This window comes from Podarcis melisellensis (genome assembly GCF_964234715.1).
Source record: "Podarcis melisellensis genome assembly, chromosome: 18".
In the NCBI taxonomy this organism is placed as follows: Eukaryota; Metazoa; Chordata; class Lepidosauria; order Squamata; family Lacertidae; genus Podarcis; species Podarcis melisellensis.
In genome coordinates, this window is record NC_138536.1 from 3,818,510 (window position 1) to 3,889,180 (window position 70,671).

General features: G+C 49.8%; 1 protein-coding gene across 2 annotated transcripts; it reads left to right on the forward strand.

The window, feature by feature from the left end:
- Positions 1 to 4,984: 4,984 nt before the first annotated feature.
- Positions 4,985 to 52,433, forward strand: MIDN (midnolin). 2 transcript variants are annotated; one of them, XM_081895681.1, is made up of 8 exons: positions 4,985 to 5,413; positions 20,295 to 20,520; positions 22,933 to 23,020; positions 24,154 to 24,216; positions 39,929 to 40,315; positions 41,468 to 41,600; positions 42,970 to 43,263; positions 52,163 to 52,433. In XM_081895681.1, exons 2-8 carry the CDS (start codon positions 20,303 to 20,305, stop codon positions 52,423 to 52,425), a joined length of 1,446 nt encoding a protein of 481 aa, XP_081751807.1. In that variant the 5' UTR covers positions 4,985 to 5,413; positions 20,295 to 20,302; the 3' UTR covers positions 52,426 to 52,433. The 2 variants fall into 2 exon arrangements, with proteins under 2 accessions (XP_081751807.1, XP_081751808.1); XM_081895682.1 differs by lacking the exon at positions 4,985 to 5,413 and adding an exon at positions 19,741 to 19,889.
- The last annotated feature ends 18,238 nt before the right edge of the window (positions 52,434 to 70,671 follow it).

A 70,671-nucleotide genomic window follows, 5' to 3' on the forward strand; every position in this document is an offset into this window, starting at 1 on the left:
CTCCCAGCCCTCTCTCTCTCACACACACACACACTGAACGCACACAAATCTATTTGTGCAATCCGAACACAGCTCCCTCCCACCTTGCGACGCCGTTCCTGGCAGGGGCCCGTGTGCGTCGTCGAGAGGAAGAGATAAATATATCTGTAAGCTTTGCCTACGTCAAGAGTTTTCAGGGAGTGGAGGCTGCTTAGCTGACAAAAAGGGTCCTGGCGGGATCGCGACCCAAGGATCGGTGGGAGGGTTTTGAAGCCCCGATCCTGCGCCGCCGCAGCGGCACATACCCTTCCTCTCAAAGGAGACGCGTCGTATTAGTCTCATTCATTAATGCATTTATAGCCCAGCTTTTTCCGACCAAAGAAATGCAGGTGGCTGGCCCAGTTCTTATCTCGCTCTCTTCCCCCACCTGAATCGGTACAACAACCTTGCGAGGGAGGTTAGGCCGGGTGAGGCAGCGACTGACTCACCCAGTGAGCTTTGTGGCCAAGGGGTGAGGATTCGAACCCTGACCTCTCCCCGCTCCTAATGCGATGCTCTAACCACTAGTGGGTTAAACCACAGAGCCTAGGGCTATGTCCCCACTGTGGAAGGACGTGGGGATCCAGAATCGGCCTCCACAGTCACTTACGGACTCACTGTTAAAACAGTGTTTATGGGAGACAATCTTACTCGGCTACGAGGGATCGAAGAAGCATGCACAGAGTTTTTGCTCCCTGCCAAAGTCAATTCATTTTTGTAGTTAAGAGGGGAGGGCTCTGGGGCAGCTCTCCTGAGTCACACCCCCCTCATTTTGCCCAGGTAAAGGGACCCCTGACCATTAGGTCCAGTCGTGGCCGACTCTGGGGTTGCGGCGCTCATCTCGCTTTATTGGCCGAGGGAGCCGGCGTACAGCTTCCGGGTCATGTGGCCAGCAGGACTAAGCCGCTTCTGGCAAACCAGAGCAGCGCACGTAAACGCCGTTTCCCTTCCTGCCGGAGCGGTACCTATTTATCTACCTGCACTTTGACGTGCTTTCGAACTGCTAGGTTGGCAGGAGCAGGGACCAAGCAACGGGAGCTCACCCCATCATTGCAGGGATTTGAACCGCCGACCTTCTGATCGGCAAGCCCTAGGCTCTGTGGTTTAACCCACAGCACCACCCACGTCCAGGTATTTGTCTCAAATCAGGAGTATTTACTGGAGATGACCTTGAGGACTAGCACCTTGACTACCATCTGCATGCCAAACAAATGCCCAGCCGCCAAGCCCCTACACCTCTGTAAGGATACAAGGTGACCTGAATTCTCCCTCACCCTCCTTGCTACTATTTCCTCTTTCTCTGCCCGTATGTTTTCATTTCCCTGTCCTTGAGATCAATGACTCAGCCCACAAAAAAAAACACAGCCGTCATTTGTCATTTTCTGTTTGGACTTCTTGATTCACCCAGAAACACGGTTGAGCTCTGAGGCATCGGCTGAGTGTTCCTGGGCGAGGGCTGCAAACAAACAAAGGGAATGTTTTTCGGCCGGGCAAACAAGGGGCGGGGGGGAGCTTCGCCTGTTGGATTTCTGCCTGCCTGGCCACCATTGTTATTTTAAAAATCCTTTTAAGGGCAGGCTCCAATTCACGCCGGGACGCGGGTGGCGCTGTGGGTTAAACCACAGAGTCTAGGGCTTGCCGATCAGAAGGTCGGCGGTTCGAATCCCCGCAATGATGGGGTGAGCTCCCGTTGCTCGGTCCCTGCTCCTGCCAACCTAGCAGTTCGAAAGCACGTCAAAGTGCAAGTAGATAAATAGGTACCACTCCGGCGGCAAGGTAAACGGCGTTTCCGTGCGCTGCTCTGGTTCGCCAGAAGCGGCTTAGTCCTGCTGGCCACATGACCCGGAAGCTGTACGCCGGCTCCCTTGGCCAGTAAAGCAAGATGAGCGCGCAACCCCAGAGTCGGCCACAACTGGACCTAATGGTCAGGGGTCCCTTTACCTTTACCTTTACCTTTACCAATTCACACCAGGCATCTCAGCCTCAGAAGACCAAGAAACCTCGCCCGTTTTCAGGAACGCCCTGTTGCGCAAATGGCACTCTGGATATGCTCAGAAGACGCTTCCCTGCTTGGTCTCTGCTTACACCAGGGGTCGGCAAACGTCTTCAGCAGGGGGCCGGTCCACTGTCCATCAGACGTTGTGGGGGGCAGACTATATTTTGAAAAGGGAAAGAAAGAATGAATTCTTATGCCCCACAAATAACCCAGAGATGCATTTTAAATAAAAGAACATATTCTACTCATGTAAAAACACGCTGATTCCAGGCTGGATTGAGAAGGTGATTGGGCCGGATCTGGCCCCCGGGCCTTAGTTTGCCTACCCATAGCTTACACCTACTTGATTTGCTTCCCTCCAGCATGCAAAACAGAGGTGAGCTCTTCCTAAAGAACAGCTAAGAATCCGGCCCTCATTGTTCTCGATTTTTCAAAGGAAGCTGCTTTCTGCGAAGGCAAACCACTAATCCATTATCACGGTATTAACTACACTGGGCCCTTCTCCCTGCCCAGCCTAAATCTGGTGCCTTCTGCATGGAAAACTCTCTCTTTTTAAAAATGAAAAGACAAGGCTCTAGTCCTCAAGTTGATTAACAAAGGGCTGGTTTAAACAGAAACAGAATCCTAGAATCCTAGAATTGTCAGGTTGGAAGGGACCACCAGGGTCATGTAGTCCAACCCGCTGCAATGCAGGAAATTTTTTGTTCGAACTCAGGATTCGAACCCGCAACCTTGAGATGAAGAGTCCCTTGCCCTGCCAGCTGCAGAAGGGGTCTCGTACAGAGTCAGACCATGGATGTGTCAAGTTCGGTGATGTCGACGCTGGCTGGGATTTTGCTGTTCTGATGCAGAAGATGAGCTATTGGAGGGGGGAGAATTCTGAGTAATGGGTTGATGACGACTGAGTCACAGGGGGTCAGAGACCAGCTCAGCGCATGAGCAATCCCCTCAGCAGCCTGACCCACCCGTGTGGCTTATGCGGCAACCAAGACTGCTTTGGGACATCTGTCAGCTCGCATTCGGCACACATTTCTCTTTTAGCCACCACTAAAAAGGCCCTGGTGGTGACTCTCTGGGGCTGGTGGACCCTCACTAGGCAAGATTCACAAGAATGGAACGTCTAGTTGCCATTAGGGGCTAAAACAGCTCTAAAGTCCTATTTGTCGAAGGATCGGCTGACTGTGATTGATTCTGCTGAGCTGGGTTAAGAGCTTTGAGAACTGAAAGAATAAAAAGTCCCTTGATCCAGGGACAGACCACATATTTATTGACCTCTCTTTCTTAATGGTGACACGGCCCATTCATAACTTAAGAATATTCTACACAAACCCTGAGCAGGGCAGTGGGTTGGGGAAGCGAAGACAAGCAACGACAATTCGCAATAATGTCCTTTATTGCTTCTTCTCAGACTGCACAGAAGAAGCCATTTGGTTCCTTTAAATTCGTTCCGACGGTGCGGATAAAATATAAGGGGTAGAATTCTACCGGGTGGGGTATCAGCATGTGAAAACGGTCCCGATCCAAGGATCCCCAGGCATGCACCTCCAGATGACAGAGATCTCAGACACCATCTTGGCACCCGGGCATCTTCACCCGTTCGCAAGGGGGCTGATATCTTGGCTTGGCAGATTTCAAAGGCTGGGTCTATCTAAGTCTAGCAACCTGTGCTCACATCACCCAATAATCTATTACAGTGGTCCCTTGGTTCTCAAACGCCTTGGTACTCAAACAACTTGCAACCCAAGCACTGCAAACCCAGAAGTAAGTGTTCCGGTTTGCGAACTTTTTTCGGAAGCCGAACGTGCTCCGTTTTGAGTGTGACGCTGAGGTCTGTCTGTTTTTGCTATTTATTTTGCGTTTTTGCGGCTCTTTTTCGTTTTGTTTTTGTGGCTGCGTGGAACCCGGTTCAGCTACTGATGGATTGATTGTGTGACTGCAGTACACTGTTTATTGCTTTCGTTTTATGGATCAATGGTCTCGTTAGATATTAAAATTCATGTTCCGTTGTTGTTTTAGGGGTTGTTTTTAAAAGTCTGGAATGGATTAATCTGTTTTGCATTACTTTCTATGGGAAAGCACGCCTTGGTTTTGGAACGCCTTGGTTTTGGAATGCACTTCTTGAACGGATTAAGTTTGAGAACCAAGGTACCACTGTATTATTATTATTATTATTATTATTATTATTGGGTGGAATGGGGACAGAGGAACTGCAATATCTGGGTTGGGTATATTTAGCCTGGAGAAGAGGCGATAGCATATCTGAAAGACTGTTGTCACATGGGAGATGGACCCAGACTATTTTTCTGCGGCTCCAGAGGGGAGGACCCAAACCGATGGATTCTGACAACAAATGAGATTCCCATAAGAGCCACTCAGTGGTGGAACAGACTCCCTTGAATGTCCCTGCTCCTGCCAACCTAGCAGTTCAAAAGCACCTCAAAGTGCAAGTAGATAAGTAGGTACCACTCCGGCGGGAAGGTAGACGGTGTTTCCGTGCACTGCTCTGGTTCGCCAGAAGCGGCTTAGTCCTGCTGGCCACATGACCCGGAAGCTGTACGCCGGCTCCCTCGGCCAGTAAAGCGAGATGAGCGCCGCAACCCCAGAGTCGGTCACGACTGGACCTAATGGTCAGGGGTCCCTTTACCTTTTACCTGCATAGCACGGGGTCGGGCTGGATGACCTTTGGAGGTCCCTTGCAACTCGTAAGGTTGTCTGGTTTGAGTGGGAAGCATGGAGCGGCCGCCACGGGCAACTGGCCCAGAAAGAGAGAGGGAGAGATCGAGAGTGGCAGCCGAAGTCTGGCAAGCGGCCGTCTATGCTCAGTGTTGCGTCAGCGCCAGTGTGCAAATCCCTTTGCTGACTCTGCAATGCTCAGCAGGGCTCTTTTTCCCTCTCTCTCATTCTTTCCTCCTCCCTCCCTCCCTCCCTCCTCCTCCTCCCTCTCCCAAGCCCCACCCAGCATAATGTGACTGTCAGCCCTCGGGTTCTGTGTGGGATAAAAACTTTTCGCGCACCTCCCGAACATTTCATTTAATAAAAAAAAACAACCAACGCAAAACCGCAGCGCTGCTGGCTGGAAGGAGCGAGAGCCTCGGCTGAGCACCACAGGCAAAGCGGACGACGCCTCTGGAGAAGGATTACATACATATTTTTCCTCCCTCTTGGTAGGGAAGGGGCGAGCTACACCTTGTGCTTTTTTCCCCCTTTTCCCCTTGCCACATCCGCAAGAAAGGATCTTTTCTTCTCCCGAAGGGTTTCCCCGCCACGTGAGGACCTGCCAACCCGTCTGGAGACAAAGGATACAATTTTCCGCTTTGGGGAGAAATTTCCTGAAAGGGTTTTTTATTTCGTTTTCGGGAGCGATTCGGCGGAGAAGGCGGCGTCTCCTGGCGGATTTTGGTGAGTCCCTTTATGGCCTGACGCGGTTTGGGTTCGCTTGTAAGGAGATCCTTTTCCCCACACCCCACACCCGGGCGGTGGGGGTCCGTCCGTGCCTGGCACTTGCTCCTCCGGGGTCGAATCCTGCGCCGCTTCGGCAGTTCCTTCCCCCACCCATTCCCACCCCACCCCCCACCTCGAAGGGAAATGCTTTCCAAGGGGCTCCTCTCCAAACCGGCTAGACAAAAGAGTTCCCAGGGAAACGTCTGGCCTCGCTCAAACCTCCTTTCCGTGGATCACATTTCAGAAGATCCCTTTGACATTTTCCATGTCGTCGCTGGGGCTTCTGTGAGGAGAAGGGGTAGGGGGGTGGGGGCAGAAATCAAACCCAGTCTTTTTCCACCATGAAAAATCCGTCAAGCGTTTGAGTTCCAATTGCCACTGCGGCTGTGCGTTTTTACGCACGCACTGGTCTATCGAACAGACAGACTCACGCGGGTCTATTGTACACGAACGCACGTCTGTTTCGTGCACACACGGGTCTCTCTCTCTCTCTCTCTCTCTCTCTCTCTCTCCCTCTCTCTCTCTCGCGTACACGAACGCACGTCTGTTTCGTGCACACACGGGTCTATCTCTCTCTCGCGCGTACACGAACGCACGTCTGTTTCGTGCACACACGGGTCTATCTCTCTCTTTCTCGTACACGAACGCACGTCTGTTTCGTGCACACACGGGTCTATCTCTCTCTCTCGTACACGAACGCACGTCTGTGTCGTGCACACACGGGTCTATCTCTCTCTCTCTCTCTCTCTCTCTCTCACACACACACACACACACGTCTGCCTTACAAGCACACAGAGCGTCAATTCACACACACACGTAACCCATGAGACTTGCTTCACTGAGTAAGCTCGCAAAGCGCGCGGCGCCGTGGAGCTTACTCCCGAGTAAGCGGGGAAAGCGCCTCAGATCGGGCCTCCTGAAGTCCCACGAACTAGCAGCCAAATGGATCTTTGCATTTCTTTCTCTCTCTCTGCCTCTCCTTTATAAATAAATTTCACCGGGTTATCGGGAAGGCTCTCCGAAGGATACCCTGATATTTTTTTGAAGAGGGGGTTCTTGCGGAGGGCGGGGGGGGGAAGGAGGAGACTCACCCCATTCATCAAAAGCTCCTTTCTTTTGCATCCGATTCCCCCCCCCTACCCGCCCTTGCCGTGTTAGAGAGAGGCGGAAGCGAAGGACTCCTCAAGAATAATCTTCTGTTCTTGTGGATAAGAGACTCAGCCAAATTCCGGGGTGGGGTGCGGGTGGCCCCCTCCGCCCAAACAAGATCCCCCCCCATACACACCACTAGAATATATATATATATTCAGTATCCCTTTATTCTGTTTAAGTGCAGATACAGAGAGCTCTGTGATCATGAGAGACCAAAGCCATTTGGGATTTTATTGGGGGGGGGCGCGAGATAAATAATAATCGTCCTGGTCTGCTGGATCTGTCGGGGGTGCCGAAAAAAAGAGGCTTGTTTGCTCTTTAGCTTTCCCAACACAGCCCAGCCTAAGCTTCATTCCTTGAGGGCTAGAGGCTCAATTCACACGCACACGGGTGTTTCTCAGGAAGCTGCAAAACTGCCAAATTCTTTAAACAATTTTCGGGTTTGTGTGGGTGGGTGTTTTCTTCATTGGGGGGGGGTTTGTTATAACACCGCCTTTCTCCTCTGTCTTTCCATGGACTTATCTGTCCATGTGCGGAAATGGAAGGCAAATTTGTGCCTTATATCCATGAAACGGGAAGGGAAAGAGAGAGAAAAATTAGATTTGGAAACTCGAGTCCGTAATCTAACTGGCTTATTTTTTTCAAGACGGAAGGGCATCTCCCATTGCTCGATTCAGCTGTGGGGTTGTGGGGGGGGGCGGATTTTTGCTTTGCCAAAAACTGGGGAGGCGGAGGAGCCATACAGAAGACCCACACCCTGAAATGTATTCTACCCACGTAGATATTCCTCTCCGTGCGTCTCCCACCCGCTCGCATTGTTAACGCTGCCCATTCATCTGTTCTCCCGTTCCCCCCGCCCTCTTCCTCTTCCCACCCCGTATTTCCATAACCCGATCAAAGGGGGGGGTCTACTTTAGCCTCCAAGGACGCAAGACACCCCCCCGCCGCCCTTATGCCTCGAGGGCGCCGTTTGAGGAGGGGTTCCTGGGCTCATATGTCCCAGTGGGGAGGCTGGGAACCCGCAGAGAGTGTGGCAGCACCTTAATTTCGGTTCTGGAAAGGGGCAGGGGCTCAGCCCCCACCTGGCTGACCTAAGCACCCTGCACTTTGAACCCCAGTCGCATGAGAACCACCATTGTTTGCTCCCGGCCAAATGCTGTATTCAGAAGCCTGCAAGAAAACTAGACCTGTGTTTGGATAGTAGTGGAGAATAGCTTTGGCCCTGTGTATGTGTGTGTGTTGTTTTCCAGACTTTATTTCTTATTTTTATTCATTGCATTTATATGGCACCTTTCTCAAGGTGACGCTGGTGGCACTGTGGGTTAAACCACAGAGCCTAGGGCTTGCCGATCAGAAGGTCGGCGGTTCGAATCCCCGCAACGACAGGGTGAGCTCCCATTGCTCAGTCCCTGCTCCTGCCCACCTAGCAGTTCGAAAGCACGTCAAAGCGCAAGTAGATAAATAGGTACCGCTCTGGCGGGAAGGTAAACGGCGTTTCCGTGCGCTGCTCTGGTTCCCCAGAAGCGGCTCAGTCCTGCTGGCCACATGACCCGGAAGCTGTACGCCGGCTCCCTCGGCCAATAAAGCGAGATGAGCGTCGCAACCCCAGAGTCGGCCACGACTGGACCTAAAGGTCAGGGGTCCCTTCACCTTCTTCTCAAGGTAGAGCACCTAGTTCTTCCCCTCCTTATTTAATCCCCAAAAACAACCCTGTGAGGTGGATCAGGCTGAGAGGCAGCGGCTGCCCCACCCCCAAGCCCCTCAGCTTCGTGGCTGAGCCAGGATTCGAACCCTGGTCTCTCCCAGCCTAACCACCACACCGCAATGGCTCTCCATTGTTCCAGGCAACCACTGCGATTGCCTCTTTCGCGAGCCTGTTGCGCCCATTTCACACACCTGTTCCACTGAGGCGCCCGGTTTCCTTTCCCTGCTGAAATAAGCCAGAGTGCTCCCTTATCTAATAACCTCCGTGGGAGAAAGAGGAGAGGCTGGAGGCTGGGATCTCTTCGCTCTGAGGACTTCTGGAGGTGGGAAGTATCGCATAAATCTTTCCCTGCGCCTTTGGTTAAGAAAGGAGGCGAGTGGGCGAGCCAAGAATGTGTCATTCGGGCAATCGGGTTCGTTTTATTTTCTTTTTTCCCCTGAAACTCCCTGTGCGGTTGGCAGAGGTTGTTGAGGAGTACGGCACAGGGCACCCTCCTGCCTCGCCGCTTTCGGACCCGCGCACACCTTGAGCGTTGGGGGGGGCCAAAAGCCGCAGCGACGCTCTTGCGTTTCGCGGAAGGTCGTTCGTGCTGCTGGCAAAGGTGGGGCTGGCATGGCCCCCTTTTGCCAGGCGTCGCAAGCTTCCGGGTGGCTGGGGACTCCTTGTCAGAGGACAAAGAACCCAGTGTGACCCAGAAGCTTGCTCTTAGGCCAAAGAGCTGCCAATCTTCCAAGGAACCTGAGCGTGGCACTCACAACCTGCTAGGACCTCAGGCTTACTGGGCCAAAGTTGGGGGCAAAGGGAGGGTCTCTAGAATGGCTAGGAAGTCTTCCTCACCAGGTAGCCTTCTGTTCCTGCGAGGTAGGACCGGGCGTAAAAAAGCACTCTCCCATGGGGATAGGGGTGGCATTTCCCGGCTCCTGAGTTTTCCGCTTAACTCTTTCCACGCCTTCCAGGGGTGGCAGTGTACATCCCATAATTCTCCTGCTTCCCTTTATTTTGCCGAATAAGGATCTCTCTCTTTCTGGCCTGCCCTGCAGATCTGCACCCCACATTTGAAGCACATTCGGCGCTGGGGATTGAGGCTCTGTGGCGGAGCAAACTGCAGTTCCCAGAATTTTTGGTGGGGGGGGGCATCAGGTGCTTAAAATGCACAGGGCAAGGGACTTTGTTTTGAAATCTGTCCGCAATGCCTTTCCTCAGCAGCAAACGGCACTCTGCACATGCTCCTCTTCCTTTCGCCTGGCTGAGCCTGCTTTGGACTGAAGAGAACAGAGCCCCTGTGACATATTCAGGCGTAGATTTATTTGGTTAGGTGAGCATCTCTTGCTCCCAAACCCCTTGCAAGCCTCTTCCTGAAAGGGCACTCGCTACGTGTTAAACCCCAATACACAGAGTTAAAGGTAAAGGTAAAGGGACTCCTGACCATTAGGTCCAGTCGTGGCCGACTCTGGGGTTGCGGCGCTCATCTCGCTTTATTGGCCGAGGGAGCCAGCGTACAGCTTCCGGGTCATGTGGCCAGCAGGACTAAGCCGCTTCTGGCGAACCAGAGCAGCACATGGAAACGCCGTTTACCTTCCCGCCGGAGTGGTACCTATTTATCTACTTGCACTTTGACATGCTTTCAAACTGCTAGGTTGGCAGGAGCAGGGACCGAGCAACAGGAGCTCACCCCGTCATTGCGGGGATTCGAACCGTCGACCTTCTGATCAGCACGTCCTAGGCTCTGTGGTTTAACCAGAGTTAGGTTTAAGCAGAGTTAGGCCTGTTGAAATTAAAGGACTTAAACCAGCCATGCCCGTCACTTTAAACCCATGAGTAGGAATTAGATGATATATGACTTGGGTATTTCGGATCTTTAAAAAATCTACCTCCCTCTGAAAAACAGGTCAAAAGGGGGGGGGGGAGGAAGGAACATTATTTTTTAAAAGAAATCTGCATCAAAGATGTACCGTTTTGCTTATGAAACTCTCTTAAGCTGACATACAGGGCCCCCCTTTTAAAAAAATATTCTGGGATCGGCGGTTCACCACTGACAGGGCATTTCAGCCCTTTGGCCTGGCCACCCCTCGTGACTCCCCACCCCCAAATATGCCTTAACCCCCCCCCCTTGCACCTATTGTTCCTGGGGCTTTTAAATCTCCCCTTTCCCCACCAGGGGGTGCCCTTGTTTTGCTGGCTCAATCCAGAGCTGTTCCAGATCAGGTTCCCGTTCCGTTTTGGCTGACAATAAGACAACAGAGCGGAATAAGGTCCTTGCCCGAAGAAGCATGTTCAGGACCCAAAGGGGCTTTGCTCAGCACGGACAGGATTGGGCCACCCTTCAGCAGCTTCATAAGCTTCCCGAAAAGAAGGAGGAGGCGTTGGGAGAAAAAACCCCAAATCTCTCCATCACTGTGCGTCACGACCTCAAAGGACCCCAGATTTTAAATCTGTGGGTGTCAGATTATAGATGACACGGCTTCGTAGGGGTTCCTCGTCATCTTGTGCTTACGTTATCCTCTCCCACCAAAACCCACCGTTCCCAGAGAATAATATTCCCCCTGCTGGTAAAATTGTTCTGGTTGTCTCTAGATCACTCCAACTCAGTTTTCTTAAGAAGTGTGCATGTGCAGGAAAGCTCATGCCAATAACAAACTTAGTTGGTCTCTAAGGTGCTACTTCGGGAACGCGGGTGGCTCTGGTTCTCCAGAAGCGGCTTAGTCCTGCCGGCCACATGACCCGGAAGCTGTATGCCGGCTCCCTCGGCCAATAAAGCGAGATGAGCGCCGCAACCCCAGAGTCGGCCACGACTGGACCTAACGGTCAGGGGTCCCTTTATCTTTACCTTTATAAAGCGAAATACAAAACTCTTGGGCTTGCCGATTGGAAGGTCGGCGGTTCGAATCCCCCCAATGGGGTGAGCTCCCATTGCTCGTGCAAGTAGATAAATAGGTACCACTCCGGCGGGAAGGTCAACGGCGTTTCCATGCACTGCTCTGGTTCGCCAGAAGTGGCTTAGTCCTGCTGGCCACATACCCAGAAGCTGTACGCCGGCTCCCTCGGCCAGTAAAGCGAGATGAGCGCTGCAACCCCTGAGTCGGCTACGACTGGACCTAACGGTCAGGGGTCCCTTTACCTACCGTATATCATGTTAGGTTATACCTGGAATAAACTCAACAGAAATTTATGTACCTCCATGGTCCAAATTAATGGCCTACTCTGGTTAAAAATGGATTGGATACAACCTTAAGGTGAAAACTCTCTTTTCAGGACATGTATCTAGCAAGCTAGAGGCCTGAGCTCCCTTGTGGAAGCACGGTGAAAATATGATAATCAAAGAATGTATTGGAGCATGTGCAGAGTGCCGCAGAAACAGGGACATAGAAGGCAGGCTGTTGGTCTATCAAGTTCAGTTTTGTCTACTACACTGAGTGGCCGTGGCCGTGGCGGTCTAGGGTTTCAAGGAAGGAAACTGCAGATGGGAGGGACTCAACCTGTAATTATTATTATTATTATTATTATTATTATTATTATTATTATTATTATTATTATTATTATACCCCATCCATCCAGCAGGTTCTCTACCAATTATTCCCCTCTTGCAATGTTGGGGTAGGAAAAGTCTATGTGTGCAATTCGGCAGAACATTATTATTATTATTATTATTATTATTATTATTATTATTATTATTATATGATGCTTGCATTCCCAGGCATCCCTCCTGGTGTCTCTTTTCTGATTAGTTGCATTTCTGCCCCCTCTAAGTGCCTAGCTTTTATTATTATTATTATTATTATTATTATTATTATTATTATTATTATTACAACAACTTTATAAGGTAGGTTAGGAGCAGAGAGATACAGAGAGGCAGGCAGCAGAACTGGCCCAAAGTAACTCCATGAGTTTCCTGGCTAAACAGGGGTACAAATTCAGTTCTCCGGTTCCCATCTAATGCTCTAACCACTAGGCGACGTTGCCTTGCTGCACAGGCCGGGCTGTCAGAGCCGGGAGTCGGCGCTGTTATTCCCTGAAGCTGAGAGGGGTTGTTGCCTTCGTCCCATCACTGCTACGATTCAAAATGCCACCCTCGACTCTTTATAGGATTCGTGGGAGGGAACCCAGAGGTCATCCATTCTGACTCGCCACAGGCTACGGGGTAAAATTAACCCAGCAGGAGGTTCCTTCTGTGAGCCGAATGAACCAACGCCTAGACTCCTTATAAAGTTTCTTGAGACTTGAGAGGTACGTTCCAAAATCTCTCCAGAGCAGCAAGTTTCTAGTCCTTTTGAGAGTTCACTCAATGTAGCAAAGGGGATACCTAAGATTTGTGGCGGAAGGAAGACGGCGTTTCTGGAATAAACTACCAAGGGAGATGCGTTAACTGCCTAGCCGATAATGCAATATTAATCAACGAGCAAAATTCTATATTAGATGTATTTCCTGGGTGGGTTGCAGCCAGTGTTTGAGCCATACGCAAAATGGGCCCGTTGAAATTCACAAACGTGGCTTACTGAGGTCCATTCATTCCAGTGGGTTTACTCTGAGTAGAAGATAGCTGGCTGGAAATTACCGGTATATGGATTGATGCATTCTCAATGCAGATAATTTATTATTATTATTATTATTATTATTATTATTATTATTATTATTATTATTTTACTGCAGACTTTGTGACGAGGATTGAGTACGGCGGTAGATTTTGGGTCTGGGGTGAAACATCTGGGTTATAACAGATCCCAGACTTGCAATCCTGTGTCTAGTTGCTCAGAATTAAGTACCAGCGGTGATTATTCTCAAGTGCTTTACCAAATGAGAGGTGCAGGTGGGCCTGAAAAAAACCCTGTCCATAATTTAAACTGTAAATTAGCTTAGTGGTTATGGCTAACAGCTAGGGGAAATCACTCTGTATGTCCTCAGAGGCACTGCAGGGGACTGGTTGATGAAGGCGGGCGTGAATTGTCAGTAGACCTGGCTAATATTTTGTTGGTGGGTTTGGGGTGTTTTATCACCAGTGTGATAAAAGGGAAGTGGGTGGTGCTGTGGGTTAAACCACAGAGTCTAGGACTTGCCGATCAGAAGGTCAGCGGTTTGAATCCCCGCAATGACGGGGTGAGCTCCCGTTGCTCGGTCCCTGCTCCTGCCAACCTAGCAGTTCGAAAGCACATCAAAGTGCAAGTAGATAACTAGGTACCGCTCTGGGGGGAAGGTAAACGGCGTTTCCGTGCGCTGCTCTGGTTCGCCAGAAGTGGCTTAGTCCTGCTGGCTACATGACCTGGAAGCTGTACGCCGGCTCCCTCGGCCAGTAAAGCGAGATGAGCGCCGCAACCCCAGAGTTGGCCACGACTGGACCTAATGGTTAGGGGTCCCTTTAACTTTACCTTATCACCAGTGTGTTGATGAAGCCATCAAATCGATCTAGTAGCTGTGCGGTTGCTGAGCTGAGATCCCCAAAGGAGATCAACATGGGGGTTCCTTTGCTGGGACTAATTGGTGTAGAGAACAGGCAAGCTTGGCGGTTTCACAGGGCTCTTCGTCGCCAACGCTCTGTTAATACCCGCAAGCTTGCAACTCTCCTTGGCCAAACCAGGCTGCTCTGCATCAAGAAATACTTCCTTGTCAGGGGCAGAAAGAGGTGCTTTAAGTAAATCAAAACTCTTTTTGTTGTTGTTGTTTAGTCGTTTAGTCATGTCCGCCTCTTTGTGACCCCCTGGACCAGAGCACGCCAGGCACTCCTGTCCTCCACTGCCTCCCGCAGTTTGGTCAAATTCATGCTGGTCCCTTCGAGAACACTGTCCCACCATCTCGTCCTCCGTCGTCCCCTTCTCCTTGTGCCCTGCATCTTTCCCAGCATCAGGGTCTTTTCCAGGGAGTCTTCTCTTCTCATGAGGTGGCCAAAGTCTTAGAGCCTCAGCTTCAGGATCTGTCCTTCCAGTGAGCACTCAGGGCTGATTTCCTTCAGAATGGAGAGGTTTGATCTTCTTGCACTCCATGGGACTCTCAAGAGTCTCCTCCAGCACCACAATTCAAAAGCATCCATTCTTCTACGACCCTTCACAAATAGGGGCACAGGGACCTCAATATTGCTTACAGTGACACAGCGTTAGAAATTCCTAAGAGGTTGCGACTAAGTTCACCCAGTGAGCTTCCTAGCCGAGTGGGGATTCGAACCCTGATCTCCCAGGTCGTAGTCTGACATGCTAACCCATGGGTAGGCAACCTAAGGCCCTTGGGCTGGATCCGGCCCAATCGCTTTCTAAATGCGGCCCACGGATGTCCAGGAATCAGAGTGTTTTTACATGAGTAGAATATGGCCTTTTATTTAAAATGCATCTCTGGGTTATTCCTGGGGCATAGGAATTCGTTTTTTTCTTTTCTTTTTCCAAGATATAGTCTGGCCCCCCACAAGGTCTGAGGGACAGTGGACCGGCCCCCTGCTGAAAAAGTTTGCTGACCACTGCTCTAACCACTACTACACCCCACCGGCTTCCTAGAGCACGTCTGCTATGGGGCAGCTCTATAAATTATGTAGGTAAATAAATAGGGGGAAAGCAAAAATGTCCCTTAGAGAAGGATCTGAAATATTTTCCTTGAATCTGTTGTATTCTGGACTGGTTTGATATTTTCATGTGCTCTAAATGGGTTTGAGACACCCCCCTTGAAATATACATCAAAATAATAATAATAATAATAATAATAATAATAATAATAATAATGATGATGATGTCCATGGAGATGGAATGGCGCCTTGACATTCCATTGTGGCAACCATATCCTCAGTTTAAGGTAAAGGGACCCCTGACCATTAGGTCCAGTCGCGGACAACTCTGGGGTTGCGGCGCTCATCTCGCTTTATTGGCCGAGGGAGCCGGCGTACAGCTTCTGGGTATAGAATCATAGAATCCTAGAGTTGTTAGAGACCCCAAGGGCCATCGAGTCCAACCCCCTGCCAAGCAGGAAACACCATCAGAGCACTCCTGACATATGGTTGTCAAGCCTCTGCTTAAAAACCTCCAAAGAAGGAGACTCCACCACACTCCTTGGCAGCAAATTCCACTGTCAAACAGCTCTTACTGTCAGGAAGTTCTTCCTAATGTTGAGGTGGAATCTTCTTTCTTGTAGTTTGGATCCATTGCTCCGTGTCCGCTTCTCTGGAGCAGCAGAAAACAACCTTTCTCCCTCCTCTATGTGACATCCTTTAATATATTTGAACATGGCTATCATATCCCCCCTTAACCTCCTCTTCTCCAGGCTAAACATGCCCAGCTCCCTTAGCCGTTCCTCGTAAGGCATCGTTTCCAGGCCTTTGACCATTTTGGTTGCCCTCCTCTGGACACGTTCCAGTTTGTCAGTGTCCTTCTTGAACTGTGGTGCCCAGAACTGGACACAGTACTCCAGGTGAGGTCTAACCAGAGCAGAATACAGTGGCACTATTACTCCAGAGCAGAATACAGTGGCACTATACTCCTATTGATGCAGCCCAGAATTGCATTGGCTTTTTTAGGGGCCGCGTCACACTGTTGGCTCATGTCAAGTTTGTGGTCAACCAAGACTGCTAGATCCTTTTCACATGTACTGCTCTCATGTGGCCAGCATGACTAAGCCGCTTCTGGCGAACCAGAGCAGTGCACGGAAACGCCGTTGACCTTCCCGCCGGAGTGGTACCTATTTATCTACTTGCACGAGCAATGGGAGCTCACCCCATTGGGGGGATTCGAACCACCGACCTTCCAATCGGCAAGCCCAAGAGTTTTGTATTTCGCTTTATAAAGGTAAAGATAGAGGGACCCCTGTCCATTAAGTCCAGTTGTGGCTGACTGGGGTTGCGGTGTTCATCTCGCTTTACTGGCCGAGGGAGCCGGCATACAGCTTCCGGGTCATGTGGCCAGCAGGACTAAGCCGCTTCTGGCGAACCAGAGCAGCGCACGGAAACGCCGTTTACCTTCCCGCCAGAGCGGTACCTATTTATCTACTTGCACTTTGACGTGCTTTCAAACTGCTAGGTTGGCAGGAGCAGGGACCGAGCAACAGGAGCTCACCCCATCATTGCGGGGATTCGAACCACCGACCTTCTGATCAGCAAGCCCCAGGTTCTGTGGTTTAACCCACAGCGCCACCCACGTCCCATGATATAGCTCTACTTTTAAAAAATGGTTCTGGGACCCTACAGTTCTGTGGGGCACAGATGTATTTATTTCTGATTAACTCTGCAAAAGCAGAGGGGACTGCAGTACAGGGCTGTTGTATACTTTTGTTGCAGGGGAATAATTTGGGATTAATTAATAACGAGTAGAGATTGGGTTTGTCTGGATACAACCAGGAAGCCGGTTTCCCCCTTCTGGACTTCCGTATATTTGCACGAGAGGTTTAGCAGAACCAACTCTGCGCATGCTCAGAGGCACTGTTAATCAGCGAATACTCATTCAGAACAGGTCTTAGGGGCAAGAACCTGATCGGGGAGTTTAGGGTGGGTTGGTCAGTGAGCAAGGGAATATTCTGCAAGGCTCTATCAGTCTGGATAGACAGACATGAGGAGGGGAGTCAGTTTTGAGTTTTTCTCGCCAGGTGTCTCCTGAAAAATAACCTAATTATAAATACCCCTTGCTCAAATGTGGAAGACTTGTGAAGAATTTCAGGCTATGAAAATTCAAACTTTCTTCTCCCCCAAATGAATGGGACAGGGAAAACATTTCCCAATAATAATAATAATAATAATCACTTTAAAACAACTCTCATAATTTAAATTATCACCGTCTTCATAAATCAAGACAATAAATAATGCCTGTTTACAAGAAATAAACAAAGGAGAATTATATTTCCAGTTTTTGAGTTTCCAAGTACCTAGTCCCTGCTGGGTTTATTTCTGTGAAGATGCTGGCAAGCCACTCTCATTCAGATGAAACCACACCCTGACCAGCTGACCAGTTCAGTTGGGGCCATTCTGTAGTGACCATGCCTATAGGATTGTTGTTGTTGTTGTTTAGTCATTTAGTCGTGTCCGACTCTTCGTGACCCCCTGGACCAGAGCATGCCAGGCCCTCCTGTCTTCCACTGCCTCCCGCAGTTTGGTCAAACTCATGCTGGTAGCTTCAAGAACACTATCCAACCATCTTGTCCTCTGTTACCCCTTCTCCTTGTGCCTCCATCTTTCCCAGCATCAGGGTCTTCTCCAGGGAGTCTTCTCTTCTCATGAGGTGGTCAAAGTCTTGGAGCCTCAGCTTCAGGATCTGTCCTTCCAGTGAGCACTCAGGGCTGATTTCCTTCAGAATGGAGAGGTTTGTTCTTCTTGCAGTCCATGGGACTCTCAAGAGTCTCCTCCAGCACCAGAATTCAAAAGCATCCATTCTTCGGCCATCAGCCTTCTTGATGGTCCAGCTCTCACTTCCATACATCACTAGTATTTGCTTTGACACATCCCTGCAGAGTGAGTCCTATTTTATGTTGCGAACTGCCCTGAGATTTACAGATGTCGGGTGGTATATAATAATAATAATAATAATAATAATAATAATAATAATAATAATAATAGTCAGACGTACAGTGGTACCTCGGGTTAAATACTTAATTCGTTCCGGAGGTCCGTTCTTAACCTGAAACTGTTCTTAACCTGAAGCACCACTTTAGCTAATGGGCTCTCCTGCTGCTGCCACGCGATTTCTGTTCTCATCCTGAAGCAAAGTTCTTAACCCGAGGTACTATTTCTGGCTTAGCGGAGTCTGTAACCTGAAGCGTATGTAACCCGAGGTACCACTGTACTTGGTTCATAATTTTCCGTGATTTGAGTTTCTGCTTTTTGATACAGATACCGTTTTGTCTTTTGATTACCTCATTCACCTCTTTGTGAGGCTCTTGGTCCATTTAAAGGTAAAGGTATCTCCAGCACTCCCTTGCCTCTTAGGTAAAGGTAAAGGGACCCCTGACCACTAGGTCCAGTCGTGGTCGACTCTGGGGTTGCGGCGCTCATCTCGCTTTACTGGCCGAGGGAGCCGGCATACAGCTTCCGGGTCATGTGGCCAGCAGGACTAAGCCGCTTCTGGCGAACCAGAGCAGTGCACGGAAACACCGTTTCCCTTCCCACCGGAGTGGTACCTATTTATCTACTTGCACTTTGGCGTGCTTTTGAACTGCTAGGTTGGCAGGAGCAGGGACCGAGCAACGGGAGCTCACCCCATCATCGTGGGGATTCGAACCGCCGACCTTCTGATCGGCAAGTCCTAGGCTCTGTGGTTTAACCCACAGCACCACCCTCGTCCCAATTTGGTCCAATTAGCGATGTACAAACAGTATTGTTAATAACAGTAACAAACAAACTGATCATAACATAGTAATATGTATTGGACTGGTCGTACGCAAGAAAAGCTATCCTAAACCTTTAAAAACTTGATACAATATTGCTATTGTCAATTGTATGTTATTATCATGACTTTTTGTTATTATTAATTTATCATCATCACTTATTACATTTATATACCACTCTTCCTCTGATGCTCTTTGAGCGTCTCAGGGCTCCAAACCTTCACTTAAAAAAAAAGAAAAACCCACTCTTTTTCTTTTTTTTAAAAAAAAACCATTAATTAGGACAAAAAAGACCAACCCTCCAGTCTCCTTTCAATTAACATCCTCCCCATTTGGGCTTCTATATAATCTATCTATTCATAAGGGATTTGATTTTGATTGTATCTTACCAGCCCAGTGGTTTTTCCTACTTTCTTCAGTTTAAGCTTGAATTTTGCTATAAAAAGCCAGACATGACTAAACGACTAAACAACAACAACAACAACAACATAATCTATCTATAAATCCATATATATGTATGTGTGTGTGTATATCTATATATATAGATATAGATATATACATATGTATGTAAATACATATATATTTATGTGTGTGTATATCTATATATATTTCTATTTTTATATCTATATCTATCTATCTATCTATCTATCTATCTATATATAAATACACACACACAGTACAATCGATCTCACACACGTCTCATTCTTTAATACTGTAACGTTCTTTGTTGTAGGAAGAATATATTATGAATGGCCCTTTAAAAAAAAAAAAGACCGGGGCGGGGGAGGAAATACGGGGGCCGGCTCTTACCCCTCCCCCTCCAAAAAAAAAGGCGTGTGGGCGGAGAAGGGGGGGTAAAAAAACCTCCATCTTGGCCCCTCCCCCTATGGCTCGATGGCGCTGGTCTGCGCGGAGCATCCGGTCTCCCTTTCCACGTGGGGGAGAGCCGCCCGCCGGCCGCCATTGGCCCGCCGCGGTGGCGTCTGGGCGTTCGGAGGGCTGGGATTGGCTGGGGGGAGAGAGCAGGAGAAAAGAATGAATGGGGAGGGGAGAGAGGCTCCGCCCCCGTTTGGAACGTTGATACATTATAACTTTCGCTCGGCGCCGCCGCCGCCCCGCCCCCCTCCCTTCCTCTCTTTCTCATTCTGGCTCTTCCCCTCTTTCATCTACTCCTCCTTTCTTCTGCGCTGGTTAGTTTCACGCCAGACCTCGGGAGCAGCAGCAGCAGCAGCAGCCCTGGCGGCGGCGGCGGCGGCGGCTGCTTCGCTGCTCCGTCTGTGTGGCCGCGGGTTCGAGCCTCAGGTGGGGAGGAAATAATTTAAATATATATATATTTTAAAAAACCTTTTAAACTATATTTCAACCAGGAGACAGGTTTGGGGGTTTTTTTGTGTGTGCGCGTGTTTTTTAAACAAAGTCGCTTTCCCATTGTCTTTTGAGTGGGAGGGGAGAACTGAGCGTGAGTTTTGGGGGAGGACAAAGGACGTCGGCTCCCTACGCGATCTTTGCACGCGAGCGGCGGCGTGGGGGGGGGGGGAGAGAGAAAGAGAGAGCGGAGAGGAGGACGACTGGAAAGCTTGCATTTGGATTGACTCCGGCGTCGTGTGAACGCTCGAAGCGGAGTCGCTCCGGTTTCTCGCGGGAAGCGCTCCTTTTGTCTGAACCGCGTCTCCTTGTCTTCCTCTCCCCCCCCAAAAAAACCTCTAGGTAATCGAATGGACCACCAACCCACCCCCAGGAGTTGCAGCCGGGGGCCTCCAGCCTGCGACGCGGTTCAGAGCGAGCCGTCCATGAATGTGCTCGTTCACACGACCACCGGGGCCCGGTATGAGCTGTCTGTGCCCGTGGAAGAGACGGTGGAAGGTCTGAAGCGGCGCTTGTCCCAGAGGCTGAAGGTCCCGCGGGAGAGGCTGGCGCTGCTGCACAAAGAAAGGTAATTACACGTGTGCGTGTGTGTGTATTATATTGCTAATTCCCCCCTTCCTTTTACTTTCTTCCACCCTATCCCGAATACCCGTGTAGAGGAGTTAGGCTTAAATCGGGAGCTCGCAAAGGGAGCAAGAAGTTCGGGTTGCAGCCTGCGAAGTTTTACTCGGGAGTAGACCCGCTGACGCTAACGGAGCGTCTCCGTGTCAGTGGGTGGTTGTGAACTCTGCTCGGAAGGAGACCCGTGGGAAAGGGATGTGCCCGAGTTCGGTTGGGGGGGTGTACGAGCTCTACACGGGAGTAGACCTATTGGAAGGAATGGGCTTGAGGAAGCTGCGCGCCCCTTTAATTGCACAGGGTCAGATCCGGATGAGAGCCTCGCTTTTCGACCTGCATCCCGGACCCCGAGGCGTTGTTCTACTCGGGAGTAGGCTTCCGCAGCTGTATCCAAGAGGGCTTAATCCCAGAGCAAATAGGGCCTGGTGGGATCTGTGTGTGTGTGAGAGAGGGTTTGGGGTGGGGGGAGAAATGGTCTACTCGGGAGTAAGCTCAGCCGGGAAGCTTCGCCGTGCAACTTTTTCAGAAGGGGCAGGAAAGTGTAGCGGATCGCGCTCAGAGTAGACCCGTTGAAATGAGTGGGAGCGAGTTGCAGACTTGGGTCCGTTCCTTGCAATGGCTGGATTTTGACCCAATAGGGGCAAAAAAATAAAAATAAAAATCCTGTCTGCTTGCTTTTTGTGGGGTGGGTGTGTTTGCACCCGTGTTCACACGCATGACACACTCGTGAACCTCCCCCTTTTTTATATATCCCTGCTATAAACCTGTCTTTTGATACGTGTTGGTGCATATTTGCCTAAAATCGCCTAAAATGTATATATATTGTCGGGTTCCTTTGATAGCACCAGACTAGGATGTGTAAAAGGGGTGTGTTTATAAAAGAGATTGCTTCAGCCTAGATTTGGGGTGTCCCTAAAATACTTATTGTCCCCAAATAGCCCCCACTTCCATTTCTCCCCCTGTTTATGAAGGGGGGGTCTCGAAAAACCACACTCTGAAATCACCCACTTAAAATTTGAGATATTTGGTGAGAATATTTATGTGGGTCCTTGCGTGGGATGGCTGGTTTTTTTCCAGGGCGGGGGGCATATTATTCATACCTATTCCCCACCCCCAAAAAAATCCACCCTGGCCTCTTTTTTGGGTTCCCACAAAAGGGTTTGTCTGGGGCATAGTTGGAAATTCTCAATGTGGCCCCCAAATCTATCTGCCCCCTCAAAAAAAATCCTGGCCTGGCCGTCTCTCTCCTGTCCTTTGTTCGGAAGGTTGATTCTTGCAATTGCAGGACGCGCCCCCCCCCCCCACAATATACTCCGTCTCTGTGCAAACCGTACCTGCTTAAAAATCAATCAATCGATATTTGAGCATCCCTACGTTGCAGGGAATCCGAAACATTGTATTCCCATTTTTTAAAATTTATTTATTTGTAATTATACAGAGGATTTGTGGAAATCTAATTGCAACAGTAGCTTATAAGGGCCAGGCTGGGGGGGGGCGTCCCTCCTCCTCCTCCCCCTCCTCCTCTTCTCTCTCCCTTTGTTTAACAAAATCTCAGCTTTGTTAGGGTACTGAAAGGCAGATCAGTTCCTAAGATGCAAGGAAACCTTGCCTTTATGTGAGGAGCCCTTGAGGGGGGGAAGGCAATCTCCCACCCCCACCCCCAGATTTGTCTATCTTCCCTCCCACCCCCTGTCTGATCTGCTTTTTATTATTTTTTTTAAAGCATAAATCTCCCCAAAAAAATGCATTTTTATGTTCTCCCTTCTAGGTAAAAATAGGGGACAGTTCAAACTTAAAAAATCAGGTGCCCCTATTCAAAGGGAACAGTAATGTCATTTTATTCTATATTTTCCCCCTTAGGTACTGGGCCTTGCAGTATAATGGGGGGGAAGCCCCCCTTTTTGCAACCATAAATGTGTCGCTTGCTGTCTCTCCCCTTGGAAAAATAAGGCCATTTCTCTCTTCAGATACAATCGGGTTTGGGCTTTTTTTTTTGCAATGAATGAATGGATAAAATAATCTACCCAGATCTGTCGCTGAAATCGTCTGGCAGAGTGGGTTTGTGCAAAGAGATAGTTGCTTGACGGATGACTGCGGAATACCAGCTGCCCTGTGTCTGGGGTGGGGGGGGGAGAGAGACTGACTTATTATATTGTGTTTACATAAAAGGAGCGGAAAGGGGAGAGGCTAAAGGAAGACACTCCCCGTTCCCAAAAAAAGCAAATTCTGAAAAGATGAGAGGTTCTGTGCTCTGAAAGCAATTTAATTACCATTTGTATTTTTTTTAAAAAAAGTAACAATGCTTTACCCCCCCCTCTCTTTCTCTCCCCCCTGCTCACCCCCCCCCAAAATATCCTTTTAGTCGACTTAATTCGGGCAAACTTCAAGATCTGGGCGTTGGAGACGGGAGCAAGTTGACTCTGGTGCCAACGGTGGAAACTGGCTTAATGGTAAATAAGTTTCATTTATTATCTCCCCAGCATCAGGAGGTGCCAAGATGTGGCACCCACCGGGTGCTTTGAACTATAACTCCCATCTGCTGCAACTGGGTGTGTGTGAATGGCCAATGATTATGGGAGTTGTAGTCAGAAGGCATGAGTACGGCGATGGATGCTTTAGTCATCCTCTAAGGGAGGCAAACTTGGCCCTCCAGATGTTTGGGGACTACAATTCCCATCGTCCCTGACCACTGGTCCTGTGAGCTAAGGATGATGGGAGTTGTAGTCCCAAAACATCTGGAGGGCCGAGTTTGCCTAAGGCAGTGTTCCCCAACCTTGGGCCTCCAGCTGTTTTGGGACTACAATTCCCATCATCCTTCCCTAGCAAGACCAGTGGTCAAGGATGATGGGAATTGTAGTCCAAAAACAGCTGGAGGCCCAAGGTTGGGGAACACTGCTCTAAGGAACCACAGCTAAAAGAATCCCTGGCAGACGGCCACCCAAACTCTGCAGAAACTAGTAAAATTCTGCGTGCTTTTTAGGTCTGGCCCTGCACACCTCTGCCATGCGGCCCCCGGAAGATTGGCCCTGGGCCCATTAGTCCCCCGGCTAGGAAAAGGTTCCCTAACCTTTAATTTAATTTTTGGAGCCCCTCTGCAAGCGAACGGGTCACTCAAGGGCAGCCCGGGGTGGGGTGGGGGGTTAAGTTAGCCTCCCCTTGGGCTCTTTTCCTAATAATAATATTATAATAATAATTTATTATTTATACCCCGCCCAGTCACTCTGGGCGGCTTCCAAAAATATAATGAAAATACTGTAATACATCAAACTTCCCTAAACAGGGCTGCCTTCAGATGTCTTCTAAAAGTCTGGTGGTGGTAGTTCTCTTTGACATCTGGTGGGAGGGCGTTCCACAGGGCGGGTGCCACCACCGAGAAGGCCCTCTGCCTGGTTCCCTGTAATTTGGCTTCTCGCAATGAGGGAACCGCCAGAAGGCCCTCGGAGCTGGACCTCAGTGTCCGGGTAGAACGATGGGGGTGGAGATGCTCTTTCAGATATCCTGGACTAGGCAAAGTGTCGATTTTTGGAAAAAGAGATTTATCTTATTTTCCTTGTTTCTCCCCCAAAACCCCCACCTTCTACAGTCGCAAGCATCCAGACCGGAGCAGTCCGTAATGCAAGCGTTGGAAAGCTTAACAGAAACTCAGGTAAGGACACCTTCGGCTCGGGGTGTGTGTGTGTTTGTGTGTGTGAAAATTTCTCCCAAAGACCTTATTTTGTTCCATTGCCTGAAATTGCCCTGCAAGGACTACAGGGCTTGGCCAGTGGCAGGCTGGTGACCTCCAGATCTGTAAATGTCTGGTTTTCCTAAAATCTGGGTCCCCCTGTATTTAAAAGAAGGATTTCAAAAGAAAAACGAGCTCCGCTTCTGCCTTTGGGTAAAACTTCCTTCTTTCCTTTCGGATCACTTCCCTGATCGCCGCCATATTGACTTGGGAACTTTAGTGCGGTTAATTTTGTAGGTGAATAGTACATCCTTTTCTTTTCCCCAATCGCCTGTGGTCCAGGACATCTTTGGTCCCGCGTGTATTTTATTTTATTTATGCATTCGACGTATCTTTAATACATCGGTTAGACAATTGTCTAACCGATTTATCTTACTTCCATCCCCTGCGTGAGGGTCTTAATTTATTCCTTGTTAAATTGCATCTCCTTAATAACCTTTAATGTACATATTTTATGCGCTATTTTGATCTGTTGTTAGCCAGCTTTGGCAGGGGAGGATGGGATACAAATAAAAAATATTGTTATTGTTATTATTAAAGCAGTATCTCAACACTTTAAAGCAGTCACTCCCCCAGAAAATCCTGGGAGTTATAGTTTAAGGGTGCTGAGAGAGCGCTGCAGTTCCCAAGGTCCATCCCCCTTTGTAGGGGAACTCTGGGAATTGCAGTTCTCTGGTGGGAACAGGACGCCGCCTAATGACTCTCAGCACCCAGAAACTACGTTTCCCAGGATTATTGGTGCACCGTGACTGCTTTAAATGTAGAGTGATGGGACTTGAGAAGGGGGAGTGTCTGCTTTGTATGATCTCGTTTTTTTGCAAGGTTTAAAGGCCATAGAGTTGAAGGAGGAAGTACGAAAGAGTGCCGCTCTTTCCCACTTCCTCTTTCATCTCTATGGGCTTTTCGATGAATTGCACCAAATCTGAATTTTCGTTTTATTTTCGCCTGATCTGGTGGAGGGAGGGCAGAAGGGGGTAGAGGAAGGTGTTGCCGTGGGGCTCGCTCCAAAATGCAGATGCGTCTGTGGGGTCTAGATAAGTTGGCAACCCAGAAGGGTTATTATTATTATTATTATTATTATTATTATTATTATTATTATTTATTAATATTTTAGGAGTCTTCAAGAAAGGCTGCTTAACACTGATTTGGGTTGGTAATCCTTCAAAGCTAGAGGATGAGGGTCTCTCAGCTATAGGTCTACCCTGAGTAGGGCTAACATTGCACATGGCTCAAGGCATTCTAAATTACCTAAATGAGTCCTGGTCCATTTCATATCTCTGGCTTTGTCCCTCGCCATTAGTCTGCTAGCCACAGGAATGAACGAACAGAACCAGCCGCAATTTAAAACGCATCACAAAAGGAAAAAGCATTGGGGAGGGAAGAGGAAACCAAGCGGGCACCGATTCCTAAAATGGCTGTGGTCTGGTTGAACTTAATGGACAAGGTGAACTGGGGGGGTGTCCATTAATTCCGGGGGTTGGGGGCAGCCCACTCTGAGTCCAACATAGCTGGATGAAAACCGATTGTCTTTCTAATCCTTGTGTGATCAAAACGTGCATTTTGATAATGTGATTTAAAATTAATGTGTGAGCCCCTTTCCAGTCATCCTGTCACCCCCACAGCCCCAATAAGTAAAAATAAGCATTCTCACAATAGCACCTGTCATTTAATTTCATTAGACCCACAACGTAGTATTCACCCAGTTTGGGGTGTGTTTTTTTTTGTTGTTGTTTGCGATTATTCCCCAATGCCAGATTCACCAGAGCAATTATATCACTTCTAAGGCGCCTCAAATTTACTACGTGGTTCCCAGGTTTTAAAAAAACTAAAGGTAAAGGTAAAGGGACCCCTGACCGTTAGGTCCAGTCGTGGCCGACTCTGGGGTTGCGGCGCTCATCTCGCTTTTCTGGCCGAGGGAGCCAGCGTACAGCTTCCAGGTCATGTGGCCAGCATGACTAAGCCGCTTCTGGCGAACCAGAGCAGCGCACGGAAACGCCGTTCACCTTCCCGCCAGAGCGGTACCTATTTATCTACTTGCACTTTGACGTGCTTTCGAACTGCTAGGTTGGCAGAAGCAGGGACCGAGCAACGGGAGCTCATCCTGTCACGGGGATTCGAACCGCCGACCTTCTGATCGACAAGTCCTATAGGCTCTGTGATTTAACCCACAGTGCCACCTGCGTCCCTTAAAAAAACTAGGCCCATGTTTATTTTTTTAAAAAATGAATGTATACTAGGGCAATGTTGTGGGGCGGCCACTTAATTATTATTATTATTTTGTCTTCTGCCCAAGCGCAGGGAGGCTTTTGGCTGGCGGAGGGGGGAGAGATTTGGGGTGCAGAGTAGCAGCAAGGGGGGGTTGAAAGAGTCCAATTTCTCCTTCTCTCCCCCCACCTCCACCCCACAGCCTGATCATTATATGGAGGGGGGGGTTGATTTATTTGCTGCGGTCTCTCTCTCTCTCTCTCTCTCTCCCAGCCCCCATGGGAGTAGGAGCTTCGGGAAGAGGCAAGGGTGGAATTTGAGGGGGGGTTGGCCTATTGATGGCAAGGGGGGTTCACGCCAAGAATGCGTGCATTTTTTTGTGGGGGGGAGCTGAGCCGAGTGGCAGCCGGCCATCTGTTTCTGATGGGTCTGGCTTTGATTATTCTAGCTGCTGCTAAACCCACATTCCTTCCTCTTTGCGGAGACTTTTCTCTTGGTAGCAAAAAAATGTCGGGGGGGGGTTGGGGGGAGAAGGCTGCAGAATCTGGTTGCGGGAGGGTGGCCTTGCCTTTGGCTTCCTCTGAGGTTTTGATGCTTTCTTGCCCGATGGCATTGATTTCGAAGTTCTTGTCCATTGTAGTGAATGGGTCTTAGTTGTGTCATAACAGCTGTGCTAAATCAGGCCCGATGGTTTTGGCGCAGAATCCTGGCCAGCCTTTAATTTCAAGCCTGTGCTACTTGCAATCTTGTATGCATTTATTGCACACTATTTATTTTATTTTATTTGTATGCTGGGTCAGACTGGGTTTCCCCAGCTACTCTGGGCGGCTCCCAACAGAATATTAAAAACACGACAAAACGTTAAAAACTGCCTTAAACTGCCTTCAGATGTCTCCTAAAAGTCAGATAGTGGTTTATTTCCTTGACATCTGACAGGAGGGTGTTCCACAGGGCAGGCGCCACCACCGAGAAGGCCCTGTGTCTGGTTCCCTGTAACCTCGCTTCTCGCAGGGAGGGAAACGTCCTAAGGTCCCAGGCTGGGTGTCGGCATTAAAGCACAACTTTTTAAAAACAACTTTGCAACCGTGAAAATCACCATTTCGTGCATCTCTCTTCATAAATATTCATTCTCCGTTTAGTAAATCAATATTATTCATCGCCATCTTCGTATTGTGAAATGTTGCGTTGTTTTTAATGTTGCGAACCGCTCGTGAGATCTATGGGGCCGTAAAGAAATTTAATAAGTAATAAAGCTCCCTAGAATCCGTCACATGTCCCCTGTATATGTCTGTATGTGCATGAATATACCGTATTTTCCGGCATATAAGACGACTGGGCGTATAAGATGACCCCCCAACTTTCCCAGTTAAAATAAAGTTTGGGATATACTCACCGTATACTCACCAAATAAAAATTTAAAGTCCGGCTCAAAAATCCGCTCCACTTCCCAGTGGCCGGGGGCTTCTGGGGCCAATTTTCAAGCCTATTTCTGCTTCATCTAGAGAGCTTGGGGTTCTCTGATTTAATTTGCGGTCGTTTTATCCTTTGGTGGGGAGTTGCTGCCGGAGCTGCTGCTGCTGCTGTAGCTGGCGTATAAGACGACCCCCGACTTTTGAGAAGATTTTCCCGGGTTAAAATGTAGTCTTGTACGCCAGAAAATACTGTATATCTAAATATCTCTATCTATATGGCAAGCTCTGCCCCTGAAGGCTTGCAATCTTTATGAATATTATTTAAAAACAAACACACACACACACACACACAAGAGGAAAGAGAGTTGGGGAGGGAAGAGGAAACCAAGGAAGCTCAAGGCACCAAACTGCTTCTGTGTTCTTCCTAGGACTGAGAAATGGCGGCGGGGGGGGGGGTGATCCTCTCCTCTCCCCCATTCCCCCTAGCAAACCTCTTTTTTCATAGCTTTTCCACAGAAGGGAACACCCAGTTACTGTCCGGGTACTATTTACTTGGGGTGGGGAACAGAGAGACAAAACCAGGAAGCCCCACCTCTCATTCATCCTGCAACTGTTCTGCTCGCCTCAAACGGCTGCCCGCCTTTCTTTCTGCTAAGAGCAGAAAAATCCGCTTCCTCGAATGTTTGGGGTGGGTCTTACGGAAGATCTGACGCCCTTTCCTGAGATCTGGCTGCAGGGCGGGTGGCTGAAATCTCTTGCTTCCGTTCATTGAGAGACGGGTGTGTGTGTTTTATTTAATGACTGTTGCTGCATTCTCCAAAGCAGCTTTCCCTCCGCAACAAACCTGCGAGGTAGATTAGGCTGGAGGGGGTGCAATTGCAAGGGGTGGGGTTTGAACCCCTGTCTCCCACGGGTTCCCCACCCTCGATGAATCGCCTGCGAGGTCGGCCGGGCCGAGATAGCCAACGCCTGCCCTGAGGTCACCCATTCAGCTCCATGACCAAGTGGGGATCATAGCTGTCAAGCGTCCCTTATTTGACGGGACAGTCCCTTATCCCAGCGCCATGTCCCGCTGCTGTCCCTTATTGATGATGTCCCTTAAATAAGCTACTGAAGGTAATGGGGCCCTTTCTATGTCCAGCTGTCCTTTGTCAACAACAAATTGTTGCTTTTTTGTGTGTTGAATATATGCTATATGGTAATTTATGGACCTAATAGGTATCTAAAGCCATTCGCACGTAACAAAATATGTATTTTATCCAAGTAATTGTTGATCCCTTCTTTTGGCTGCTGGTCCCTTATTTTCAAATCTGTAAGTTGACAGCTCTGGTGGGGATTCGAACCCAGAACCTAGTAGTAGTATTATTACCCGTCTGAGAATCTCCGCTTTTACAAGTCGGTGTGGGTTTGCTCGGCCGAAATCCTAACCTCTCCTGGGTTGCGTTTTGGTTTTGAGGATGGGCACCATTTTTGGTGAGGAAGATGTTGTTGGACTACAACTCCCATCATCCCTGAGGTCTGGCCTTGCTAGCTAGCTAGGGGCGATGGGAGCCGTAGTTCAACAACATACAGGTTGAGAAAGCCTGGTTTGGACTGAGTAACGCTTTGCTAAGCTTCCTGACGTTGGGTGTTTTCTTTGTGTGTGTGTGTGTGTGTGTGTTTATTTTCTTTGCAAGGGGTGGGTTGGTCCAGGAAATCTGTGGGGCGCCCCTCCAGTGATGCGGGCCACCCTCCTCTCAGGGAGGGCGCCAACCGCCCGTCCGCCCCACCCACGGAGCGTGGCCGTGGTGCCACCCTCCCCGAGCGGCAGGGAAGCGGGCAAGGCCAGGGTTACCTCGGGCCAAGCTTTCTGAACACGTCGTCGGAGAAAGGAAGAATTCGGTGTACTCTGAGTCATGGTTTCTGGGAACTGGGGCTCAGCTCTTGAGCTGAATTCAGAGGCAATCAATTTATATTTCTTCCTTCAGAAGGCTTTCTGAATCCAAGCAGGAAAATAATATATATTTTTTTTCCTTTTTGGATGGTTGGCACAGAAGAACGTCTCTCTCGCTTTCTGCCCCCTCGGCCTCAACGCAAACCCATTGCCATCTCTCTAGAGAACATGGAGTTGGGTTTTTGTGTCTGTGTCTCTTTTTCCCACCCACCCATTTCCCTCCCAGAAGACTGTGTGATTGTGAAACTTGCGTCCTCCGGCGCAGATAACCCTCTGAGGTTGTGTTGCAATCACTGTGACAGCAGGGTTTTGTTTTTTTAAGTTCCCAGCCCCCCTCCCGTAGTTTGTGGAAAGGCTTATCGGCAGCCTTGACGCGTTTGTCGAGGGCGGCAGGTTCCCTGAGCATGTGCAGAGTGCATTCCCCACCCACCCAGGGCGGGTGTGCAGTTGTACAACTTCATCCTCCAGAGCAGGTAACAGGTTTTGAGTTTTGATTTCCCTCTCTGCTGTTTTGCAGAAAGGTTTGTCTCTGCTTCCAGGGCAGCAGGGTTTCTGAGCATGCGCAGAGTTTCGTTCCCCCCACCCCTTGCCTCTGTCATGAGCCTTTGGAGTGGGCGTTTTGCGTGAGGTGTGTACGCGTATTTCACGTTACAAGTTGACAAGTTAAGAGAAATTTTGTCCAGAGCGTGAGCTCAGCGTACCCACAGCCGAGTGGTAAATCAGGTGTTTTGCACGTAGAAAGTCCCAGATTCCGATTCCCAGCATCCTACAGGTAGACAAATTGAGCCAGGTAACAAAAAAGCTTCCTGTATTTCTGGCTCTAAACCAGGAAGCGGCAACAATTCCTTAGAGCGTGCGCAGAGTGCCTGGCAACCAGAACCAGACCTACAGAGCTAAGGGATTTAGGGAACTGCATATCCACACTGCAAGGTGTGACCTCAAGCCCTCTTCCTTCCCATTTGTAAAAAAAAAGTAGTGTCTCTATGAGCCCGCTAACTTTCCTCTTCCCTCCCCGGCCCTCTTTCCTTGCGTGATGCGTATTTGACCGTATTCCGTTCGTAGAATTGTAAAGTGCGAAGCATACTGCTAGGTTCCTCTGGTCCAACCCTTTGCAATGCCTCAGACCTGGGTATGCTTTCCCCCCCCTTAAAATGCCCCCCCAAATTACCTGCATTAGCGCTTTCTCTTTTTAAAACCAGGCCCAGTGAGGTATAAAGTTGGCATGTGAATTGGCCAACCTGGTGTCGCCCTGGGACTCCCAGTTCCCACCCGCCCCCTGCCCCCAGGAATCAGCTGTGCTGGCCGGGAACTGTAGCACGAAGCGCCCAGCGGGCGATGTTGGGCGGGTGTCCTCATCTGTGGTTCCTTTGACCCGTTGTCTCTGATGCCAGGCTGGCAGATCTCTGCTTCTTCTGCCTATTTGTGTGTGTTTTTGTGCTTGCGTATAGATAATTGGGCCTCTTCCTCCTTTCTCTCTTTCTTTCGTTCTCTCTCTCTTTCCAAAGAAGCGAGCGCCAGGGGAAGATTTTATTTTTAGTCGTGCCAGCCTCCTGTGGCACGGAGGTGGCTGGTACTCAGGGCATCATCAGCCTCCGGTTAATGACAGCGAAGGGCGCTCCATCTTCAGCCTGGCCTCTGACGTCAGAGGAAACGCGAGGAGGAGGGCAGAGCGAGAGACGGGCTCTCTTCTGCAGCAGGGGCAGGGTGCCTTAATGGTTAGAGCGCCAAGCAGAAAACAGATGGCAGTTTAAACAAAAAACTGAGGAGCCTTAGGGGGCTCTGAGCTATGAGTCACCGGTGGGTTTAGTTTCCTCCCAGCTGGAGAGGCCTCCGTTCTTATTTCAAAGAGCTGTGGAACTGGAAGGGGGAACCCCAAAGGTCCTCTAGTCCAACCCCTTGCAAGACAGCATTTTTGGGGGGTTTGGGGGCATCAAATGGATGTAGATTCCAAGCTATTTTCCCCCATACTGGTGCACAATCCCGAATTAATTTGTTTGGGTTTTTTTTTGCCTCATTCCTCCCTGCGCTATACCCTCAGTCACAGAGTCTGTGAAATGGGTTTGCGATATCCTCTGAGGTTGCGATGATATAATGTGCAGTCGTTATTTTGTTTGTTCTCCTACGGCTTCATGTTATTAAAACGCTTTATGGTCAAGTTTATTGCCCTTGCGATTTGCCCTGGGGGGTGTATGTTGCTTTTGTATTTTTCAACGGCTGGATTTGGGTGGGGGGCACAAAATAAGTCTCTGCATTTCTTGACCCTCCCACGTTCCCCTGGTGCCTAGTTTCTATAATAAACAGATAATCTGTTTACCTGGGGGGGGAGGCAGAATAAACCCCCTCCACAAAATTTATCCCCCTTTTTGCCAGGGGGACAGTGTATTTGAGCGCCACTGAAATCCCAGCAAGAGGGGCTGCTCACGAAATTACAGCGGTGAGGGGGGGGGGCAGAGAGAATTTATCTCTGCAGGAAAGGCTCCCCCAGACCTTTTCTGCATTTGGAAATTGCCATCTGGGCTGGCGTGAGGCTTTTGAGAACAAAGGAGCTCACTCCATTCAGCCGGTGGAGCGATATTATTTTTTTTTTGGGGGGGGGGAGCCTTTTTTAAAACACATGCATTTTTTTTTCCTGGTGGAGAGGTAGAAAGATTCTCTTCCAGCTGCGAGCGACAGACGCCCCCACCCCTCCGCTGTTTAATCAAAATCAATAATAAATATTGCTTGCTGCCTATTGCTCGGTGACGGGTGGCGGTTGTTTTTTAACCTGGCGGGTGTCCAGTGGTCTTTTGTGCCGCTGGTGGGGGCGGTTGCTGCAGGGAGAGAGACACAGACCGGGAGTCGTGACTTGCGGCCGGCGGATGGGGGGGGGAGAGGCTCCCTTGCGGCTGGGCTGGTTTTGGAATTTCGTGACGGGCGCAGGCCGGTGGGGGGGGGGTGTGATGCCAGACGCCTGGAGATTTGGAGAACGCGGCTTCTCTCCTCTCTGCCCCCCTCCCAGCTCTCCAGACATAAAGGTAAAGGTAAAGGTACCCCTGCCCGTACGGGCCAGTCTTGACAGACTCTGGGGTTGTGCGCCCATCTCACTTAAGAGGCCAGGGGCCAGGGGCCAGCGCTGTCCGGAGACACTTCCGGGTCACGTGGCCAGCGTTGGCGAGCCAGAGCCACACACGGAAACGCCGTTTACCTTCCCGCTGGTAAGCGGTCCCTATTTATCTACTTGCACCCGGAGGTGCTTTCGAACTGCTAGGTTGGCAGGCGCTGGGACCGAGCAGCGGGAGTGCACCCCGCCGCAGGGATTCGAACCGCCAACCTTTCGATCGGCAAGTCCTAGGCGCTGAGGCTTTAACCCACAGCGCCACCTGCGTCTTCAGACATAGGGGGGGAGCAAAGGCCAAGTTTCTAGTCCTGTAGATCTGCCTTGGGTCACCTCTTGTTGGAGGGCTCAAGGCAGCAAACTTTTTCAGCAGGGGGCCAGTCCACTGGCCCTCATGCCTTGTGGGGGGCCGGATTATATTTTGCAAAAAAAAAATAATGAATGAATTTCTATGCCCCACAAATAACCCAAAGATGCAATTTAAAGGACACATTCTACTCATGTAAAAACACCCTGATTCCCGGACCGTCCGTGGGCCGGATTGAGAAGGCGATTGGGACGGATCCGGCCCCCGGGCCTTAGTTTGCCTACCCATGTCATAGAGGCAAGCATTTGTTCTGGCCCTGATGGAAGAGAACTTCCTTCGCACTTGCAGATAGACTGCCCTTTTGCCTAGCTGTTCCATATACTAGCTCTAAATAATTTGGTTGGAGGGGGGTTGGTCCCCTCCCCTGCTTCATTTGTGCTGCAACCCGGGACTGGTATGTTTGAGAGGCTCTGAGCTTCATGGCTGTGGGGTGGGGTCTGAGTTCGAATTCTCCCTTCCAGAGGCACCATGAGGGTCCTCTAGTGCGACTCCCCTGCAATGCAGGAGACAGAGTCCGCCCCCCCCAAAAAAATCCCTGGGTTTCAGTGCAAGCAGTATTTCCGCATACCCTTCCTGTGGCAGAGAGTTCCGTAGGGCAATTACCAGAACAGGCGTGTTTTGCCCCATGTCCCTGATGGCAATGTGGCACATTGCGGCAAGCAGGAAACCCAGTCTGCCCTCTAGGCGCTTACAGTCTTGGGTTTGGGCTGCGAATGAAGGCAGGAAGATTAGACCACGTGCCGAAGGACTTACATCCACAATCTTTGCTTCCCTGGGGATAGGAATGCGTTCTCTACACTAGGTAGCGGGGCTGCACTCTGCACCTGCTCAGGAACCCCTTGACGTCACCATTCCTGGGTATTTCAGCCACTTCCACCCCAGTGTTGGCGAAGAGAGTAGAGAAACAGTTACCAGGTCTGAATATGCATGATTTGTTAAATCAATTTACCGTATTTTTCTCTCTATAAGACGCACCAGACCACAAGACACACCTAGTTTTTGGAGGAGGAAAACAAGGGGGAAAAATATATTTTGAATCTCAGAAGCCAGAAGCGCAGTGAAAGCAGCAATCCCTCTTGCTGTTCTGGCTTCTGGGATAGCTGCGCAGCCTGCACTCGCTCCATAAGACGCACACACATTTCCCCTTACTTTTCAGGAGGGAAAAAGGGAGTCTTATAGAGCAAAAAATACAGTATTTTTTTTTAACAAACTGGGGTTTTTTTGCTTGATGCTTTCCGCGTCTGTTTTGTTTATGGCGCTGTTCCTGCAGAAAAGAGCAGCTTTGAGGTTCGTCCCACTTCTTCCGTGTTTAGGTGCCTTCTAACCTTTCGAAAATAATATTAAGTTGCGTGCTAGAGAGGTGGTTTCACGTCTGCTTCCTGCAGCCTGCTAACCCTCGCTCGGCTCAACTTCCCGGCTGTCCGAAACTCAACTTCGCTGCTTTCGCGCCCACTGCCTGCATCCGGACCCCCTCAGTTCCCACGGGTTTCTCAGAAACTTCGAAGCCGGGGGGTGGGGGGTGTTGTCTTCCGTTTCTTCTGTGTGTGTAGATGGGGCATGAACAGTTGTGGGGAGGTCTAGGGTGTCTAAAGGATCCCAGCAGGTGCTGGGGCGGGGTTGGAGTCGAGTAGGGTCATGGATGACGCAATGAGCGTTTTTTTGGGTGCGCTTAGATTTTTATTATGGGACGCGTGTGGCGCTGTGGGTTAAACCACAGAGCCTAGGATGTGCCGATCAGAAGGTCGGCGGTTCGAATCCCCACAATGACGGGGTGAGCTCCCATTGTTCGGTCCCTGCTCCTACCCACCTAGCAGTAGATCAATAGGTACCACTCCGGTGGGAAGGTAAACGGTGTTTCCATGCGCTGCTCTGGTTTGCCAGAAGCGGCTTAGTCCTGCTGGCACATGACCCGGAAGCTGTACACCGGCTCCCTCGGCCAATAAAGCGAGATGAGCGCTGCAACCCCAGAGTCAGCCGCAACTGGACCTAATGGTCAGGGGTCCCTTTACCTTGCTGAAATTTCTGCAACAACAAGAAAGGAGAATTGCTCTGTCCGTGTGCATTGCAAAAAGTTTTCGGAAGTGTCGGTTGAACAACTCCTAGCGAGAAAAGCAGAAGGGAAATTCTTCTCCTAAAACCTCCACTGCCTTTGCAGGAGGAATAAACTCCACAAATCCCTAAGGCAGGAGTCAGCAAACTTTTTTCCAAATCAAATATCCTTTATTAGGCATAGCAAAGCACACATTCTCAAACAGACGCAGCAAACTTTTTCAGCAGGGGGCCGGTCCACTGTCCCTCAGACCTTGTGGGGGGCTGGACTATATTTTGAGGGGGGGGGAATGAACCGATTCCTATGCCCCACAAATAACTCAGAGGTGCATTTTAAATAAAAGGGCACATTCTACTTGTGTAAAAACACCCTGATTCCTGGACCATCTGCAAGCCGGATCTAGAAGGCAATTGGGCTGGATCCGGCCCCCGGGCCTTAGTTTGCCTACCCATGCCCTAAGGCCTTGTTGGAAAGGGACCCTTCGGCTCATCTAGCCCAACCCGCCTGCAATGTGGGAACCTTTTACCCTATGTGGAACTCGAACCCAGAACTCTGGAATTAGAAGCTTCTCGTGGTTTTAAAAACCCCCTGCTTCCCGGGTGCTGTGCAGACCCTTATCTCGGTGGTGACCCTTATCTGGGACGCAGGTGGCGCTGGGGGTTAAACCACAGAGCCTAGGACTTGCTGATCAGAAGGTCGGTGGTTCGAATCCCCGCAATGACGGGGTGAGCTCCCGTTGCTCAGTCCCTGCTCCTGCCCACCTAGCAGTTTGAAAGCACGTCAAAGTGCAAGTAGATAAATAGGTACCCATCCAGAGGGAAGGTAAACGGTGTTTCCGTGCGCTGCTCTGGTTTGCCAGAAGCGGCTTAGTCATGCTGGCCACGTGACCCGGAAGCTGTACGCCGGCTCCCTCGGCCAATAAAGCGAGATGAGCGCCGCAACCCCAGAGTTGGTCATGACTGGACCTAATGGTCAGGGGTCCCTTTACCTTTATCTCGGTGGTGGCATGGAAGGGAGGAAAAACCAGATTATTATTCAGTTTGCGTCTCATACCCTTTACCTTCTTAAGTTGGCGAGGATGAAATGTCTAGTTATGTCCTTTTAAAAGACTCCTCCCTAGACCAGCGAACCCCACCTGCTTAAGCAAATATTTACTGCTGTCACCCCACCCCTCCCAAGAACCAGGGCTTGTTCTGGGGCTTCCCCACCCAAATCCCAGCAGATCGCACAGGTGTGTCGGGTATTATGGTCTGCCCACGGTGGTGATTGACTGCGATGAGGTGGAAAATTGGGCGGCGGGGCCTGTGTTTTGAGAATCCCGGCCCACAAATCTGCTGGTTTTCTCCACCACCCCAATGGAGCACCAGCCCCTGGCAGGCAGAAATCCATCAGGTGCAGCTGCTCCCAAACTCTGAAGTCAGAGCTGCACCTGTTGAACAGGCTGCCTGCCACGGGACCAAGTCTTTGAACTGTGAGTGGTGCGGTTTCAGCGTGAGGACTGTGCTCTCATCCTCCGCTGGAAACCTGGGCCAAGCAGAAACTGTTCATAGGTTGCTGTGTTTGTAAGAAGTGCAGGAGGCAAAATAATAATAATAATAATAATAATAATTTTAAAAATTAGTTGTATCCCGCCCGCCGCCCCAACCAAGGCCAGGCTCAGAATAGCTAAGATCATAAAAACAACACAATATGCATAAAAACAGACCCCTTATTTTTTATTATAATTACCGTATTTTTTGCTCTATAAGACTCACCCTTTCCCTCCTAAAAAGTAAAGGGAAATGTGTGTGCGTCTTATGGGGCGAATTCAGGCTGCGCAGCTATCCCAGAAGCCAGAACAGCAAGAGGGATTGCTGCTTTCACTGCGCAGCAATCCCTCTTGCTGTTCTGGCGTCTGAGATTCATAATATATTTTTTCTTCGTTTTCCTCTTCCAAAAACTAGGTGTGCCTTGTGGTCTGGTGCGTCTTATAGAGCGAAAAATACGGTAGTTAAAAAGTAAGACTGTAGCTGTGAGCTGCCTCTGAAGCCAGGCTTTTCCAGGTAGCTGCTCACCTATGGCAAGTCGGGCTGTGTCTCCAGGCGACTATGCGGAAGTTTTTTTAAAAAACCCTCCCCTGTTCCTCGTTTGGAGAATTTGGAGCATGCGGGGAGAGAGAGCAGGGAACCAGCAAAAACAGACTCTGAATCCTGAACCCGTTTCCGTTTGGAAGTTTGCAGCCCTGAGGTCTAGCAACTTGATTTTCACTCGCTCCCCAAGTAAATTTGTTATCGGACGCTGCTCTGGGACTGAAGGTGAGGAGCGATTATCGAAATCCATTAATCCACTACATATGTTTGGAAGCCGGGTTGCTTTTTTGTCTGTTCGCTACGGATCTGGGCACTTTTTGAGATATCGTAGACTGCTCAAGGAGTTTTGTCCATTTGCAAGCAGCTGGGGACCATTTTGACTCAAGAAAGTGGGCCGAACCTTTAGAAATGGCTCGATTTTGACCCCACAATCTCAAATGGGGCTGGTTTTGACCACTGATTCCAAAACTGCATGGAATGTAACTACTTCATCTCAAAACAGCACTGATTTTAACCTCGTGGCTTCCAAGCTGTGGTGATTTTAGCCACTTGGCTCTAAAGCCAATTTTGACCCCTTGATGTCAGGGTGGATTTGATTTAAATCAAATCGATTTAAATCCGGATTTAAATCCCTAGTCAGTATGACTTGATTCTAATCACTAGTCAGTAGGACAATTTAAATCTCTTTTTTAACAGAAAGACTCATTCTTACTGGCAAAATCTTAATTTTTACAACCAGATGAAGGTTTAATTTTTGGAATGATAAATTTTCAGAGCAGTTTTTACAGTTACATCAAAAATGACTGACTTGGTGATACTATTAGAAATACATAGACAGGTAATTATGACATTATTGTGAAGTTTAATAAGTTAACTGTTTATATTTGGACAACTTTTCAGCTGTACTTTATTGGAAGGAGAAAAATAACCATTTCCTTAGTAACAATTTATACAATTTATTTAACCAAAACGGTAACATTATAGCATATGTATCCATGTTTGTTAAGTGATGTGGTTAAATGGGTTTAAAAAGCAAACTTGGACTGAGTTTTAGCACACATGAAAAAGTTAAAACGTTTCCTGATGTCGAAACAAAATTAAAAAATTCCTTCCAGTAGCACCTTAGAGAGCAACTAAGTTTGCTACTGGTATGAGCTTTCGTGTGCATGTAGATACAATGAAACAGAAGTCACCAGTCTGAAGTTTGAAGAATTGTGCATGCACACGAAAGCTCATACTAATAACAAACTTAGTTGCTCTCTAAGGTGCTACTGGAAGGAATTTTTTAATTTTGTTTCAAATATGGCAAACCGACACGGCTATCTACCTGTAACATTTCCTGATGAATAGCCTTTGGAGTATAATGTAACTTAAACAGAAAGCTATCTTTAGAAGAAGAAGAAAAATCAACCAAAAGCACCTTATTTTAGAAATTTGACTGAAATAAAATAAAAAATCTGATTAAAATTTTTAAAAAATCCTATTTCTTTTGAGTTTTACCCACCCTGCTTGTCTGGAGGCGGTTGGAGGATGGATGCAGCTAACAGATTGAGGTTGAATCCTGACAAGACAGAAGAACTGTTTTGGGGGGACAGGGTGCGGGCAACTCCCTGGTCCTGAATGGGGTCACTGTGCCCCTGAAGGACCAGGTGTGCAGCCTGGGGGTCATTCTGGATTCCCAGCTGTCCATGGAGCTGCAGGTCAATTCTGTGTCCAGGGCAGCTCCATCTGGTGCACAGGATGAGACCCTCCCTGCCCGCAGACTGTCTGTCCAGAGTGGTGCATGCTCTGGTTATCTCCTGCTTGGACTACTGCAATGCGCTCTACGTGGGGCTGCCTTTGAAGGTGACTCAGAAACTGCAACTAATCCAGAATGTAGCAGCTAGACTGGTGACTGGGAGTGGCCGCCGAGACCACACAACACCGGTCCTGAAAGACCTACATTAGGTCTCAGTACATTTCCAAACACAATTCAAAGTGTTGGTGCTGACCTTTCAGGCCCTAAACAGCCTCGGGTCCAGTATACCTGAAGGAGCGTCTCCACCCCCATCGTCCAGCCCAGACACTGAGGTCCAGCTCCGAGGGCCTTCTGGCAGTTCCCTCCCTGCGAGAAGCAAAGCTACAGGGAACCAGGCAGAGGGCCTTCTCGGTGGTGGCACCGGCCCTGTGGAACGCCCTCTCACCAGGTGTCAAAGAGAAAAACAACTTGCCAAACTTTTAGAAGACATCTGAAGGCAGCCCTGTTCAGGGAAGCTTTTAATGTTTAATAGGTTATTGTATTTTAGTGTTTTGTTGGAAGCCACCCAGAGTGGCTGGGGAAACCCAGCCAGATGGGCAGGGTATAAATAATAAATCCTTATTCTTATTCAACGAAGTGCTTGTGGGTTTTTTCCTCCCCTTTCTGCGAATTCTAAGATGTGAAAAAGAATATGGTTTGTTTTGTTTTCGATACCTGCCTCCTTTCCGCCTCCGCCTCTCACATCCTCTTCTTCTTCCCTCCCCAGGTAAACGACTTCCTGTCCGGAAGATCCCCTCTCACCTTGGCCCTCCGCGTCGGGGACCATATGATGTTCGTTCAGCTGCAACTGGCGGCCCAGCAGAACGGCGGACAGCTACAGCACCGCCACCTCATCGCCAGCCGTGGCGAACCCCCGGCCGCTGCGCCCCCGGCCGGTCCCGACTGCCCTGCTCTCCACGGGGGCACCCCTGCCCCCCACTTCGCCCGGGTCCCCGCCTCCCCGCCCGCTTGCCAGGAAAGCCCCGCCTCCCCACCGCAGGCCCTGCCCACGTACTGTAGCTCCGCCCACCCGACGCCCGTCACCGCCGGCATGTTCCGCTCGCACGGGGCCCAGGCGAGCGGCGGCACGGGGAGCGCCTCATCGTGTTCAGAGGTGAGTCTTGGTCTCGTCCGCGCCTAGTCCAAGCCAGCAGGAGACTCGAACCCAGAACCTGAGCCTCATGTCTGAGCTATTGCAATGAGGGGTTGTTTGGGGGAAATAAGGTTCTCACTTTCAGGGCACTGAATTGGGTGAGGGGTCTTATCGTCCATCGCCACAGGAAGTAACACCGTATTTTTCGCTCTATAAGGCGCACCAGACCATAAGACGCACCTAGTTTTTGGAGGAGGAAAACAAGAAAAAAAATATTCTGAATCCCAGAAGCCAGAACAGCAAGAGGGATCGCTGCGCAGCGAAAGCAGTCGGTCCTCTTGCTGTTCTGGTTTCTGGGATAGCTGCGCAGCCTGCATTTGCTCCGTAAGACGTACACGCATTTCCCCTTACTTTTTAGGAGGGGAAAAGTGAGTCTTATAGAGCAAAAAATACGGTAATAATAAAAAAAATTATTTATACCCCAGCCAAGGCTGGGCTCAGGGTGGCTAACAAGCAATAATAAAAACAAGTTGAATGAATACAACTTAGAAACAAGATTAAAATACAACAGTAAAATACTGAAACAGTAAAATGTACGGTTTTGGTGCATCGATGCCGGAAAAACCAGGCAGGATAGGAAGCAAGGATGGCTCCGGTTGCAAAACCGCCATTGATTTCCCCACCCTGCCTTGGAAAAGGAGACTTCCCCACCAGTGTGCAATGAGCAAAAGTAACACAGACCCTCCCCAAGGGCCAAGTTCGGCAGCAAGACAGGAGGAAGTTCGTGCCGGAACCGAATGTTGAGAATTGGCGGGTAGGGGTTAAAAAAGCAAGTTTTTAGTCCCCAGTGGCTGCAAAAGGGAGGTGTGTGGAGCTCATAAGCCCTGCTCTTAAGTAGACCCGTTGAAACGAACGAACGCAGCGGACAGAACGCGAGCCTGTTCGTTTCAGTTCAGAAGCATTAACAGAAGAGCTTGAGGCTCTTAGGGTTCTGGGTTCGAATCAGATGTTGGGCAAAGGATTCCTTCATCGCAGAAATGTTATCTGATCTCACTGTATCTTCCCCCCCCCCTTGTTCAAAAGTTTAACCAAGGGCCAAAACCAGGGTCTAGTCTTCAAAGCCATCCGATTCTTTGCACAGACTTCAATTTTCCCCCCGTCCTCCTTTCACAGGTCGATTGTGCCACGCGGAGCAAACCTTCGCCCAGTGCCAGCCCCGTTCAGCCTTCCCGACCCCGCAAACCCGGCGCTGTGATCGAAAGCTTCGTGAACCACGCTCCGGGTGTCTTTTCGGGGACGTTTTCTGGTAAGTCTTTGTTGGCCCTTAACTCCTCTTCCTCCCACCCCTCCGCCTTTCATGGGGACAAAATACGGCTTCGTGTTGTGGGTTTGCAAGCTTCAGAACATCACAGGGTGCTTTTCCTGGCTGAAGAAGAGCCCTGTGCAGCCCTGAAGCTGGTGCAGGTCCAAACGAACTGTGGGAGCCAACTGATGGGTTTCTGTACAAAGCAGGTCTGAACCTGATCTGTGCCGGTTTCCGACAAGAGAAACCCAAGGGAATTTTGGAGCTCAACATTTCTAAAAATTTGTATCTGTTCGCCTGGAGCCTTCATTATACACCTTTAGGCGCCAGGAAAAACATTCCCTTTTAACCAGGCCTTTGGTTGATATGAATTACATCCTATACCCTTTTAAAATGTGTTTTTTTCCTGTGGGGGTGGTGATTATTGGTGGGTTGTTCTTATTCTTATTAGTTATTTTGTGGTTTTATATCTTGATTTCATTAACTGCCCTGAGACCCCCGGGTATAGGGTGGTATATAAATAATTATTATTATTATTATTATTATTATTATTATTATTATTAAATGGGCTTGTTGGTTGCGGTTTGGGAAATCTGTGACACTCCAGCCCCTTCAAAGGATGTTGCAGGAATCTGATAGAATCCACTAGTGGTTAGGGATAAATTGGGGTTCTATTCTAGACTTATTCAACTTTTGGTCCCTCAAACGTTGTTGGCTAAAACTCTTACCATGCCTAAACACTGCTTGGGGGTCGTGGGGTTTGTAGTTTGGAGAGCCAGGGTTGGAATACTCTCTCGTTGTCCGGGAACATTGAAGAGGGGTTTTTTAATCAGAGGTTGGGCCGGCTACCTGCCAGGAAGTACCGGTATTTCGCTGTGATTCCCAATTTTCAAGGGGTTGGACTGGCTTCTGTTGATTCGAAGAGGTACCCCAGCCAAGCTGCTTTTGAAAAAAGCAAAAAACCAAAGAGAACACTGGAGAGTTTGCTCCCTGGCCCAGATTATTGCCACATCCTCTTCTCATGTGGACTAGAAACCTGCCCTTCAAAAGCTTTAACATTCACCCTAAGCAAGCACAGGAAAGGGAAGTTAACAAAACTCTTTTCTGACAGTCTCCCTCTGCAGGCGGCGACCTCTCCTTCTTCCTTGGAGGCTTTTTGGGAAGTTGAGATCCCTGCGTTACCGGGGTTGGGCTCGATGACCTTTGGGGTGTCCCTGCCCACTCTACAATTCCAAATTTTCCCTCCGCACCCGACCACAAACACAAATTCTGGGGGAGAGGGAGGAAAAACCAGCCAAGCAACTTCATGTGTTTAGATTGAGAATCGATAAACCTTGAGGGCTAGCGACTTGACTTTGCTTCTCTCTCGCAGGCACTTTGCACCCGAATTGCCAGGACAGCAGCGGGCGGCCCCGGCGGGACATCGGCACCATCTTGCAGATCCTCAACGACCTGTTGAGCGCCACGCGGCACTACCAGGGCATGCCCCAGTCGCTGACGCAGCTGCGGTGCCAAACACAGTGCTCGCTTTCCTCGACTTCATCGTCGCCCCAATCCCCGGATCTCGCCAGCAACACTACCTCAGAGAAAATCGCAGCAGCTGCTAGCCAGTCCTTACACTTGGGTGCCCCCTGCGCCAGTCAAGTGGCAGCGTCTAAGCCTTCCGGTGAGTCCTGCCTCTGAAAAAGAGTCCAGAATGTGGCTCGGGTCATGAGGTCTAGTAACTTGCTTTGCTGTTGGTCTATAAGGAAGCTGCCGCTTTCTGCATGCAAAGGGCCCGAGTTCGAAAGCCGACCTCTCTGGGTAGTAGGGCTCTGTCTGAAACCCCTGCCGGCCAGCGCTGTGCTGGATCGAGCGATGCACAGAATAAGCCAAAGTCCCAAATTTGGAACAGTGAGGGCTAGCGTCTTGACTTTTGTGACTCCGCAAGGGGCAGCGTTGTACAGTGGTACCTCGCAGGACGAAATTAATTCGTTCTGCGAGTTTTTTCGTCTTGCGAATTTTTCGTCTTGCGAAACACGGATTCCCATAGGTATTAATGGTTTTAAGAAAAAGGAAACAAACTTGCAAGATGTTTTCATCTTGCGAAGCAAGCCCATAGGGAAATTTGTCTTGCGAAGCAACTCAAAAAACGAAAAACTCTTTCGTCTTGCGAGTTTTTCGTCTTACGAGGCATTCGTCTTGCGAGGTACCACTGTACATGGATATATTTAGGCAGCGCCAAAGCCCCAAGGAGCTTTCCTCGCACAAGGTCCCGGGTTCAGTTCTCCCCTGGAGCGCTGCTGCCGATCAGTGCAGGTGGTATTGAATTAGATGGGTGTGATATCGGGCGCATTCCTTTTTGCTCCTTTTCCCCATTCCTCCCTTCTTAAAAGGGGACGTGGGTTGCGCTGTGGGTTAAACCACAGAGACTAGGACTTGCCGATCAGAAGGTCGGCGGTTCGAATCCCCGCAATGACGGGGTGAGCTCCCGTTGCTCGGTCCCTCCTCCTGCCAACCTAGCAGTTCGAAAGCACACCAGCACAAGTAGATAAATAGGTACCACTCTGGTGGGAAGATAAATGGCGTTTCCGTGCACTGCTCTGGTTCGCCAGAAGCGGCCTAGTCCTGCTGGCCATATGACCCAGACGCTGTACACCGGCTCCCTCAGCCAGTAAAGTGAGATGAGCACCGCAACCCCAGAGTCACCTGCGACTGGACCTAATGGTTAGGGGTCCCTTTACCTTTTACCCGTCTTTAAAAAGGGCGATGCAGCCTTGAAAGGGCCTCTTAACGTCTGTGTGCAAATGGCACACAGCAAAAGGAAAGGACTTGATATTTTAGTTTAGTTTATTTTCTCTCCCCCCTTCCCCCCCCAAGTGATAAGTTATCCGTGCTGAGCACGGTGGGGTGTTTTGTGTTACACGCAGAAACTCTCCCTGCAGAGTAAGTCTGGACGTCGGGGGAAGAGAGAGCGCGAGGAAGAGAAAGATGTACTCTTGATTTTCTGTTTGGCTCGGATATTCTCGGTCAGGGTGACCCTGTTTGTTGCCAAGGATGAAGCGAACAGCTTCTGTCTCGATGCTAATAGGTGACATTAATCCCTTCTGCAAACCCTTCCAGTTTTAGCCTCTTCCGTTCAGTTTCCGTGCGTGCGGTTTGCATACTCTCTTGCCTAAAATCCCCAAAAAAACGGCTTTTTCTCCTTCATTCTTTTAATGGGCCTCTTTGCATCCACAACCCATTCTTCCCAGTTTGCATCTGCTAAATTGGAAGGTTCCCTTTCCCTCTGGCAAAAGCGAGAATCTCCATTTGTGCTTCTGTTCAGTTATGTGCCCTCTTTACTCCCAAGGTCTCTGCCCCCAGGCGCTTACAGATCAAAGTAGATTTAGACCACTCCAGAGGTTTTGAGCAGCTTTCCCCCTTCATCCGTTCACTGATGGGAACTGTAGTTCGAAGCGTTCAGAGGGCGCAGGGCTATGGAATTGGGGGAAGTACGTGAATGACTTTTGAGCAATCCTATCCTACTTATCTAACGTGGGTGGCGCTGTGGGTTAAACCACAGAACCTAGGACTTGCCGGTCAGAAGGTCGGCGGTTCGAATCCCCGCAATGACGGGGTGAGCTCCCGTTGCTCGGTCCCTGCTCCTGCCAACCTAGCAGTTCGAAAGCACGTCAAAGTGCAAGTAGATAAGTAGGTAGCACTCCGGCGGGAAGGTAAACGGCGTTTCCGTGCGCTGCTCTGGTTCGCCAGAAGTGGCTTAGTCCTGCTGGCCGCATGACCCAGAAGCTGTCCACCGGCTCCCTCGGCCAGTAAAGCGAGATGAGCGCCACAACCCCAGAGTCAGCCACGACTGGACCTAATGGTCAGGGGGTCCTTTTTATCCTACTTCTCTAAGTCCCATTGGACTGAAGGAGTTATTTTGCAGACGGGAAACACATAGGGAATGCCCTGTGAGCTCATAGTTTCATTTGGGGGAATCGTAGGATTGTACAATTGGAAAGGGACCCCCAAAGTCATCTAGTCCAACCCCCTAAAATGCAGGGAGCTGTGTTGCCCGACGTGGGTTTCGACGTGGGTTCAAAAATCCCATGCCATCCCAAATCCAATTTAAGGATTAAACTTGACCAAATGTTGCATGAGGACCCCGTAGAACAGGCACCCCCAAACTTTGCCCTCCAGATGTTTTGGGACTACAGTACCCATCATCCATGGCTAACAGGTCAGGGATGATGGGAATTGTAGTCCCAAAACATCTGAAGGGCCGAGTTTGGGGGCTCCGGCAGTAGAAGAACATCTGGATTTGTTCTTCCAGAGCTGCTGGGATCCCACAACAGAAGTGGCGTTTACACGATCCTTCCTTGCCACTCATTCAATCCCGTACAACAACCCAGTCCTGTGAGCTTCATGGGCAAATAGGGCACAATTCGAACCCCAGTCTCCGCCAGCTTCTAGTCCGACATTTTAGCCGCTGGACCGCCGTTGCAGTGACGAACTGTGAAACTCCCTGCTGCAGGAAAGCCATTGAAATTCACACCCTGGTCCTTCCGCTGGGTCTACTCTTGAGTAAAACCCATTTGGCCACCCTCCTTTTGTGTACTGTCGATTTTATCCTCGGTTGGTGTAGAGCACGAGGCTCTCTTCATATCAGGCTTGCGGGTTCGAATTCTGCCTTGGGCGAACGTTTCCCGCATCGCAAGCGGGTTGGGCTGGATGAACTTCAGGGTAACCACGCGCAATGGCACCTTTCCTCTTATCCGTGTTGTTTTGCAAGCCCCGTGGGGCCGAGTTAGTAGATTAACGAAGTGGGGGGGGGCGATAGCTCCCTCTATCTTTTTTCTCTCTCTCTTTTTCTCTCTCTTCCTGCTTTCACGCCTCTTCCTCTCCCAAACCCCGTAGGCTGTGTGTGGCAAAGGCCCCCTGTCCCAAAAATAGCAAGGCGAGCTGGCGGGGGCGCAGAAGAAAAACCGACACGGTTCCTGCTTTTCTTTCTCCTCCTCGGCGGCCCACTCTCCCCCTCCTCACCGCCACCCTCACTCTGTGGCACAAACGGAAAATTGGAGGCTTCTCTCTCGTCTTCTGCGGGAAAGAGCTTGACAGTTCTATGTCTGGCAGCCAAGTTCTGGCAAAGTGGCGTTCCAGGCTGGGAGGACAAGGGCGGCTCTGCCTCCCCCCTGAAAAAAATCTGGCCATAAACTGCGAATTCCCTTCCCTGCCTCTCTCTGTGTCTCCACCACATTTGGGTTATTTAAACAAAACAAAAAAAACACCATTGGGTTTGCAATTTTCCTTGCTGCGAGAATTGCGGGTGGGATTTTTTTCCCTTCTCTCTCTCTCTGACCTGCCCTGCTCCCCTCCTGGACTTTTGGACCAGGCTGTGCAGGATTTGAACCCGCTTCCACTTGGGTTGATTTTCACCCAGCCCAGGCTACAAAACAACAGCAACAGCAAACTGTGCTGTGTTGCTGTGCGGGAATGAAAGGGAACGCAGGCCGTGCTGGATTTGAACCCGCTTCCTCTTGGGTTGACCTTCACGCAGCCAGGCTACAAAACAACAACAGCAACAAACTGTTGTTGTGCAGGAACAAAAGGGAATGCAGATAAGCCTCAGCCGTAAGCTGTTCTTGCTGCCCTCAAGTCCTTAGTCCTCATTGAGGCCAGAGATGGCTGCAGGCTTAGAGACTCTGTACAAAAACACAAATTCGATGGGACCTGGAAACACCTCGCAAGAATCACTTTTTCCCTGGGGGACCTCGGACAGCCACCCCACGCGCTCCAGAAACCTTGCGCTTTCCTCCTCCTCTTCCTTCCCCTCTTCGCACGCTGCCCTATATCCGTCGCACGACACCCGCCAGAGTGGGTGCCCCGCCAATCTGCCCCCCCCCCCGCAGAAAGACTGGCACCTGGCGACGTGTCTGTAGTTTTTTAGGCTTGTGCATGAATCGTGAGTGCTGTGCATATTTCGGATTCCACCCTCCGAACCTGTTCCTTGCATGCTGGCCGGCCCCGCTCCGTTGCCTACCTCCAGAGTAATTTTCTCATCCTCTCCCCCAATCCAGCCACTTTCCTTTCTGTTTCTTTGGGGGGGGGAGTTGGGTGGAAACTGGGTTTTTTGGGGGGGTGGCGTGGCTGTCAGAACGTGCCGAAGTGTGTCAAGCGTGGCTTTGCACCCAATTTCTGTGCGCGCACCTGCGGGTTGGCGGTTGCGTTCGTCGAGGAGGCGAGGGAGGGAGCAAGCGCCCCCACCCCCGTTTCCTAGATTCTCTTTTATTTTTTTCTCCTCGCTGCTTGAAAACAGGTCACCTACCTTTCTTGCCCCCGTTTCTGAACCATAAAAGGTTTTGACGGCTGGTGTGTTGTTAGGTCTTGGTGGGGCTGCGTTGTTGGGGGACAGGCAGACAGTTGCCGACCAAAAACGCAAAAGGAAGTGGGACGAAAAAAGAGCAGCCGTGTAGGTTTTTGGGGGGGGGCGTCCCATTTAAATGGGAAAGCTTGGCTAGTTTGCAGATGGTTTTTGTCCCTGATGAAAACATTTTTGCATGTTCTCTAGTAAGGTAAAGGTAAAGGGACCCCGGACCATTAGGTCCAGTCGTGACCGACTCTGGGGTTGCAGCGCTCATTTCGCTTTATTGGCCGAGGGAGTACAGCTTCCGGGTCATGTGGCCAGCATGACTAAGCCGCTTCTGGCGAACCAGAGCAGCACACCGAAACGCCGTTTCCCTTCCCGCCGGAGCGGGACCTATTGATCTACTTGCACTTTGACGTGCTTTCGAACTGCTAGGTGGGCAGGAGCAGGAACCGAGCAATGGGAGCTCACGCCATCATTGTGGGGATTCGAACCGCCGACCTTCTGATCGGCAAGTCCTAGGCTCTCTGGTTTAACCCACAGCGCCACCCGCGTCCCTTGCCAGGTTATAGGCAACAGATAAAAACGACGAATAGCGATCGTCCCTTGATTTAATTCGAATAGCAATCGTCCCTTGGTTTAATTTTAATTTTTTAATTTTAATTTAAAAAAACAAAAATTGCAGGGAGAGTCGAGGCCGACTTGAAACCCTGTGGATTGTTGAATGTTGTTGTTGTTAAGTCGTTTAGTCGTGTCCGCCTCTTCGTGACCCCCTGGGCCAGAGCACGCCAGGCACTTCTGTCTTCCACTGCCTCCCACAGTTTGTTCATACTCATCCTGGTAGCTTCAAGAACACTATCCAACCATCTCGTCCTCCGTCGTCCCCTTCTCCTTGCGCCCTCCATCTTTCCCAGCATCAGGGTCTTTTCCAGGGAGTCTTCTCTTCTCCGGAGGTGGCCAAAGTCTTGGAGCCTCAGCTTCAGGATCTGTCCTTCCAGTGAGCACTCAGGGCTGATTTCCTTCCAAATGGAGAGGTTGGATCTTTTTGCAGTCCACGGGACTCTCAAGAGTCTCCTCCAGGGATTGTTGAATAGACCTCCCCAATTATGAAACTCTTTTGCTGGCGGGGGGGCGGGCATGTCTTGCCGTCCTCATCCTGTCCACAGAGTCAGTCTCTCTCCCTCTCTCTCATCTGGAGGCGTTAGTGCAATCGTGGTCTCCTCGGATGGATTCCTCTAGAATAAATACCGCCCCCAGATTATGTCCTGCCTGTCACCAGCACGGCGCATAACTTCCGCCTCCTGCTTCCCTTTCGCTCTCATTAGTGCGCATCGCTCAATCTTTTCTTCTCCTTTGGTCTCTTCCCCCACGTAATTTGACGCGGGGGGAAACTGAGGCACGGGGTGGAATCGGCAGCTGGGCTATCCATCGGCTTTTGCCTTCCTGGTTCTGCGGAGGGGAGGGTGCTTTGATTCCTTTAAGGGGGGGACAGAGAGAGAATGAATGGCGGACCCTCCTGGCAAAGTCGCTCATGGGCGGTGGGTGGGATTCGAACCCTGGACCCTCCCGGCTCCTAATCCAGGACTCTTAGCCGCCTTGAGTGGGGGGGATAGCTCAGCGGGTTTGAGTGTGTGCTGAAAACAACAAGGTTCAATATGTGCTAAATATTCCTGCATTGCAGGGGGTTGGACTAATAATAATAATAATAATAATAATAATAATAATAATAATAATAATAACTGACTCTCAGGGCCCCTCTGCAGTGCTTTTTTTCTTTTAAAAAATACATTCTCTCATTTCGACTCAAGAAAATCACCATTTTGCAGAAAATGAATGCAGTAAATGGACAAAACTACAAAAGATCCACAAAACGTTTAAGGGTATTCGTACCCGTGTGTGTGTGTGTGTCCCCAGAAAAAAATAACTGCCCCCCTTGCAAAAGGATTTAAAAAGGCTGCAAACAGCCCGGGGTGTGGCGACCATTTGCACCCACGCAAGAAAAAGAAAACCTTTGCGTTCTTCAGAGGAAAAGTGAGATATAAATGTATATATAATGTTTTCGCAAGGCTCCCTTTTTCGCTTCCCTCCCCACCTCGCCAATTTCTGGCGCCTCCATCTCTCTCTCCCCCCCCCCCCGGCTCTTGCAAAAAAAACCAAACCGCTCAATTGTTCTCCCGCCCACGGGCTGCTATAGCAAAGCCGCGGAAAACGGGGGGTGTTAGATAGAGAAAAAGGCACCTTGTTGTCGACAGGGAGTGGGTGGCACAGAGTCAGGGGTGACTCCTTGTTCTCTCCTCTGAGACGGAAAGTGTTCGAAACCCTCTGGGGGGGTGGGGGAGAGGCGAGAGAGCTAGAATGCGAAGAAAGAGAGAGAAAATATTTTTTTTTTAAAAAAAAAGAAGAAGTGTGCAAGAGAGCCATTGTTTTTTGTTTTGTTTTTTGATGCTCCCTGGGCTTCCTGTCTCTGTTGCCATGGAAACGGGGTCCTGGTTCTCCACAGATGCGTTCCCCCATGCTGAGGTGATAGAAAGTCCTCCATTTCGAGGAGGCTGGCGCACACCCGGCGTGCCTGCGATTTCGCTCTCCCAACATGCACACACACACACACACACCCCAGGGCATCGGGGTGTTGAATGTTTTATTTTTATTTCCTCCAATCCTGGTGTTAAAGGAGAGGTGTTCTTGACGGAGCTGCCAGGCAAACCATGTTGCTTTATTTAATAAATTTGTAGGCTCCCCTCCCATCAAAGCATCCCGGGGCGGTGTGCAGTATAAAAAGCACAATAATAATAGGTAAATGTAACGGGACCCCTGACTGTTAGGTCCAGTCGTGGCTGACTCTGGGGTTGCGGTGCTCATCTCACTTTACTGGCCGAGGGAGCCGGCGTACAGCTTCCGGGTCATGTGGCCAGCAGGACTAAGCCGCTTCTGGCGAACCAGAGCAGTGCACGGAAACGCTGTTTACCTTCCTGCTGGAGTGGTCCCTATTTATCTACTTGCACTTTGAAGTGCTTTCGAACTGCTAGGTGGGCAGGAGCAGGGACCGAGCAACGGGAGCTCACCCCGTCGTTGCGGGGATTTGAACCGCCGACCTTCTGATCAGCAAGTCCTAGGCTCTGTGGTTTAACCCACAGCACCACCTGCGTCCCTAATAATAATAATAATAATAATAATAATAATAATAATAATAATTTATTATTTATACCCCACCCATCTGGCTGAGTTTCCCCAGCCACACTGGGCGGCTTCCAATCAAGTGTTAAGAACAATAAAGCATTAAATAGTAAAAATTTCCTAAACAGGGCTGCCTTCAGATGTCCTCTAAAAGTCAGATAGTTGTTTATTTCCTTCACATCTGGTGGGAGGGCGTTCCACAGGGTGGGCGCCACCACCGAGAAGGCCCTCTGCCTGGTTCCCTGTAACTTGGCTTCTCACAGGGAGGGAACCACCAGAAGGCCCTCGGGGCTCGACCTCTGTGTCCGGGCTGGACGATGGGGGTGGAGACGCTCCTTCTGGTATACTGGGCCGAGGCTGTTTAGGGCTTGAAAGGTCAGCACCAACACTTTGAATTGTGATCGGAAATGTACTGGGAGCTAATGCAGATCTCTCAGGACCGGTGTTATGTGGTCTTGGCGGCCACTCCCAGTCCCCAGTCTAGCTGCCACATTCTGGATTAGTTGCAGTTTCCGGATCACCTTCAAAGGTAGCCCCATGGAGAGCGCATGGAGATAACCAGAGCATGCACCAAGCTCCGGGCAGACAGTCTGTGGGCAGGGAGGGTCTCATCCTGCGTACCAGGTGGAGCTGCCCTGGACACAGAATTGACCTGCGCCTCCATGGACAGCTGGGAGTCCAAAATGACTCCCAGGCTGCTCACCTGGTCCTTCGGGGGCACTGGCCACCCCATTCAGGACCCTGTCCCCTCAAAAACAGTCCTTCTATCTCTGGGGTCCCCTGATCGCAGATAAAAGAAGCTGGTAGACACAGTGGCGTAGCGTGGGGGGGGCCGGGCGCACTGGGCGCAACATCTGGGGGTTATGGGGCGCAAATCCACGGGTTAGGGGACGCAAATTACTTGCCTTGCCCCGGGTGCTGACAACCCACTCTACGCCACTGGGTAGACAGGGAAATAGTGTTGTTGGGGGTTTTTTGCATGGATTCCTCCAAATTCCCCCCGTTTTATTTTGGCAAGCCCGTTTCCAACGCCTCGTTTAACGTCTCTGTGCTTTTCCCCTCGCAGGCGACCGGTTGCGGCAGACGGAGAACCGCGCCACGCGCTGCAAAGTGGAACGCCTGCAGCTTCTGATGCAGCAGAAGCGGTTGCGCCGAAAAGCTCGCCGCGACGCCCGCGCCCCTTACCATTGGCTCCCCAACCGGAAATCCAGCCGCACCAACAGCAACAGTAGCATGTCGAGCGAAGGGAGCCTGGACCTTGACTTTGAGGACTCTGTGTGGAAACCGGAAGTCAAAGCGGACATGAAATCCGAATTTGTTGTAGCATAAAAGGAAAACAAACAAACCAAGACCGCAGGGAGGGGAGGACAAAGAGACCGAAGTTTTTTGGGGGGGGTGGGAGGGGGCGTCGAACGGGAAACCGGGGGTGGGGAGAAAAGACCATTTAGTAATAATTAATAATACGTTTTTGGGTCCGTGCGAGCAAAGTCCTTGGGTGCTTTGATCCTTTTAGAAAACAAGATACACACACACACACGAAAAAACACCAACGCTTATTGGATCGCGGCGGACGGACCAGCCCTACGGAAATCTCCTTGGGCAGATTGGAACAGTATTTTCTATTCTTTTCGAAACTCTTTGTTTTTTCGTTTTGAGGACTGAAGCGGCTTGGGACGGAGCGAGAAAGAGACTTTCCTTCCCAGGAACTGGACTTGAAAGGAACTTTTTTATTTTTTGAAAATTCGGTTTTCTCTCTCTCTCGGGTGTGTATGTGTGTGTGTTTTTCACCCCCTCGTTTTCATTTCGCGGTTCATTTTATTTTTATGAAAAGGACGGGGATCCTTCGAACAGCTAGCTGCCTTAGAGCGACGAGTGGAAGGGAAGACTGACCCCGACCAGGGAGGAGGGAAAAAGCAAAACAGCGAAGGGAGCTGGACTTTGAGATGTGTGGAGACCGGGAGGACTTTACAAACCTCTTGGTTTTCCTGGTTTCGTTAATTTCGGGGAAAGATGGGGGGGAGAGGACAAACCCTTGTTTTGGGTGTGTGTCGAATTCTGCTCGCTTGCCTATGAAATTGGTTGTACCTCCCAAAAAATTGGAGACTGTTTCGTTCCTTAAAAAAACAAATACTGAAAGCTTGCCCCTTTTTTTATTTTAAAAGTTTATCTCTCTTCTGAATGGATTTGGTGGTTTCTGTGTTTACGGGAAGAGCTGTGCATTTGAGAGGAGGGGAGGGCCCAGATTCTGGAATTTTTTGGGGGGTGGGGGGGTTGGTTATTTTATTTTTTTAAGAGGATGTGTGCATGTACGTGTGTTTATCCCTTGTCTCTCTTCCTCTCCCCCCCCATCCCGCACCCTTAAATAATATAGCATTTTGACGACCCCCTCCCTCCCCAGTCCTGTCAAATCAAAGCGCTTGTCCTCCCCCCTACCCCCCACCATCCATTCTGCATTTCCAGGAACCTTCCATGCACTTTAGAGGTGTGAATTGTGAAGTGGTAGAAGCCTGGTGTTGGTTTTTTCCATATTTTTTTTTAAAAAACACGAGCAGGGCAGGGAGAACGCCCATCTTGACCTCATCCTGGCTTCCTTTTCCCCTGTTTTGTTTTGTTTTTTTGCATCACATCGCTTTTCTTTGCTGCATTTTTTAAAAATCGCGTGCATTAAAAATTGGAGGCCACTGGGCGTTTTTTTCTCCATTCCTTTATCAATGGAAGATGAGTGTGAGTTTTTGCAAGGCGAGAGATCTCTCCCTAGATCAACCCTCTGGGGGGGTCAGAGGAACCTCAGAACCATAGCTCAATGTCCTCCAAAGCCCCCCCTCACCAGTTTACACTCAAAACACTCCGCCACCATCCTCTATAGCTCCCCCTCGTGGTACAGTCATCTCCCGGTGACTCCATCGCTCTGGGCTGCCGACCAATTTGTTCCCCATTTGAGGATGTGCCCGGGATATTAGCTTGGCAACACCCAGAACAATAATCCGGAATAGCTCCCGGAACAATAATCTGGAATATCCGCATTCCACCACGCGGCGGAAGCGCCCTCTCCCTCTCTCTCTCTCCGCAGATAGAACCGCGATTCCGCACATATCCGAGCGGGAATCGAAAACGTAACCTCCCCGTTGTAGAGACCAATATTATTATTATTTTTTCAGGATGTCCTCCCCCTAAAATCAGATTCTTCTCTGTGTGTGTTTGTGTGCGCCTTTTTGGAAATAAAGATTTAGTGACATAAAATAGTATCTAGTGATGCTTATTTAGATACTTGGGGGGTTTTTTTTAAAGAAAAAGAAAAATATTATTTATAGACTTAACAATGATCTGAGCCAGTAATTTTTTCATAGGCTGTAGTGTGTGTTTTTTTGGTCCCCCCCTCCTTTTTTGTGCAAATCTAGCAACCACAGTGTGTTTGTGTATGTGTGTGAGAGAGAGTGTCAGCAATAGAAGCTTAACATAAATTGGGGTGGGGGGTGAGCATACACTTAGGATAACTTCGGATTTAGGCCTTAAAAGTTTCCAGCAATGTGGATGTAAAATAAAGGCTTGCATCTGCAAACTCTGATCTGTGCGGCCCATTGCAATTCATGGAAACGGCTGCTCCAATAATTTCAGGGGGTCTGTAGACTTTGCAGGGGTTTGCCTCTGTTTTACAGAACGGGACATCCGAACCAGTTGAAAGCTGGTCACGCCTTGCAAAGTTTTCTGGGGAATTTTGTACTGAAGGGGGACAGCTGGGAGATGATTTTTTTACCCTCTTGCAAAGGGTTGGACTCTGATAACAATGGGGCAGTTACGGACAGACCATTGGAGATTCCCCCTTTTATTTCACCTTTCTTTTCGAAGTGTGTGTGTCTCTGTGTGTCCGACGAAACCATTCCCACGTCCTTGAATCGAGACCTGTGTATGTGTGTGTTCACACAGTTACGTTCCGTAAGGAGACACTTGGAGGTTTTTACCAAAGCAGCTGAATTAGGTTTTAATCCAGGGACATTCTAACACTTCCTTGCTGCCCCAGTGTACGTTATAAAAATAATAATAATAACCGGGGGGTGGGGAATAAAAAGCAGACTGAACTTTAGAAGCAAGTGCCTCGTTCTGGAATTGTTTGCACATAAGTTTGGCCATTTTTGGTTTTTCTTTGCCTTACGCCGAATCCGTGATCCTCCGGTCAAGCCATCAAATTGGCGCCCTATTTAAAAAGGGGTCGTCTTAGCCCTTAGCACTGCTTTAGGAAATCCAGAGAGACATGGGGGGGGAATCATAGATTTGGAAAGGTACCCTAAAGATTATTTCGCCCAACCCCCCTGCAATGCAAGAATATACAGCTGTCCCATATGGGGGATTCAAACCTGCAACCTTGGCATCATCAGCACCAGGCTCTAACCAGCTGTTGCGGGTGGCGCTGTGGTCTAAACCACTGAGCCTCTTGGGCTTGCCGATTGGAAGGTCGGCAGTTCGAATCCCCACTCCCGTTGCTCAGTCCCTGCTCCTGCCAACCTAGCAGTTCGAAAGCACACCTGCGCAAGTAGATAAATAGGTACCACTCCGGCGGGAAGGTAAACGACGTTTCCATGCGCTCTAGTCTCCATCACTCTGTCCCATTGCGCCAGAAGCGGTTTAGTCCTGCTGGCCACATGACCCAGAAAGCTGTCTGCGGACAAACGCCGGCTCCCTCGGCCTGAAAGCGAGATGAGCGCCGCAACCCCATAGTCGCCTTTGACTGGACTTAACCATCCAGGGCTCCTTTACCTAACCAGCTGAGCTATATGCATGCTGCGATGTGGGCAAGGATGTCTCTGGCCCCGGACGACTTCCTGAATTTCCTTTCTGTGTTGGTTGCCGGTGCGTTAAATTCATACGTTTTTAATTTCCCCAGCCTCTGAAACTGAACCCCAAGATGCTGATAAACTGGGATTTTTTGCACTGGTTCGAACTGGGAGCCGTTAGATGCCAACACACTCTGGGGAGAAAAAATCCCCACACTATTTGTATGGCTGTGATCTCTGTCGATGGGCCTTCTCTCCCCCCCCCCCAATAATCTGCATGGGTCATTTTTCAGTCTAGCGTCTCTTAAAAAAGGAGAGCTGTGTATCTTCCCCTCCGCCTGCAAATGAAAGAAATCCAAAAACCGCTTCCTCCAGATATTTTTTCCCAGCCAGCCTAGGCTGATCCTAAAGAGGTAGCCCCAAAATACCTCTGCAAAAGGCAAGTTTGGCAATGCAACTTGAGTTCATCGCCTTCCCCTTGACCCTGCCCAAATCATTTGTAGCTAGCTAGTAGGACACCACCTCCCAAAAAATATAACTTTTACGTCTCTAAAAAGGTGTGCAGCCGCCCCAAAACCCACCGCCATAACCCTCTAGCCTTTTCCCTCACCATCCGGGTGGTAGAGCCCGGAGGGAAAGGAAGCTGCTCCCCCTCTGGCGAGATAGTGTCGTTACACTTCCTGTTTCCTTCCCATAGATGTGAAGTTCCTTTCGTATGTGATGCTGTAGCGGGTTTTTAATTTTCTTTTTTTTTTTAAAAGAAAATGTGTTTGTTTTTTTAATTATATATTTAAATGTTACTACTTTTTTGTATGGTGTGTGACTGTAATCTTATCGATTCCCCCTCCCCCCATCGTGCATTTCCCCACCCCCACCCCTCCCTTGCGTGTTTCTGTTTTTTGGTTCAGGATTTTTTAAATAAAAAATAAAGTCTATATAATAAAACAACAAAATAAGAGCCAAAAGCATTACAACATAACTCTCTTCTGTGTGGTTGAGTGTGTGTGTGTGTGTCTTGGAAGAATGTGGGAGGGGGGGAATACGTAGACCTGTTTTATCACCTCATTTAAGTTACCTGTATTAAAAAAAAAAAGAAACTTTTAAAAATGGTTTAAAAATAATAAACACAAAATAAAGATTGCTTGAGCCACACTTTTTAGCCTAAATCACCTTATTTCGTGTTAAAAACGAGATGCAAATTTGCAGGTCTCGGGGGCTGGGATAAGGTAAAGGGACCCCTGACCATTAGGTCCAGTCGTGTCCGACTCTGGGGTTGCGGCACTCATCTCGCTTTACTGGCCGAGGGAGCCGGCGTACAGCTTCCGGGTCATGTGGCCAGCAGGACTAAGCCGCTTCTGGAGAACCAGAGCAGCGCACGGAAATGCCGTTTACCTTCCCGCTGGAGCGGTACCTATTTATCTATTTGCGCTTTGAGGTGCTTTCAAACTGCTAGGTGGGCAGGAGCAGGGACTGAGCTCACCCTGTCATTGCGGGGATTCGAACCGCCAACCTTCTGATCAGCAAGTCCTAGGCTCTGTGGTTTAACCCACAGCGCCGGTCGCGGGGGCTGGGATAGAACAAGCCAAATTCACCCGAGATTTTGGGAGGATTGCAAAATTCACATTTTTTAGCATCTGTCTTGAGTGCTTAAGGATGCGATCTTATATACATGTAACTGGCCTTAACCCCCTTTGACCTCACTGAGGCTATGTAAATATACAAGCAAGTTATTCCCTACTCTTCGCCCCGCCACTGCAAGTTGAATTTTCATATTTTATGGATGAGGGGGTGGTTTGGGGGTGGCGTCACCCCACCTGAGCATTACCTGTTTGGTTTCCCTGTGCTAGCAAATCCTCTGTACCCCAATTCACTGAAGCAGTCAACTGAGCATGTGCAAGAACTATCCTGGGTGTACACACCTCAGCTCAACTGGAGGAGGTTTTCAAATGGTTCTGCACGTCGGGCATCAATGCTACATAGACTTATTTGACAGCTGAAGTCCATGGGGCAGGCCGCTGAGTAGGTATAATAAATGTTATTTATTTTATTATTACATTTGTATGCTGACCTCCATCTTGCAGAAATCCAGGCGGTTTGCAACATAACGTGACAATTTGAAAGGCACAAAATGCACTGCAAATAACAACAAACCAATAGTCTGCCATCTCCTCCGACAACACATTTAAGAGGGCTGGTTAAAGAAGAATATTTTTGCCTGATGCCTAAATGTGTATAATGAAGGTGCCAGGTGATTCTCCCTGGGGAGAGAATTTCACAGACGGGGAGCCACTGCAGAGAAGGCCCTGTTCTTGTGTTGCCACTCCAGCCATTCTTGTGGAGGAGGCACATAAAGAAGGGCCTCTGGTGATGATTTCGGAGTCCAGGTTGGTTTATATGGAGAGAGGTAGTCCCAGGGGTATTGTGGTCCTGAGCCTGAGGCTTTCAAGGTCCAAACCAGCACTTTCAATCGGGCCCCAGAAACTGTGGCCGGGCCAGGATGGGGGAATATGGTCAAACCTGAAGGAGCGTCTCCACCCACATTGTTCAGCCTGGACACTTAAGGTCCAGCTCCGAGGGCCTTCTGGCGGTTCCCTCCCTGCGAGAAGTGAGGTTACGGGGAACCAGGCAGAGGGCCTTCTCGGTGGTGGCGCCTTCCCATCAGATGTCAACTATCTGACTTTTAGAAGACATCTGATGGCAGCCCTATTCAGGGAAGTTTTTAATGTTTGCTCTTTTGTCGTGTTTTCAATATTCTGTTGGGAGCCGCCCAGAGTGGCTGGGGAAACCCAGCCAGATGGGTGGGATCTAAAAAATAAATACTAGTACGTCTTTGGCGATCCCTCGCAGCTGAGTAAGATTGTCTTCCATGAACAGTGAGTCCGTAAGTGACTGGGGAGGCCAATTCTGGACCCACACGCCCTTCCACAGTGGGGACATAAGTGATTGTAGAGACCAATTCTGGACCCACACGTCCTTCCACAGTGGGGACATAAGTGATTGTAGAGACCAATTCTGGACCCACACGTCCTTCCGTAGTGGGGACATAGGTATCCAGACGGGAGTTGATCCCAGTGAGTGTTTGCCAAGCGTGTCTTCCTCTTAGCACATTTCTCCCTTGCATCCTGAGTTCGAGAGTCTTCAAAGCCCACAAAATCTTTGGTCAAGACTGTTCTCCAATTGGAGCGCTTGCAGGCCAGCGTTTCCCAGTTGTCGGTGTTTATACTACATTTTTTAAGATTTGCCTTGAGAGAGTCTTTGAACCTCTTGTTGACCACCAGCATTACGCTTTCCATTTTTAAGTTCGGAATAGAGGAGCTGCTTTGGAAGACGATAATCAGGCATCCACACAACATGACCAGTCCAACGAAGCTGATATTGAAGAATCATTGCTTAGACACTGGTGATCTTTGCTTATTATAATAAACCGCCTTGCCCCTGTAAGCAACTCGGCTTCCAAATTCTGACCCAGCTGGAGTTTCCGAACCATCTTCTGAGGCAGCCCTATGAATAACAGGTTGCAGCAATCTAACCTGGCCTTTTTTGGGGCCTGTGGACCTGCCGAAAATGTGAAACCTGCCAACTTTGCTGTTTCGCATGGGGCCCAAATGACTGTTTTCTTGAGATGTGTGGGCAGAGCCAAATTCTTGCATTTCCAGTAAGGCGAAGGAGAACGTGAGCTGGGGGAGTTGCACACATTTCTCTGCAGTTTTGGGGTTTTGCAACCCGTGCCTTAACGCTTCGGCTCGATGAACACGTCAAACGGGAGCTGGGGACCGTCAGGGGCTTCTCCCAACCTCATCAGCACCCAGCCAGGTTGTAGAGTTGCAAGGGACCTTAAGGTCCTCTAGCTCAACCCCAAATCTTTTGCACAACTTGGGTTTCGAACCCACAACCCTGAGATTAATGGTCTTATGCTCAGCCAACTGAGCTGTTTTGGGAACACAGGAAGCTGCCTTATTGTGAGTGGGGGTGGCCCTGTGGTCTAAACCACTGAGCCTCTTGGGCTTGCCGATCGGAAGGACGGCGGTTCGAATCCCTGCAACAGGGTGAGCTCCCTTTGCTCTGTTCCAGCTCCTGCCAACCTAGCAGTTCGAAAACACATCAGCGCAAGTAGATAAATAGGTACCACTGCAGCGGGAAGGTAAACGGCGTTTCTGTGTGCTCTGGCTTCCGTCAAGGTGTCCCATTGCACCAGAAGCAGTTTAGTCCTGCTGGCCACTTGACCCGGAAAGCTGTCTGTGGACAAACTCCGGCTCCCTCGTCCTGAAAGCAAGACGAGCGCCACAACCCCGTAGTCACCTTTGACTGGACTTAACCGTCCAGGGGTCCTTTAAAGGTAAAGGTAAAGGTACCCCTGACTGTTAGGTCCAGTTGCGACCAACTCTGGGATTGCGGCGCTCATCTCGCTTTACTGGCCGAGGGAGCCGGCGTACAGCTTCCGGGTCATGTGGCCAGCATGACTAAGCCGCTTCTGGCGAACCAGAGCAGTGCACGGAAACGCCATTTACCTTCCCGCTGGAGTGGTACCTATTTATCTACTTGTGCTTTGACGTGCTTTCGAACTGCTAGGTTGGCAGGAGCAGGGACCAAGCAACGGGAGCTCACTCTGTCGCGGGGATTCGAACCGCCGACCTTCTGATTGGCAAGTCCTATGTAGCTCACCAATGTAGCTGACCATGCATAAATCTTAAGAGTCTGGTGCACCAGGCAGAGGTCAGAATTAACAGGGACCCCGGCAGCTGTTGCTTTGCTGGTGGGTTTTTCTGTTTGCCTGCTGAAAGAAAACAGGATGCTAAATGGGCCTTCAGCCGTGCTGAGACGGACGTCGGCAAGAGACGCCTTGGAGCCTCAGCCACCGAAAGGTGCGGTGTCGAGTGCGAAAACCACACAGAGCCCCTCGCGCCCAAAGAAGGGAAATCCTGGCCTCTTGTTTCTCAGAAGCCAGGGCTTTGGCACCCACGCACAAATGCTGTGGCAACAACCCACAGGCCTGCTTGTTACGAAGAAGCACATTTTTCATGTCCGCCCACCTCGTCCCTTCCTCTTTTCCCTTCCCCGGCACGGGATATCCTCTCTGAGGCTTCGTGGCTTCGGCGTTCCTCCCAGACCTGCAGTTGAGGTGAGGGAGGGTCTGCGCCCTGTACATGCTCAAGAGCACCCTTGTCCTTGAGCACTAAGGCTTTGTGGTTCCATGTTGGTTGGAGGATGGGTGGCGGCTAACATATTGAGGTTGAATCCTGACAAGACAGAAGTACTGTTCTTGGGGGACGGGGGCGGGCAGGTGTGGAGGACTCCCTGGTCCTGAATGGGGTGACTGTGCCCCTAAAGGACCAGGTGTGCAGCCTGGGAGTCGTTCCGGACTCACAGCTGTCCATGGAGGCGCAGGTCAGTTCTGTGCCCAGGGCAGCTCCATCTGGGACGCAGGATGAGACCCTCCCTGCCCGCAGACTGTCTGACCAGAGTGGTGAATGTTCTGGTTATCTCCCGCTTGGACTCCTGCAATGCGCTCTCCGTGGGGCTCCCTTTGAAGGTGACCTGGAAACAGCAACTAATCCAGAATGCAGCAGGCAGACTGGGGACTGGAAGCGGCCGCTGGGACATAACACATAACACATAACACCGGCACATAACACCGGTCTTGAAAGATCTACATTGGCTCCCAGTACGTTTCCGAGCACAATTCAAAGTGTTGGTGCTGGCCTTGAAAGCCCTAAATGGCCCAGTATACCTGAAGGAGTGTCTCCACCCCCATCGTTCTGCCCGGACACCGGGGTCCAGCTCCGAGGGCCTTCTGGCGGTTCCCTCCCTGCAAGAAGTGAGGTTACAGGGAACCAGGCAGAGGGCCTTCTCGGTGGTGGCGCCCGCCCTGTGGAACGCCCTCCCACCAGATGTCAAAGAGAAAAATAACTACCAGACTTTTAGAAGACATCTGAAGGCAGCCCTGTTTAGGGAAGCTTTTAATGTTTAATAGGTTATTGTATTTTAGTGTTTTGTTGGAAGCCACCCAGAGTGGCTGGGGGACCCAGCCAGACGAGCGGGGTATAAATAAATTATTATTATTATTATTGAATATTTAGCTAAATATTATAATATAACATAAGTGGAAATACTTGCAAGTATTAAATTGGTTTAGGATTAAAGTATGTTGAATTGTATAATACCACGGGTTGAGGTGATGATGAAAAGAAAGGAAATTAGTAATTTGAACTAGTTAATTATATCAGAAAGCGAATGTCGGAAAATTGCTAAAATGAGATTTAATGAAAATCAGTTAGGAAGGATTTGAGGAAGTCGCTTAATAATGGGAATTAATTTGGATTTCGATTGGAAGAAATTTCATATGTTTGTTTTTCTTTTTATATGTTTTGTGTTGTATTTGTTATAAACTTGGAAAATTAATTTTTTGAAAAATGTATGAATGTGGCAGAAAATCCCCCACAATGCCCAGAAGCGCCTCATCGGGGCATGCTGGGAAATCAAAATGGCTGAGCTTTCCAGTTAACCCTGTCAGAGCCAGAGAGCAGCTGGCTGTTCAGGGGTAAGACGAGAGCGAGGAAAGCTACCTAACCTGTTTCCTTCTCTCCTGACTGCCAGGTGAACTTTTGGTGCTTGGTTTGACTCACACCTTTCTTGCAGGGCGGAAGTCAAAAGCAATAATTCTCCCCAGCCGTTGCTGGCCAGAGTTTCCTTGAGAGCCTGAATCACACCCAAACATTCTTCCATCCTTGTCAGATCATGGGTGGGAAAGGCATGTGCTTGGAAAATACCGTATTTTTTGCTCTATAAGACGCACTTTTTCCCTCCTAAAAAGTAAGGGGAAATGTGTGTGCATCTTATGGAGCGAATGCAGGCTGCACAGCTATCCCAGAAGCCAGAACAGCAAGAGGGATTGCTGCTTTCACTGCGCAGCGATCCCTCTTGCTGTTCTGGCTTCTGAGATTCAGAATATTTTTTTTCTTGTTTTCCTCCTCCCAAAACCTGGTGTGTCTTGTGGTCTGGTGCGTCTTATAGAGCGAAAAAATGTGGTATTTTCCCTGATTTACAGAAGCCGTTTTACATTGCGGATTCGATTCCCATTTTTCCTTAGGACATCCCTGTTTTCTTTGGAGGGTATGGAGTTATCAGACCCCCTGAGACGTCTGAAGGCAACCCTGTATAGGGAAGGGTTTTTAAAAAAATGTTTTATTGTGTTTTTATATATGTTGGAAGCTGCCCAGAGTGGCTGGAGCAAGGTAAAGGTAAAGGTAAAGGTAAAGGGACCCCGGTCCAGTCGTGACCGACTCTGGGGTTGCGGCGCTCATCTCGCTTTATTGGCCGAGGGAGCCGGCGTACAGCTTCTGGATCATGTGGCCAGAAGGACTAAGCCGCTTCTGGCGAACCAGAGCAGCGCATGGAAACGCCGTTTACCTTCCCGCCGGAGTGGTACCTATTTATCTACTTGCACTTTGATGTGCTTTCGAACTGCTAGGTTGGCAGGAGCAGGGACCGAGCAACGGGCACTCACCCTGTTGCGGGGATTCGAACCACCGACCTTCTGATCGGCAAGCCCTAGGCTCTGTGGTTTAACCCACAGCGCTACCCGTGTCCCTTGATGGGTAGGGTACAAATAGTAAAATTACCACTATGGAAAGGGACATTGCTATTTTCATCAGATAAATGTTGGAGGGTACAAGCCACTGGTCCTCATGGAGGCAGTAATCTGTTGAAAGGAACATCCTGGCTCACTTTGTTTCACCTGGAGACTGAGAAATGCCCCTCTTTTCATCCGAAAGCTGTTGCCATTTTATGCTGCCAAGGCAATTGGGACGGCAAGGGAGGCCCCACATGGAGCACATTGTAGCAATCCAGCTTTGGAGTTTCCAATGCGAATGAACTCCTTCGGCCAGTTTGGTTTGGGTGCCATCGGCTGGCTGCGACGGAACGTCCACCAACATCCTAACTGGCGCAGGCGAGCAAGGGAAGAAATCCGCGAGAGAAGAAAGAGGTTGTTTGGGGCCTAATGGAAAATAGCAGAAGTAGAATTCACGGGGGCGAATGTTACGGCAGGAAGTGGAGTTTGCAGGCCTTTCAAGACGAGAGAGAGAGCGGTTGCGATCTGGGGGCAGGCGAAAACTTAACACAGGGGCCCGAAGCCCGAAAGGGCTGTGGGTGGTTTCTTGCTTTCTTCTTTGGCAATCCCTCGTAGCCGAGTAAGATTGTCTTCCATGAACACGGTCTTAACAGTGAGTCTGTAAGTGATTGTAGAGACCAATTCTGGACCCACACGTCCTTCCACAGTGGGGACATAGGTTTCCAGACGGGAGTTGATCCCGGTGAGGGTTTGCCAAACGTGCCTTCCTCTTAACACGTTTCTCCCTTGCGTCCTGAGTTCGAGTGTCTTCAAAGCCCATGAAACCAATGGTAAAGGCTGTTCTCCAACTGGAGCGCTCACAGGCCAGTGTTTCCCAGTTGTCGGTGTTTATACTACATTTCTTTAGATTTGCCTTGAGAGAGTCTTTGAACCTCTTTTGTTGACCACCAGCATTACGCTTTCCATTTTAAAGTTCAGAATAGAGGAGTTGCTTTGGAAGATGATAATCAGGCATCCACACAACATGACCAGTCCAACAAAGTTGACGTTGAAGAATCATCGCTTTGACACTGGTGATCTTTGCTACTTCCAGTACACTGACATGAGATCAACTGCCTTCCCAAGCGATATGTAAAATATTTTGGAGACACCGTTAAAGAATCTTCCAAGGAGTTAGAGATGGCGGTTTTTAAGCGGTCCCTGTTTCTAGTGACGTAGCGTGGGGGTGCAGGGGGGGCCGGCCGCACCAGGCGGAACCTCTGGGGGGGCGCGTGCTCGCACTCGCAGCTCTCTGCCCCCTGCTAAAATCCACGGGTTAGGGGGCGCAAATTACTTGCCTTGCCCCGGGTGCTGACAACCCACGCTACGCCACTGCCTGTTTCACAGGTATACAGTAAACTTGGTAGTGCAATAGCTTTGTAAACAAACATTTTAGTTTCCCGGAGAATGTCCGGGTTCTCAAACACTCTGCCCTTCAGTCGGGAGAAAGCCGCACTCGCAGAGTTCAGGAGATGCTCAATTGTGGGTGATTTGAGAAAGGAGTTAGGGAAGGGACATACTGTGTAAAAAGTGAGGGAGACACCGCTGGGGCGGCTTGAAGGGAGATGGGAAAACCTCGCACCGGGCAGCATGTAGTTGGACAGTGGAACTCCCTGCCACAGGACACCAACACAAGTGGCTTTGAAATAAGATTGGACAAATTCATTGTCGGAGGGAGGGCTGTCGATGGCTACCAGCCACAAGGCCTCTGTTCCCTAGCTGGAAACCGCAAGAGGGGAGAGATGCTCTTGTGGCTCGGGGAGAATTAGAGAACTGTGCCTCTAGTTCTCATGGGCTAGGATACACCGGTTGTCAGCTGCAGCGGCAAATTACTCATTTTCCCTCTCTCTGTGTGTGTCTCTTTCCTTCTTTCAAAAACCTACAGAGCTTCCTGCAACATCTGGCAGCAGGTAGCAGCAGAACCCCACACACCTTGTGGTTTACCACAATTATCAGAAAGGCTCTGGGTTCAAGCAGAAGCTGAACAGCTGGGGTGCTGCAAAAGCAGAGACATCACCTTGCCAACAAAGGTCCGTATAGTTAAAGCCATGGTTTTCCCACTAGTGATGTATGGAAGTGAGAGCTGGACCATAAAGAAGGCTGATTGCCGAAGAATGGATGCTTTTGAATTCTGGTGCTGGAGGAGACTCTTGAGAGTCCCATGGACTGCAAGAAGATCAAACCTCTCCATTCGGAAGGAAACCAGCCCTGGAAGGACAGATCCTGAAGCTGAGGCTCCAAGACTTTGGCCACCTCAGGAGAAGAGAAGACTCCCTGGAAAAGACCCTGATGTTGGGAAAGATGGAGGGCACAAGGAGAAGGGGACAACGGAGGGCGAGATGGTGGGACAGTGTTCTCGAAGCTACAAACATGAGTTTGACCAAACTGCGGGAGGCAGTGGAAGACAGGAGGGCCTGGCATGCTCTGGTCCAGGGGGTCACGAAGAGGCGGACACAACTAAAAACAACAACTTCTGATGGAACCTCCTAGGCCAGGGGCAGTCTACCTCAATTTCAAGGGTTTTTTTGGGGTATCCGGCCACCGTGAGAATGGGATGCTAGGCTGTGATGGCTGCAAGCCTTTGGCTTGATCCAGCGCCAGGGCGTTCTTACGGGGGAGAAGCAAAGCAAGGGGAACCTCGGCTAAGGAGGCGCTGGTTTGCAAGGCCTCTGAGGCAGCTCAGCTCGGCTGAAGCGGCAGCCCCAGGGTTCTCTAGAAGCGACAATTTTGTGGCCGGTGAGAGGAAGCAGCCGTGCGCAGTTGCACAGGCAAAGGCCCCAGAGAGAGGGGGGTGGAAGAGGCCAGCTGTCTGCGCACTGCAGGTTTCGGCGCGCTTGACGTCATTTGGAGGCCTTCCTCCTGTGCCAAATGTGGCGAGGCAGAACTGAACTCAAACAAACAAAAGATGAGAGGGCTAAGGGAGGGCCCCAGCCGCAAAGCCCTCCTTCTACGGCAGGAGGGATGTGGGATCTCCCCTGCCTCTGGCACGCTTAGAGAAGCGCTCACGTGCGCGCCTTGTCTGTGCGCATGAAAAAGTTCTCTTGCACATGCCCTGTGCTTTGGTGCTGAAACGAGGGAGGGGAGGGTCCGTTTGTTCCCGGAAATTATAAATGCTGCCCCCGAGACCACATCAGACTGCAGGGGGCACTCCTTTCCGGACCAAAAATAAAATAAAATTTGAACCCTGCGTTTAGAAATCTAGCTGTTCAGGGCCTCCCCTAGCTTTCTTTCTCAACATGCCATGACTAGATTGTTTGTATGGTTTATCGTGGAAAGAGGTGCGCTCAAATACTTGAGGCCCCCTCGCAGTAGTCTGAAGTGGTGCAATCTAAAGATAGGAGGAGTACCTCAATGAGGACTAGTGTCTTGTGTCCAGAGCTGAGTTGAGACCTGATGTATGGCTGCACTTCATCATAATAAATAACAACAACAACAACAATAATAATAATAATTTATTTATACCCCGCCCATCTGGCTGGGCCTCCCCAACCACTCTGGGCGGCTTCCATAGAAACCAAAAATACAGTAAAATATCACACATTAAAAACTTCCCTGAACAGGGCTGCCTTAAGATGTCTTCTGGATGTCAGGTAGTTGTATCGCTTTGACATCTGCTGGAAGGGCGTTCCACAGGGCTGGCGCCACTACCGAGAAGGCCCTCTGCCTGGTTCCCTGTAGCTTCGCTTCTCGCAATGAGGGAACCGCCAGAAGGCCCTCGGCGCTGGACCTCAGCATCCGGGCAGAACGATGGGGGTGGAGACGCTCCTTCAGGTATACTGGACCGAGGCCGTTTAGGGCTTTAAAGGTCAGCACCAACACTTTGAATTGTGCTCGGAAACGTACTGGGAGCCAATGTAGGTCTTTCAAGACTGGTGTTATGTGGTCTCGGTGGCCGCTCCCAGTCACCAGTCTAGCTGCCGCATTCTGGATTAGTTGTGGTTTCCGAGTCACCTTCAAAGGTAGCCCCACGTAGAGCGCATTGCAGTAGTCCAAGCAGGAGATAACCAGAGCATGCACCACTCTGGCCAGACAGTCCACAGGCAGGGAGGGTCTCAGCCTACGTACCAGATGGAGCTGGTAAACAGCTGCCCTGGACACAGATTTGACCTGTGCCTCCATGGACAGCTGTGAGTCCAAAAAGACTCCCAGGCTGCGCACCTGGTCCTTCAGGGGCACAGTTGCCCCATTCAGGACCAGGGAATCCTCCACACCTGCCCGCCTCCTGTCCCCCAAAAAGAGTCCTTCTGTCTTGTCAGGATTCAACCTCAATCTGTTAGCCGCCATCCCTCCTCCAACCACCTCCAGACACTCACACAGGACCTTCACCGCCTTCACTGGTTCTGATTTGAAAGAGAGGTAGAGCTGGGTGTCATCTGCATACTGATGAACACCCAGTCCAAACCCCCTGATGATCTCTCAAAGAAAGAAAGAAGTAACAAAGATAAGAAACAAAAAATAAGAAGAAGACAAAGTTATTCACATAGTAAAAGTACTAATTGACACAATCTTTCCCACCCTTCTCATTATACTGTTTGATACTTTTTTTTACACAGGTTTACATTGTATAATATCATTTATTTCTGCTTTGTATACATTCCTTTGACCTTTTTCTTTACAAATATCCCTCAGTTTCTGCTAATATGGAGTTATTTGTACAATCAAGTTTTACATAATTCTTAAATATAATCCATTCTCTCATTGTTGTTTTCGTTCCGATATTCCTCTAACTGATCCCATCAGTTTTGCTAATTGTAGATATTCTAACATGAGTATCTGGCAATCTGTAATCTCTGGGAGTGTTTCGTTTTTCCGATTCCTTGCTATAAGGGTTCTAGCTGCTGTTATACCATACATAAACAATGATCTTATATCTTTTTAAAATTTCTGATGGTAATATACCAAGTAGTAAAATCCCTGGGTGTTTTTTTTTTTTTTTTTTTTTTTGGAAAGTGATTTTAAATAGTTTCTTAAACTCGTTATAAATATAATTCCAGTATTTGCCAATGGCTACACAGGTCCACCATCGGGACGCGGGTGGCCACAGAGCCTAGGACTTGCCGATCAGAAGGTTGGCGGTTCGAATCCCCGCAATGACGGGGTGAGCTCCCGTTGCTCGGTCCCTGCTCCTGCCAACCTAGCAGTTCGAAAGCACCTCAAAGTGCAAGTAGATAAATAGGTACTACTCCAGCGGGAAGGTAAACAGCGTTTCCGTGCACTGCTCTGGTTCGCCAGAAGCGGCTTAGTCCTGCTGGCCACTTGACCCGGAAGCTGTACGCCGGCTCCCTCGGCCAATAAAGCGAGATGAGCGCCGCAACCCCAGAGTCGGCCACGACTGGACCTAATGGTCAGGGGTCCCTTTACCTTTACACAAGTCCACCACATATGATAGTATGACCCCCTCCTCTTTTTTACATCTCCAACAGGTCGATCTTTTCCAACATCCTTCTTAAAATGTGGCGTGCGATGATTTGAGCTGTGCATTCCTTTCCCACTCCTCCACCCCAATTTCAAGTGGGGCGCCAGGTTTGCAGACCATCTGACACGAGGCAAGCACATAGGCAGGAGGACAGCCGTCTCTCGCCTGCCCACACGCTCACACACAAAAACATGGGACAAACAGAAGTGTTCTTTCTGACGCCCCCCTGTATACCCAGCGATCGCCCACCCGTGTTCACATCTCTCTTTGCTGCTCTCAGCTCCAAACCTCGGCTTGCGAGAAAATCCCAGCTTTACAGCCCCCTCACAGGTGGCGCTGTGGGTTAAACCACAGAGCCTAGGGCTTCCCGATCAGAAGGTCGGCAGTTCGAATCCCCACGATGGGGTGAGCTCCCATTGCTTGGTCCCTGCTCCTGCCAACCTAGCAGTTCAAAAGCACGTCAAAGTGCACGTAGATAAATAGGTACCACTCTGGCGGGAAGGTAAACGGCGTTTCCGTGTGCTGCTCTGGTTCGCCAGAAGCGGCTCAGTCCTGCTGGCCACATGACCCGGAAGCTGTACGCTGGCTCCCTCGGCCAATAAAGCGAGATGAGCGCCGCAACCCCAGAGTCGGTCAAAACTGGACCTAATGGTCAGGGGTCCCTTAATCTTTACCTTAAGTCATAGGATCAGAGAAGGGTTGGACAGCAGTCACATGCTTGCTTTCTGCAGCTCTGGAGGGCAGGACTCGAACCCGTGGCTTCGAGCTGCAAGAAAGGAGATTCCGGCTAAACATTTCTGCAGTGGAAAGGTCTCCCTTGGGAGATGGTGGAGGTTATCAAGCATAGGTTGGGTGGCTATGTGCCAGGGATGCTTCAGCTGAGATTGCTGCCTTGCCGGGGTCAGACTGGATGACCCGTGGGCCCCTTCTGTTAAGGGAGAAATCTGAGGGCTCCCTTGGACAAAAAACACAGACACCAGCCAGGAATACCAGAGCAAAACAGCAGCCAGTTGGCTTGGTCTTTATTGAAGACGGTTGGGACAGGACTCCCACCTGCCACCAGGTGGAACAAGATGGAAGCCCCGAACAAAAGAGAACCCAAACTTTTATTAGCTGCTCATCCCCATGTTACACCCCCCAAAAAACTACATTACTAATACATCATGAAAGGGGAGGTCTGGTGGCCGTAATCTGAGTATCCTGGACCCTGCCCCATGGTTCCCTTTGCCCTCCACCAAACACCCATCAAGTGGAACAAAAAAGATCTTTACACTTCCCTGTTTCCCAGCCAGGTTAATCACACCCTTTTGTCTTCATCTGGGTTTGTTATTTCTGGAATGGCTACCTGTCTGGCACTCAGGTATCAGGAGGCCAGGGATTATCACTCAGGCAGAGGGGCTGCTGAGCAGCTGAGCTCACACGTCTATGTGAATTTCTGAAGTTTTCCCAGTGAGCCAGTACAGAGATGCATTGATCAGTGAATTCTTACATTTGGTATCGTGCAGCAAAGGCCCTTTGAATAGATAGGAAGAAACTGCGACGAAGTGTTTTGTGGGGACAAATCGCAAAGGCCACAAAAGCGATGGTGCTGGTTTTTGGTAGTGGGCTGCATGTGCGTGATATCTGCTGGAGGGGCAAACCCCCCCCATACAGCGGTACCTCTGGTTGCGAACAGGATCCGGAGGCCCCTTCGCAACATGAAAAGAGCACAACCTGAAACGCCATATCTGCGCAGGCGCACGGCGCGATTTGGTCAAGAGACGGCCTGACTGGACCCCAAG

Excerpts from the sequence above, each read along its gene's own strand:
- MIDN (XM_081895681.1), top strand. The coding sequence starts at position 20,303 with ATGGACCACCAACCCACCCCCAGGAGTTGCAGCCGGGGGCCTCCAGCC. Across the intron at positions 24,217-39,928 it reads AAAGCTTAACAGAAACTCAG|GTAAACGACTTCCTGTCCGG; the intron begins GTAAGGACACCT and ends TTCCCTCCCCAG. Across the intron at positions 40,316-41,467 it reads GCGCCTCATCGTGTTCAGAG|GTCGATTGTGCCACGCGGAG; the intron begins GTGAGTCTTGGT and ends CTCCTTTCACAG.